This window comes from Pyrus communis, chromosome 3 (genome assembly GCF_041283825.1).
Source record: "Pyrus communis isolate YQ-2024b chromosome 3, ASM4128382v1, whole genome shotgun sequence".
NCBI lineage: Eukaryota > Viridiplantae > Streptophyta > Magnoliopsida > Rosales > Rosaceae > Pyrus > Pyrus communis.
The window spans coordinates 21,140,664-21,212,752 of NC_142567.1; the positions used below are offsets into that span (position 1 = coordinate 21,140,664).

At 36.0% G+C, this 72,089-nt stretch overlaps 4 protein-coding genes and 1 long non-coding RNA gene across 11 annotated transcripts; 2 read left to right on the plus strand and 3 right to left on the minus strand.

Annotated features, from left to right (window-relative positions):
• Positions 1-8,443: 8,443 nt before the first annotated feature.
• LOC148698128 (uncharacterized) lies at positions 8,444-8,909 on the minus strand. The gene is made up of 2 exons (XM_088690383.1): positions 8,643-8,909; positions 8,444-8,593 (listed from the first exon to the last, which is right to left on the minus strand). Exons 1-2 carry the CDS (start codon positions 8,907-8,909, stop codon positions 8,444-8,446), a joined length of 417 nt encoding a protein of 138 aa, XP_088546509.1.
• Positions 8,910-19,137: 10,228 nt separating this feature from the next.
• Positions 19,138-21,105, plus strand: LOC137725483 (uncharacterized). 5 transcript variants are annotated; one of them, XR_015960863.1, is made up of 5 exons: positions 19,239-19,542; positions 19,714-19,842; positions 20,034-20,060; positions 20,202-20,326; positions 20,529-21,105. It is a non-coding gene; the product is annotated as an uncharacterized LOC137725483 (long non-coding RNA). The 5 variants fall into 5 exon arrangements; XR_015960860.1 differs by having other exon boundaries at positions 19,242-19,542; positions 20,590-21,105; XR_015960862.1 differs by having other exon boundaries at positions 19,242-19,542; positions 20,603-21,105.
• Positions 21,106-25,613: 4,508 nt separating this feature from the next.
• On the minus strand, positions 25,614-29,925 carry LOC137715888 (protein SOSEKI 3-like). Of its 2 annotated transcripts, none has more exons than XM_068455248.2 (6): positions 29,206-29,925; positions 29,006-29,075; positions 28,794-28,909; positions 27,719-28,601; positions 26,240-26,541; positions 25,614-26,130 (listed from the first exon to the last, which is right to left on the minus strand). In XM_068455248.2, the coding sequence occupies exons 1-6, from the start codon at positions 29,393-29,395 to the stop codon at positions 26,105-26,107; spliced, it is 1,587 nt and encodes a 528-aa protein (XP_068311349.2). In that variant the 5' UTR covers positions 29,396-29,925; the 3' UTR covers positions 25,614-26,104. The 2 variants fall into 2 exon arrangements, with proteins under 2 accessions (XP_068311349.2, XP_088547392.1); XM_088691266.1 differs by having other exon boundaries at positions 26,235-26,541.
• Positions 29,926-41,988: 12,063 nt separating this feature from the next.
• On the plus strand, positions 41,989-50,633 carry LOC137715379 (DNA ligase 1). Of its 2 annotated transcripts, none has more exons than XR_015960864.1 (17): positions 41,989-42,907; positions 43,278-43,394; positions 44,092-44,193; positions 44,274-44,390; positions 44,677-44,907; positions 45,027-45,121; positions 45,657-45,744; positions 46,278-46,409; positions 47,396-47,508; positions 47,802-47,903; positions 47,985-48,046; positions 48,313-48,380; positions 48,488-48,561; positions 48,647-48,703; positions 49,907-49,984; positions 50,094-50,171; positions 50,242-50,633. XR_015960864.1 is itself a non-coding variant. In XM_068454683.2 (17 exons), the coding sequence occupies exons 1-17, from the start codon at positions 42,104-42,106 to the stop codon at positions 50,308-50,310; spliced, it is 2,391 nt and encodes a 796-aa protein (XP_068310784.1). In that variant the 5' UTR covers positions 41,990-42,103; the 3' UTR covers positions 50,311-50,633. The 2 variants fall into 2 exon arrangements, 1 of the variants encoding a protein (XP_068310784.1); XM_068454683.2 differs by having other exon boundaries at positions 41,990-42,907; positions 48,313-48,384.
• Positions 50,634-53,020: 2,387 nt separating this feature from the next.
• LOC137716238 (uncharacterized) lies at positions 53,021-54,918 on the minus strand. The gene is made up of 2 exons (XM_068455662.2): positions 54,759-54,918; positions 53,021-54,427 (listed from the first exon to the last, which is right to left on the minus strand). The coding sequence occupies exons 1-2, from the start codon at positions 54,819-54,821 to the stop codon at positions 53,687-53,689; spliced, it is 804 nt and encodes a 267-aa protein (XP_068311763.1). The 5' UTR covers positions 54,822-54,918; the 3' UTR covers positions 53,021-53,686.
• Between the last annotated feature and the right edge of the window lie 17,171 nt (positions 54,919-72,089).

The window sequence follows — 72,089 nt, forward strand, 5'->3', positions numbered from 1 at the left end:
AAAGACTAAGGAACCCGATAAAGGAGAAAACTTATTGAAAGCTTATGGTTCATTCCTACTTCATCTAATAATTCTTGATAACACCGAATGGGAGTGTTGCAAATTTCTTGCCTAAATATATTAATCATCAAAGGCTCAAAGTGAGGAATAGGTGAGAGAAGTGGAGCAGGAATGGGGGAGAGCCATACTTTGGTTCGAAATTTGAAAGAAATGAGTCAGAAAAAAAGGAAAGAATACCAACTTTATTTACAAAGGAATCTCTGGATGATCTCTCCATTGAATTTGAAACCCCTCACCTTGAGATCGCGTGTCCAAAAGCTGAAGTCACTCGATAACGTAAAAAGCCACTTCTTGTTTATTGTGCACACGCAACATGACATCCCTCATCGTTGATTTCTTCATGCCATAACTTTCGAGACCGCACCTTTGGATCCAGAACGTCATAGTTTGTGGGTTACGAAGTTCAAATTTCCACATGCTAGAAGAATTAAAAAGGGTATGTATTTCAATTTACTTCGAAAGGCTAGTCTTTAGATAACTATATATCCTCAAGGGAAACAACCATTTCAGATACATAGTTATGGACAATTATGGGACCATGTTTTTTTAAGGCCAAAGTAAGACGAATCGGAATACAAATACCTTAGAAGTCCGTCATGGTTCAACAACTTCCACCTTGGAGCTACATAAACGGATTTGCAATACCACTATCATCCTGCTCCAAAGTAGTAGGCGAAGTTCGTCTACTTCGCTGTGATTCACCATGCTTGTTCTGCAAGATACAGAAACTTGATCCAGTATGGAATCAGTCAGGTTTCTTATATTCTAGGAGATTCCTTCAATATAGAATTTGGTGTGTGCCGCAAGTAATCATACTTTGAAAATAATGCAATATCTACTCCTAGATATCCTCTGAGATTCTCTCGGATTAATACGAATTATATTTCCTAAAAGGACTTTATCTCACTTGTATAAATCCACACTTCTAGGGGTCATTTTGACAGACTGAGCTGCATGGTATACAACTGCTATTGTTTTGTTCTAGGCCTAAGAGGCTTGGGCCTTAGTTCCAACGTGGACTGCCTGCTCCTAGGCCTCATGTCTTAGTGTTACTGGGTCTTCACGGTGCAAAGGCTGCTGGGCAGCGCCTTGTGTCGTCACCTGGTGGCCTTGTAATGGCTTCTAGGTAGTGGTCATGATGGTGGTAGTAGTGGTAGTGTTCCGCGGCGGTTGCGCTCCAACTGTCGTGTTGAGCTTTGAGGATCATCGACGTAGGTTGCATCTCGGGCCATATCCTTCGATGTAGGCTGTTTCGTTCGTCGTAGCTTCAGAATTTTCTACCATTGTGTTCTCTCTCCAAGGATTGATCAGAGAACGTTTCTGAAAAAATTTCGATGATACTGCGTTTGAGAAATTTAGTGTAACAAACAATCTTGAAAGCAAATGCAATAGCCTTTTTCGAGAATATTAAATCAGGTTTTCAATGAAAGCACCAATTTATGGTAGAAAAAACCTGTCATCTTTAGTCTTGATGAATTTGTACCTACAATACAATAAACACATTGATTTGATCAAGGCCAAAGCTTTATGTGCCCGTGAAGTGGGGAGCTTTAACCAATGAATCTCTAATACCTATGTTAGTTTCTCATAAAATGGAGAAAGTTTAGGGCTTAAAGGCACATCAAAACTATACCAAAAACTGGTGTAGATGAAGTATTTATAGGGAGGTGGCTGGCCACAGTAGGGTTTTGCCTTACACGTGGCAGTTTACGATTGGCCAAGGTGAGTCATATGTAGGATGGATGATGAAAGAATTATTCCGAAGATATTAATTAGGAAATAATAGCTTGGGATTATCAGGCAAGTATCCTTGATTGATTCTAATAAGGATTCCTTACATGTGCTTATGGGGCCCACTTAGTAGCTTGGGATTATCACATATATACACATATGGCAGATCCAGGGCACCAAGTTTTTACACAACTTTTGACACATGTGTTTGTGGGGCCCACTTAGTAATGTATTTTAAAGATCCAAATCGTCAATCTTTTAGAACATTCATAGATCATCCTTGCAAAAAATTAGACAAATCCAAAATCATCGAAACTTTCATTTGCTGTTAAGAAAATCGATGAATATAGTTCTAAAAAGAAACCAAAAACTCGTAATCCAATAGTCCTATGGTTTCTTTTAAACCGGATTGAAATCCTCGACAAGGTTTTTATCGAGGCCCATTATGCACCCTATTCCCAAGTTTTGTGTACGTTTTCAATTCCATTAATGACTATCGTATCTTTTCCTCGAAAAAAAAAATAATCATATGGTTTCAAATTTGGGTATTTTTGGTAGACATGCTTTTTGAGGGATGACCTAAAAGATAGATTGTTTGGATCGTTGAACATTACGAAGTAGGGCCCACAAAAACGTATGTCCAAAGTGTAAAAAAAGTGGTGTTACGCATTTGTCCCCATTATATTATATGAAAATAAATTACTTAGGGAATTATTATTGGTACTCTAAAAATCTCATTTTATACTCCAAACTTTCTATAATTAGGAAGAAATATACACCTATAAGAAGTGTAAAATAAGATTTGGGGAGTGTTAATAACAGTTCTCATTACATATATATTAGCAACAGTTCCCATTATTTATATCATGTAATGTTGTTATTAATATGCAATAAAATCATGACATTATATATATATTTTTTTTTGTCAACTTGCGTAATTTATCTCACAAGGTACATCAATTATATGGATTGATCTGTAAATGTTGACAACAGGTAACCAACCAAAAGTCAAATGTTATTAGGAGTATTTTAGGCATAAAAATACAAATTCTACGAACAACGAAAAATAATTAAATAAGGGTGCATAAAATAATATATACATAAGAGGATGGGAAATATATTGTGCAAACAACGAACCCATAGAGAGGAGGAGAAGAAAGAACAAAGAAGATGATATTAACGATATATTTAAGTAAAGAGATGAGAAATATATTAGTTGTGAATTCACTGCTTTTGAAATTCGAATATAAAACTTGTTATTTACAAATATATAAAAAATCACTAAACTGTTCACAAAAAACTAAATTACCATCAATGGGGTTTTAGTGGAAGTGATGAAAATTCCCTTCTCGTGAGGGCTCTCTCTACTCTCGCTTCTAGCAGCAACTAGGATTTCTGAATTTCAGAGTGCATGTTTTCTGGATTCCAAATAGCGTGGGGCGGCCTGAAATGGGTCTTCAATTTGCTACGATACATGGATGAGATGCTCCATTCCTTTGCGTCTCGTTCTGGGTTGACAGAGGAGGAGGAACGCAAAGTTGTAGTCTCGGCCTATGGGGATTGTCGTATTTCCCAGTATCTTCTTGTAGGCAAACTTCTTGCACACAAGAATTATAATAAGGAGGCTTTTATGTCTTTCTTAGTGGAGATTGTTTCCTTTTTGATTTTCGTTGGACGAGGACCGTAAAATAGTTCTTCATGGGGTTCCTTGGACGTTCAAGAAGATGCTGCTCCTTCTTGCTCTTGTGCAGGACAATGGTATCCCCCAACATATTCCCCTACAACGTCAAACATTCTGGGTTCAGGCATTCGTTATCCCGTTGGTCTTTATGACCATGGAGATGGGTAAAGTTATTGGACAAAGCCTTGTTTCTCTGGTGAAGGTGGACCAGAATCGAAATGGAGATTGTCTAGGGGATTTTTTTCGTATTAAAGTGGAGATTGATGTGTTCCAGCCATTGCGAAGAGTTCTTAAAGTTTGTCTTCCGACGGGTGATGGTGTGGCAGTTGCTTTATTATATGAAAGACTTCCAGCATATTGTTTCTTATGTGGTTGTTTTGATCATACTAGTTTGGGGTGACAACGTTATACTGGGGGTCACATTAACCTTCATTGTTTTGAGGAACCACCGGATTATATCCATAGTATCCTCTTGGATGATTGTTTATTTTTTCCTTGACATTAATAAAACTGCTATCATTTCTCTCAAAAAAAAAAAAAGAAGTAAATTTCTATCCAAACTCTTCAAAAACTTTTCTCAGTTTAAAGGAGAAACGTTAGATTTTGATCTATTCGCTAAGAGACTTGGATGCTATGGGCCCTACTGATGACAGACCCACTTGCTGCAAGATCCTAATCTAGCGGCCATAAACGTATCAGTAGTGCTGGAATTTGCACATCATTTGCAGTAATACTATAAACGTTGAGTATTAATTGGGTCTTAATAAATTAATTAGGTAATTGTTAGGAAATGACCTAGCCAGGTAAAGGCAAATCATATTTTAATATGGCATTCTTTCCTCCCTTTAATTTTTCTTTTATTTTAATGTGACAACTGTGTGCTTTCCTTTTTTCCAGCTCCATTTTCTACCGTATGATATAAATAATCAAACCCGTTTTTCTTTTTCATCACCATCATTTGGCACAGTAGCAAAGTTAGATTGGAGTCAATGAACGAAAATGACCCCAATAAGCTGTCATTTTCCAACACCAGTACCGGTCAGCCAAGCATAACCCCTGTTACCAAGATTTCTTGAACTTACAGCCTCTAATGTCCCTACTGTGAATTAATTAGGGCTCCGCCACTAATTCGAAAAATTATCATCATCTGATAATTTCATAACAAACTATTTTTTTAGACAAATAAGTCCGCCAACTTACTAAAAATTGTTATTCTACTCTTTTAAGTGTGCCACTTCCCATGACTTAAATTGACAAAAATGAAATAGAATGGCTTTGAATCTTGTAATAGAGAAGAAATTGATAGTTTTTAAAGAGTTTAAGGACTTAATTTAAAATATATATAATTTAAGGAATTATTTTTTACTTGGATAATAATTCTAAAACCAAATCAGCATATTACAATATACCAAGTACACTGCTAGATTTACCAAATCAGCAAATTTAAGGAATTAATTTTGTTATTATTTAAAAAAAAATATTAGGAACATCACATGCATGTGTACTAGAATATATCACTTTTATAATAATAGAGGTATGAACTATTTGTATTGATGAATCATATGATTTTATCTTTATTATATAAGTGGTGCAATGTGATACAAATAAAATGTAATCTCCCAAGTAATAGACTTTTTATGATTGAAGCACTCTAATGGGCTCCCTCAATAAGTTCCTAACTAAAATTTAGAGAGGATCTGAAAATTTTGACCTTCAATAACTCCCTATCATACTTCGAGAATAGCAAAAGAAAAATCTCTAGGAGCTCAGCGTAAATTACTATTTTTAACAACAACAAAAAAAACTATTTTTGAATAACTTTTAAATAAATAAATAAAACTCTATTTATATTGGTTCATAATTTTTCTCCCTCCCTAAATTAGAGAGTATGGTTGAAGTAGAATTTTTTTAGGGAGTTTCTAAAATAATTTTCTAACATTTTAAGCTATTTAACTTAAAAATAAGCAGTATTTAACGACTTGAGTAAAGCAGCATTTAACAAAATATGTAAACACATGTTTGTTATCAAAGTTCCATGAATAGAGTAAAAAGAGTACAATTCTTAGGGGAGACACGTTTTCACCCCCAGTGCAGAATTTCTCTAAAAAAAGGTGTGTTTTTATACATTACCCATCATAATATAAATAGTAAATACTACACTTGTCATGAGGTGGGTGATGTATGCAAGTTACCATCACCTAATTACTTGGATGGTATAAATTTTTTGAGTGAAGTGTAGCTTAGGATATTCAGGAACAACTCTGTCAGATTCATCTGCAAGTTCGTTGATCGGGAGAATTAGAGAAGACGAACCCATGACACAGAGGAGGAGAAGAAAGAATGAAGAAGATGATATTAACGATAAATTTATGTAAGGGAATGAGAAATATATTGGTTGTGAATTCACCGCTTTGGAAATTCGAACGTAACTTTTTGGGTAAATTACACATAACTACCTCAACTATTGAGTCATTAACAGTTTCATACCTCGTCTTTAAAAAGTTTCAATGTCATACGTCGTCTACGAATTTGTTACAATTTTATACCTTCCGTCAATTGTCTGTCAATTCCTTCGTTAAAATGTTGACGTGGCTTGAGGCAGGAATCATTTTCTATTAAAAAATAATTAAATATTAAAAATTTATAAATAAATAAATAAAACCCCAAAAATCCCAAACCCAGATCCCCTTCCCCCGGAAACCCCCCATTCCTTTCCCATCTTCCCTGTCGGCCCCCATCTCCCCCGCAACCCCCCACCCCTTTTCTCCCTCATGAGCCTCCCAACAACCTCCCTCTCCTCCACTCTCTTTACCTTTCCTCCCATTCAAACAAAACAAAACAAAACAAAACAAAAAAAAAAAAAAAAAAAAAAACAAACAAACAAACTAGTTGAGGTGGTCCGACTTCGACAAGAAGGAAGGGTTGGGTAAGGTGCGATGATCTGGACAATCTGGGTTCATATTCGTTGTTTTTTAAGTTTTGAATGGAATGGAAGGTGAAGAGAGTGGAGGAGAGGGAGGTGGTTGGGAGGCTCGAGAGGGAGAAGAGGGGTGGGTTGCGAAGGAGGGGTTCTGGGCTTGGAAGGAAGGTTTTGAGGGCCAAGGGGGCAGGATCAACAGGGAAGATGGGAAGGGAAGGGGATCTGGGTTTGGGATTTTTGGGTTTTTTTTTAATATTTAATTTTTTTTTTTTTTTTAAAGAAAATGGGTCATGCCTCAAGCCACATTAGCATTTTAACGGAGGAATTAACAAACAACTGACGGAAGGTATGAAATTGAAACAAATTCGTAAATGAGGTATGACATTGAAAATTTTTTAAAACGAGGTATGAAACTGTTAATGACCTAATAATTGAGCTAGTTCTGTGTAATTTACCTTAACATTTGATTTACAAATAAAAGGAAATACTACTAAATTGTTCATGCAAAACTCAATTACTATCCAAACTCTTTAAAAACTTTTCTCTAGTTTAAAGGAGAAACGTTAGATTTTGATCTAATCGTTAAGGCCATCTCCAATCGAAGGGTCCAGAGGGTCGAAAGTAACCCGAAAACCGTTTCCAACCGAGAGTTAGGCTAGAGGGCTCGTGGAATCTAAGAGGGGCCCATGGAATTTGAAAGGGTCAAAGGGCTGGAGAGCTGGTTGCATGCAGCCAGCCAGCCTGGGGCTGGCCAAAAAAAACATTAATCCTGTCGGTTATAACTAATAGGAATGCTTAAGCTAAAATTTAAATGCAACGGCTAGCTGACGTCAGCTAGCCGTTGCATTTTATTTTTCTTTTTTTTTTTTATAGTTTTATTATTATTTTTTATTTACAAAATTTTTCCTATAACTTCTATTTTTGATATTTTTTTTTAAATTCTATTTTTTTTTTCTATAACTTTTATTTTACAAAATTTGTTTCATTTTTTTTTTTAAATTCCATTTTTCCCTATAACTTCTATTTCACAAAATTTGTTTCATATTTTTTTTTCTATAACTTCTATTTCACAAAATTTGTTTCATATTTTTTTTAAATTATATTTTTTTTCCTATAACTTCTATTTCACAAAATTTGTTTCATATTTAAAAAAAAAAATTCCTATAACTTCCTAAGCCATTATACAACATTAAATTAAATTAAGTAACATGAAACAACATTAAACAATATGAAACAACATTAAAAACATTAACCAACATACAAATTATACAACATAAAAAAAAACATTTAACAACATAAAACTTAAAAAACATTTAACAACATTTTTAAAAACATTTAACAACATAAAACTTAAACGCCTACTCCATGCTTCTTTTGGCCTAAAGATGTGCAACAAGATCCTATTGTAGGTACTTATTTGTGGCACAAGAACGTATCATTCTATAGCACCTCATGTACTCATTTACAGAGATACTACCAGTTCTTGGATTGAAAGGCAAATTAAGCCCATCATATATTTTTGCACGAGCCCTTCTTGACTTATTTGGATCTTTTTGGTCGTCATCGGACTCTTAATCAATATATCTATCTCGCTTATCCTCCACTATCATATTGTGTAATATGATGCAAGACATCATGATGACGTCCAAATTTTCTCGACTCCACCCTCTTACCGATTTGCTGATGATCTTCCACCGTGCTTGTAAAATACCGAAAGCTCTCTCAACATCTTTCCGATATGCCTCTTGGTGTAAGGTAAACAACTTTTATGTGTCATTCCTAGGGTTTGGAATTACTTGGACAAGTGTCGCCCACTTTGGGTAAATGTCATCTACCAAGTAATACCTCATATTGTATTGACGGCTGTTGATGTAGTAGTCAAGTTGAGGTGCTTTACCTTCCTTCAAGTTATTAAAGATGGGTGAACGCCCAAGAACTGTAATGTCATTTTGGGATCCAGGGACTCCAAAGAAAGCATGCCAGATCCATGTGTCATATGAAGCAACTGCCTCTAACACAACAGTTGGCTTTCTGGACCTTTCGCCAAAGCCTCATTGCCATCCTATGGGACAGCTCTTCCAATCCCAATGCATGCAGTCTAATGACCCTATCATGCCCGGAAACCCACGGTCTTCAGCTTTGCGAATGAGCCAATTTAGATCTTCTTGATTTGGCTCGTGGAGGTACTCGTCTTTGTAAACCTGAACAATTATGTCACAGAATTGTTCAAGAGTATAAAGGCATGTAAACTTTAGACATACCATGGTTTTCATCCATCGAATCAGCTGGGGAGTCATAGGCCATCATTCGGAGTGCAACAGTAACCTTCTGATAAGTTAAGAAATCAGGGCGGCCTACTTTGTCCCATTTCTGTCGAAAGTATGGATTGACCTGCTGGATATCACGAAGTAAACGCTCAAAAACATGACGCCTCATCCGGAAGCAACATCTGAAATCCTCTTCTATGTACACCGAGTTGGGGTTGAAGTAGTTGTTCATCAGATTGGCATGCGCCATCACTCTGTTTCGTGGTTTGTAAGAGCGACCAGTAATAGAGCCACCCCATTGAGGTTGTTCCTTAGTTGGCTGACACACCATGGCCGCAGCCATGGCTGCTGCTCTGTTTTGTTTGTTGCGCCTTACTTGAACTTTTTCATCAGACCCCTCATCTTCTCGTCTTATTTGCGCCCATTTTGCTTCCAATTTGGAATTGGATGAGGAACCCCAGTTGGAATCCGAAGAGGATCCAAAGTTGGAATTCATTGCAAACTTGAATTGAAAGAGATTGAATTGAAATAGATTGAATTCAAAGTTGTGTGAATTATAGCCCAATATCCACCCTATTTATAGCAAAAAAAAAAAATTCAAATCCAACGGCTAGCTGACGTTACTTAGCTGTTAGATTTGAATTTAAGTTGTAGTTTTTAAATAATAAATTATGTTTGGCCCAATGGCCCTTTAGCCCTCGATTGGAGACGGTATTTTGTGATAGGGCTAAAACGAGCCCTATGACCCTCGGTTGGAGATGGAGGCAAATATGACCTTGTACTGTTCATTAAAATATTAATATCTTGGAGGGTCAGATGGCTAAAACGAACCATCTGGCCAGCCCTCAGTTGGAGATGGCCTAAGACTTGGATGCTAGGGGCCATACCGATGACAGACCAACCTGTTACAAGATCCTAATCCAGCGGCAATAAACGTAACAATAGTGCTACAATTTGCACATTATTTACAATAATACTATAAACGTTGAGTATGAACTGGGTCTTAATAAATTAATTAGGTAATTATTAGGAAATGACCTAGCTTGGTAAAGGCAAATCATATTTTAGGGTAATTACATTTTGTACCCTCAAATTTAGATGCAATTGCAACCTCATACAATATTTTTAAAATATTTCAATCTCACACACTTACTTATCATTTCATTTCAATGCCATACATCCATTAAATATTCTGTTAAGTAATCTGTTAAATGATAATGTAGCTAATGCAGAACCCTCACTTTGATTAATTAGTGCCATGTGGAAAAGAAGAAAAGGGAACCTAATTGTTTAAAATATTTAAAAAACTACAAAAACAATTTAAAATAAAAATCTAAATCCTCCAGCACCACGACCAAACCACCCCCGAAACCCTTTGCCGTAAAGAGAAACTTCCACAGCTTCCATCTACGATCAGCCATGGGTAAAGTTCACGGATCATTCGCACATGCCTTCATCCCTTCACGCAAGGACCTGCAAACAGATCTCGACCCACCGCCGCACCACGAATCTGTTCTGAACCACCACCATGATATCAGGCCCGATGAACCACAAAGACCTACCCCAGACCCGCTACATCCACGGGCACGGCCTGCTTGCCTCGAGCAGATGTAACCAAAAGGCTCGGTACCCTTACCCTATGTGCACTGCATCCCACACCAGACTACCACCGTGTAGCGCCTGCCTGAAGCCAAAACCTCCGTTTTTTTTTTTTTTTTTTTTTTTTTTTCTATTTTCGTGCTGAAAGGGGGCTTCAAGCCCAGATCCTACTTCATCAATTTTAAATGGAGTTGAAATGAAATTTTCAAAATCTTTTCAATTTTTTCAAAGTTGCAAATCAAAGCAATTCATAGAATGAACACAATTTCATCAATTTGGAGCTTTTGAAGTTGTTAATGGATGAAAGAGGAGGAGAGGGTGAGTTTGGAGAAAGAAAGACGGTAGGTTGCTCGAGAAAATGCAGGTGGGCCCTTTTTATTATTTTTAATATTTATGTGGATAAATTTAACTGTCACGTCATCATTTAACAGAAAATTTAACGAAATATTTAACAATTGTATGATATTAAAATGAAATGATAGGTAAGGTATAAAATTAAAATGTTTTAAGGATGTTGTATGATGCAAACTGTAATTTACCCTATATTTTAATATGGTATTCTTTCGTCCTTTTTATTTTTCTTATATTTTAATGTGATTAACTGTGGACTTTCCTTTTTTCCAGCTCTCTTTTCTCTTCAACGTGATAATTTCACCATATAATATAAATAATTAAAATCGGTTTTCCTCTTCATTGTCATCATTTGAAACAATAACAGAGTTAGATTGGGGTCAATGAATGCAAATGACCCCCAATACGCTTTTATTTTTTCGAGAAAAACTAATAAAAAAAATTTGAAAATTTTGAGTTTTAATGATAAGGACAAAATAAAGGGTAAAATAAATAGTACCAAGATTGATTTTTTAGTATAAAATTGTGGTTTTTCTTTAAAGTGAACAATATCGTGAGTTTTTCATTAAAACTCTCATTTTCTAACACTAATAATAGTCAGCAACCTAAAATCCCTTACCGATCAGCCAAGCATAACCCCTATTACCAAGATTTCTTGAATTTAGAGGTTCTAAAATGTCCTATTGTGAATTAATTGTGGCTCAGCCACTGATTTGGAAAATTAGCATCATCTGATAATTTCATGACAAACTATTTTTTCAGACAAGCAAGTCCGCCAACTTACTGAAAATTGTCAATTTACTCTTTTAAGTGTGTCACTTCACGTGACTTAATTAAATTTACAAAAAATGAAAATAGAATAGCTTTGAATATTGTAGAAGAAAAGAAATTGGTAGTTTTTAGACCTACTTCAATCTTTGAAGTAAAACTCAAATTTTAGGTTCTAAATTTACCCCAACTTGCTCCAACCCTTGAGGCAAATATGAGTCAAAATTCAAAACTCATTTTTGGGCAAAATTTAGCCTAGGATTACCCTATGAGTTAGTGGGGTTAGCCCACCATATATGTATATTTTTTTTAGTTTTATATTTATAAATTTATTGAATTCAACGGTTAAGATCTAATTTAATAAAATCTAACAGTAAAAAATATATCCAACGGTCCAAATTTAAATTCAACGGCTAAAGTAATTAAAATGAATTCTTTTATGTGTTTCATATGCTTTCATAATATTTCACGAGTTTCATGGTGTCGGCTAGTGATTTTTCAATATTTGTCAGAATCTAAATACTTTAAGGTTAAAATGTTCATAAAATTAAATTAGGATAGTCTACATAGTTTTATCTTTTAAAAAAGTTACTTTAAGAAGAAAAAAAAAATTAGCCTAAATTCATTCTCTAATAATTTGGAGCTAAAATTTTAACTCATAAGGGTTGAAGCAAAAAAAGTTGTTTCTAGGTTAAAACCTAAATTTTTTGGGATAAAAATTTTAGGTTTTAACCCAAGAGTTGAAGATGGTCTTAAAGAATTTAAGAACTTAATTTAATAAAAATATATATAATTTAAAGAATTAATTTTTACTCATATAAAAATACTAAAACCAAATCAGCATATTACAATATACCATGTATACTGCTAGATTAATTTATTATTTAAAACTAAATATTAGGAACATCACATGTATGTGTGCTACAATATATCATTTTTCTAATAGAGGTAGAAACTACTTATATTGATGAATTGTATGATTTTATCTCTACTACATAAGTGGTACAAATGTGATACAAATAGAATGTAATCTCTCAAGTAAGACATTTTATGATTGAAGCACTCTAATGGGCTCCCTCAATGAGTTCCTAGGGAGGATCTGAAAATTTTGACCTTCAATGACTCCCTATCATACTTCGAGAATAGCGAAAAAATCTCTAGGAGCTCCTAAATCTAGGGAGCGAGAAAGGATTCCTTAAGAGCATCTTCAAAGAAGATGTCAAAATGTCTAAATTAGGAATACCAGTAAAAAAGACAACAGTAATGTTTTCCAACTGAGAAGCCAAATCTGATGTAGCATGACATGAAATGACATCTCTCCCCATTGCTGCCAAATTTGATAGCACCTTCAAATTTTTTTTTTTTTGATTAATTATTAAATACTTTTTATTAAATTTTTATTAGTTTAAAGCATTGTCTTTCTGTTTCTTTCCATTACCAATGCAATATTTAAATATTTTTATACCTTTTTATTCATTTTCTTTCATTCCCAATGCAAAGAAAATAAATATGAATTTTTATTTTATGTTTAAAATTTGGTAGATCGGGTGGAGAGTAAAACTTTAAAAAATGTCAAAGTGTCACATAAGCCTTCAAATTTTAAGTTTAAAATTTGGCATCCCCTTTGGAGATGGTCTAAATGATCTTAGCATAAATTACTATTTTTGAATAAATTTTCAAATAAAAAAACTCTATTTATATTGGTTCATAATTTTTATCTGTCCCTAAATTAGAGAGTATGGTTGAAGTAAAAGGTTTTTAGGGAGTTTCTAAAATAATTTTTTAACATTTTAAGCTAAAATTTAACTTAAAAATAAAGTAGTATTTAACGACTTGAGTAGAGCAGTATTTAACAAAATATGTAAACACATGTTGTTATCAATGTCCCATAAATAGAGTAAAAAGAGTACAATTCTTAGGGGAGACACGCCTTCACCCCTAAAAAAGGTGCTTTCTTCCATAGGTGGTGCTTGTTATTCCAGCTCACTCCTTTAGGAGGATGCTGAGAGGGCTCCAATGAAGAAGAACTATTGAAGAATCTCGACACTCTACTCAAGTTGAATCCGTATGCAAAGATTGCAAGAAGGATGTTGCTTTTGGCTATGGAGCAGAATATGGAGACTAAGGAACCCAATAAAGGAGAAAAGTTTAGTATTAAAAGCTTATGGCTCATTCCTACTTCATCTAATAATTCTTGATAACAATAAATGAGAATGTTGCGAATTTCTTGGCTACATATATTAATCATCAAAGGCTCAAAGTGAGGAATGGGTGGGAGAAGTGGAGCATAAGAATGGGGGAGAGTCATACTTTGGTTCGAATTTGAAAGAAATGAGTTGGAAAAAAAAAAGAAAAAAGGGAAATAATATCAACGTTATTTAAAAAGGAGTCTCTGGATGATCTCGCCGTTGAATTACGAATGCCTCACCTAGAGATCGTGTATCCAAAAGCTGAAGTCACACAATAACGTAAAGAGCCACTTTTTGTTTATTGTGCACACGCAATATGACATCCCTCATCGCTGTTGTCTTGATGCCATAACTTTCGAAACCACACCTCTAAATCTGGATGTCACGGTTCGATGTTACGAAGTTGAAATTGCCACATGCTATAAGATAAAAACTGTATGCATTTCGATTTACTTTGAAATGCATGGTCTTTGAATAACTATACATCCCCAAGAGAAACAACCATTTTAGATACATGGTTAGGCCCATTGTGGGACCATGTTTTTATAGGGCTGGAGTAAGGCTGATCAGAATACAAATACCTCGGAAGCCCAGTCATGGACTTAACAGTTTCCATCTCAAAGCTGCACAAATGGATCAGCGATGCCACCATCATCTTCCTTCAAAGCAATGGGCGAAGTCTTATACTTTGCTGAGATTCATCATGATTGTTCCACAAAATACAGAAACATGATCCGATATGGAATCAACCAGGTTTCCTATATTCTCGGAGATTTTTACAATCTAGGGATTTTGTGTGCGCAGTAAGTAATCATACTCTTGAGATTATGCAATATCTACTCCTAGATATCCTCTGAGGTTCTCCCAATTTAATATGAATTATATTTCCTAAAATGACTATATCTCGACTTGTATAAATATGCCTTTTTAGGGTTCATCTGGGCCACCTGAACTGCATGGCTTGCAGTTATTGCTGCTTTGGTCTGGGCCTCGGTTCCAACTTAGGCATCCTGATCCTAGGCCTCATGCCTTGGTGTTGTTAGGTTTTCACGCCATAAAGGGCAATTGGGCAGCTCCTTGTGCCATCGCCTGATGGCCTTGTGGTGGCTTCTAGATAATGGTCACAGTGGTGGTATTGCTACACAGCGATAGGGCTCATGCCGTCGCGTTGAGCCTTGAGGATCGTCGGCGTGAACTGCATCTGGATCTGTATCATTTGACGTAGGGTGTTTTGTTCATCGTAGCTTTAGAATTTTCTACAAATGTATCATTTCTCTAGGGACTGATCAAGAACTTTTCTAGGAAAAATCCAATGATACTAAGTGTGAAAAATTCAATGTTACAGAAAATCCTAAAAGCAAATGCCAAAGCCTTTTTTGACAATATTAAATCGAGTTCTCAATGAAAGCACCAATTTGTGATAGAAAAACTCTATCATCTTTAGTCTTGACGAATTTGTACCTACAATACAACAAACACCTTTGATCAAGGTCAAAGCCTCATGCGCCCTTAAGGTGGAGAAGTTTGGCCAATAAATCATTGATGCCTAAGTCAGTTTCTCTGAAAATGCAGAGAGTTTATTGCTTTAGTGAGTAGCAAAAGCTTACTAGAAAATGGCATAGATAAAGTATCTATAGGGAGGTAGCCAGCCACGGTAGGGTTCTGCTTTGCATGTGGCAATTTTTGATTTGCCAAGGTGAGACATCCTCAAGATGGATGAGGAAAAAATTATCCTGAAGATATTAATTAGGAGATAATAGCTTGGACTAATGAGGTAAGTATCCTTGATTGATTGTGATGAGGATTCCTCACTTGTTTGAGTTGATCTTCAATTAGGAATGTATTAAATATAGGATTTGATGATTAATCCTATCTTTAATGCCCTTGAGTTTATCTAGGAATGTTAAACTGCACGTGAGAATATTTGTGTGCCCTCCCCTTTTATGAAGCCATTGTTGTCTTCTTAGGGAAAATGTCCACATGTTGTATTCTGGTTTTTTGGAATTATTTTTGCTCCATAGTGATCTTTGAGGGAACATTTAAAAGATAGACGGTTTAAATTGTTATAATACATTGCGGAGTGGCCCCAGAGAAAACTTGTATCAAAATGTGTGTCAAAAACGTGTGTCTTTGAATCTTAACTCAAACATATATATGGGGCGGATCTAGAGCACCAATTTTTTTTTCACAACTTTTGACACATGTGTTTTAGGGACCCACTCAATAATGTATTTTAACGATCCGAACCATCTATCTTTTAGAACATTCATAGACCATCCTTGCAAAAAATTAGACAAATCCAAAACCATTAATACATTCATTTGTAGTGAAGAAAATGAACGAATACGGTTCTACAAAAACGATAAACTCTTATTCCAACAGTCATATAGTTTCAAATTTTGGTATTTTTGGTAGACATGACCCTTGAGAGAAGACTTAAAAGATAGACTGTTAGGATCGTTGAACATTACGAAGTAATGTCTACAAAAACATGTCAAAAGTTATGTAAAAAAAATGGTGTCACGGATTCGTCCCCATATATATTATATGAAAATAGTCTACTTATAGGGAATGCTATTGGCACTCCAAAATTATCAATTTACACTCCAAACAAAGGTTTGAAAAGATGTTATGCGCTAATCGGGCGACGAAAACGGACCTAGCGCCTAGGTAGATTTAAGTTAATTTAATATAAAATTTAAATTTATTATATAAATAATATGTTTTTTTTTAAATAATATATATGTAATTAATAACCCTTAGATACTTTTGAAATGGTCCAGATTAATTATCTGGTACAGGATCCTAATCCAGGGGACATGCATGTGTAGGCGTGTGTTTTTATACATTACCCAGCATATTATAAATAGTAAATACTGCACTTGCCATGAAGTAGGTGATGTATGCAAGCCCCCATCAGCTAATTAATTGGATATTATAAATTTTTTGAGTGAAGTGTAGCTTAGGGTATTCAAGAACAACTTCGTCGGATTCATCTGCAAGTTCGTTGATCGAGAGAATCGGAGAAAATGAACCCGCCATGACAAAGAGGAGGAGAAGAAGGAACGAAGAAGATGATATTAACGATATATTTACGTAAGGAGATGAGAAATCATTTTTGAAATTCAAACATAAAACTTCTTATTTACCAGTAAAAAAAATACTACTAAATTGGCCACACAAAACTAAATTACTATCCACACTCTTCAAAAACTTCGCTCTAGTTTAAAGGAGAAACGTTAGATTTGCACATTATTTGCAGTAATACTATAAACGTTGAGTATTATCTGGGTCTTAATAAATTAATTAGGTAATTATTAGGATATAACTTAGCCCGGTAAAGGCAAATCATATTTTAATATGGTATTCTTTCGTCCTTTTTATTTTTCTTATATTTTAATGTGATTAACTGTGTACTTTCCTTTCTTTCGGCTCTCTTTTCTCATTAACGTGATCATTTTTACCGTATAATATAAATAATCATTTGGAGACATTAAGCTCCAATATTCCTCCAATATATATATGCGATTATATATGTATAGATATATATATATATTTATGTATAGATATAATTATGCAAATAAGTATTGGTATAAATATACAAACAAGAACCGAACTGGTAGGAATATCATAAATAGATACTGGGTTTTGTGCTAAGCATCTCAGAAATCTAGATGCTGCAGAAATCTATGTGCTTGGGAACAAGAGCAGAACCGTTTGATTGGGAATGCATTCCATATGCAATTTTTTTTTTTTTTTTCAAATTCTGCATAACATATCAACTTAAAAGCAAGCACACATATATGTATATCTGTATACGTATGCCACATGGATATGAACCGATTGCACTGCAAGAACTCATCCATTAATCCAAAATAGATTCCAGTACGAAACGATGCGACTAAGAGAAGAGCCGCATACAGTTTCTGCATTGAGTAACCAAATAACGGACAGATTGAAAAGTCATAAAAATGTAATCGCATAAGAATGTTATAAAGGTAGAGTTATGAAAGCAAGTAGATTGTTATATTCCTGGTCGCTGTGTGCATTTGTAAATTTTATAGGACGGAGAGTTGGATGGAGATCTCAACCATAGAACACAAGCTATATGGATGAAGTGGAAGAGTGCATCCGGCGTGTTGTGTGACCGTGGTATGCCATTGAAGCTCAAGAAAATTTTTTATAGGACGGCAATAAGGCCAACAATGCTTTATGACACAGAATGTTGAGTAGTGAATCATCAGCACATACATAAAATGGGTGTACCGAGATGAGAATGCTTTGTTGGATGTGTGGGCACACGAGAAAGGATAAGATTAGGAATGAGGATATCCAAGGTAAAGTAGGAGTAGCCGAAATTGAAGGAAAGATGAGAGATAATCGGTTATGGTGGTTTGGACATGTGAAATGACGGCAGAGGTTCAGGGCCGAAGGGGTAGAGGAAGACTTTGGAAGAGACTCTAAGAAAAGACTTAGAGTACTTGGATCTAACGGAAGACGTGGCACAGAATCAAGCGGCATGGCGTTCTAGGATTCATACAGCCGACCCCACTTAGTAGGAAAAGACTTTGTTGTTGTTGTTTGTGTGCATTTGTAAATTACTTGCTTACAGGAAACAAACTTTGTAGTTTCAACTTTCAACACAATCACGTGTGGTCATTCAGAAACTAAGTAGTTCAATTTGAAATGAGCATAAACAAAGTCGACAATAAGTATCATATATTTTTACCTAACATACCAGGTTTCTCAAAGTCATGTCAATAAAATGAAGCAAGAGAGAAATATATGTGCATAGCAAGATGAAGATCTTAACAACTTGAAAAATGAATCAATTTAAGCAAAATTCCCAGGACGCAAACGTACCCTTTTAATCAACTTAAAAATATCGATTTTCATGTTTTTATTCAATCATAATGTCACATTCCGGCCCGGGACGGATCACTTCCCGGGCCCGCTCCACCACCGTAGCACGATATTATCCGCTTTGGGCTTACCATTCCCTCACGATTTTGTTTTTGGGAACTCACGAGCAACTTCCCAGTGGGTCACCCATCATGGGATTGCTCTAACCCCCTTCTCGCTTAACTTCGGAGTTCCTACGGAACCCGAAGCCAGTGAGCTCCCAAAAGGCCTCGTGCTAAGTAGATATGGGAATATACATATAAGGATCACTCCCCTGGATGATGTGGGATGTCACACATAAAGTATACTAAATAAACCATGTAAACTTGTCTTAAGATTGTTGGACAAATAGAGTCTAATTGCTATATAAAATCACATTGAAAATCAAAAAATAATTCATGCAATTACATGAACAATTTAATGCACAGAACAAGAACAAATAATGTTAAATGCACATGATTAGAAAAACTTGAAAATTGGTCAAGGAAAATATTAGATATTATGTCCTTAAGACAAGTTTACATCTCATTACAGTAATCATGGGTTATTGGCGCTTGTCTCTCAAGATACAACAACCATGTCCTTATAATAGCGGCACTTCAAATCACAAGGCTCCAATAAACCATCATTGTGTTGAAAACTCTCTCATATGAACTCAATGAGACTCTTTAGGGTGTGTTTGTTTACCTTCACTAAGCCTCACTAGACTGGACTGGACTAATAATTAGTCCAAGTCCATGTTTGTTAGCAACAAGGACTACGTTTAATGGTATTAACCGGGACTCGCGTCGACTAAAACCTTCGCTAGAAGGTCTTAGCAAGAACCCTCCAGAACGAGCGGATTGCTAGTCCTGCTCTCTCCCTTCTCCTTCGCACCTTCGCCCCTTCGCCCTTTCGTCTTCTTCTTCCTCGTCGCACCTTCACCCTCTCGTCTTCTGCTCCCTTGTGGGTTTCCAGCCACGTACTCTGCGTTCGCCACCAAAAGCCTACTCAAGTGGGCGAATAAGCACTGCGTTCGCCGCCAAAGGCCCCCCTCAACGACCCATTCTCCAACCCCAACAGCCTATTAATTAGGTTTGTGTTAATGGTGTTTGATGAATTTATGTCAGTTTAGGTTAAATTTTGTTAATTTGGATGAATCTCGTTAATGGGGTTTAATAAATTTATGTTAATTTGGATAAATCTTATTGGATATTAAAATTCCATTATTGTTCTTTATTTTTTATTTTATTTTTTTGTCTACAGATTCTTGAAGCAGTAGAGAAAAATGGGAGTTTCAATGTTTTTGGAATCATCGGTTTTGGCATTGGAAGTCTGAGGGGTTTCTTGTTGGGTTTCTATGTTTTCGTCATTTCAGAGCATAAGGAAGTGAGGGTAAATCTTTTATTATCTTTCAGTGGAAATTATCCCTCTGTTTTTTGTTGTTGCTCATGGTGTTTGCTCAATCGATTGGGTATTTTTGTGTTTAGAGATTTTGGATTAAGCAATTGGTTGAACTTGACAGTCTTGCATGTAATTGATTGCATTCAGTATCACCTACATCCTATGAACCGTTGATTTTGCAGGGACACTGTTTTGCAGCTCTGTGAGAGGTACAATTGCTTGTGTATGATTCTTAGAATTGATGCTCTGTATGTAATTTAGAATCTTAGAATTGATTTAAATTTGAATGATGTAGGTAGATGTGAAGTGGGTTAATTTAATGGTTGAATTGGTGGCGGTGGTGGGTGCAGGTAGGGGTGGACATGGTGGCAGAGCTGGTTGGAGTTACATTGGGTTCAAAGGGAAGGAATGTGGTGCTGCAAAATAAGTATGGACCTCCAAGATTGTCAATGACGGTGAAACTCTCCTCAAATAGGTAATTGGTTCCACATTTGAATTAGCCAATTGCTGTTTTAGTATTTTAGAATCTTCGAATTGATTTAAATTTTAATACCGACATAAATTGAGTTGTCCTTGGTGGCATTAGTTTAACTTTAGTGTTAATAAACAACACTCAAAATGTTTTCTACCAAATTATCGTTCATTGCTCATGTGTTCTAGTTGACATTTGTATCTAGAAGTCTGCATGAGCATCTCTTTATGGTTCCCCTTGTATTGCACACTGACTGCCCACAAAAGTTTGATCTTCCAGCTCCATTTGTATTGCACTCTGCGGGACCATAGACAATTGTTGCATTCTATTTATGATGATGCAATCTGTGCATTTGGAGCGATGTAATCTGTGCATTTGGAAGGCTTGGATGCATGTATAGTAGTGACAAATACAACATTAAACTAGACCTTGTATCTGTGGCAAAGGCTCTTCTTCTGAATATATGCCAATCAGCATTCTTGTGAGCCCAGAAGTTTCAGATGTCATATCCTCTCAGAGCAGCAAGCTTGGTTCTTTTTCTCATGGGATTACATATTCTGGACACCCCGTAGCCTGTGCGGTTGCAATTGAAACACTCAAGATCTACATAATTAGTTGAAGGGCATTGAAGAATATGTGAATGAACTCAAGTTTAAGCACAAGTAGTTGCAACTTGTATATGTATTGATAGCTCATGATGGTGAAAAAAATATGTAGACTTTCATGTAAAAGCAAAGTCATTTCCCAATTTTGTTTGTGAGATGAATGATATTTTCAATAAAGCATCTTTTATCTCTTAAAAAAAATGTTTTTTAGACAAGAAAGTGGAAGTTTTCATAATTAAATATAAAAAATAAAAAATAAAAATTTAGTACTGGCTAGTCCGTTACTGCACCAAACGCTTCACAATTTTAGTACTACTTAGTCCAAGCCAAGCCAATCCAGCTTAGTCCCTGAAGTTAGTCCAGTCCAAGATAGTCCGGTGTAACAAACACACCCTTAATGTTTAGTGCACTCTATATATGATTATCTAAAACTACATTAATTACACCCTCTTTGTCAACCAAAAGAGGGTAAAAAGACTATTTAGTCTTCTCTCACATAAAAAAATGATGGGTAATATTGTAATTTCAAATGTCTAAATTTTACTGTTTTTTATTAAAGCATCACCTAGCGGTGAAGTTAAAATATCTCTAATATTTAAAATTCAAAAAACCTCTCACTTCCCTCACATTCTCTCTCTCCCTCTCTCCTTTCCATTTTTCTAAAAAAATGTGTTCATACACACAAAATATGTAGGCAAATGCTAGTGTAAACAATGAAAAGTTCTTTAATTACTGTAGGGGTTTTCCCTATTTATAGAAGTTGAGATGTTTTTTTTGAAAAGCATGTGACTATTGATGAAGCGTTAAAAGTTGTAATTCATTTTAATTAAGATAGGCACATCTTTTCATCAGAATGCACCACTTCTAATTTCCATTTAATTAATAAATTTAATACAATAATAATATTAAATTTTCCAACCAGCTCTGCCACCTGCAAATGCCGTTGTTTTCGACCTTCGTGGTAAAGACTCGAATAGCGTCACTAGTTTCTAGGATCCGAATCGCAACCAAACTACCTTGGTAAAACATTTGCAACCGAAAGTCAAATTGGACTCGAAAACTCGATCAACACTAAGTTTTCAAAATGTGGGTTGTGAGGGTTTTATGAGTCATGGGCGTTATGAGGGGGATTCATCGATTGACCGGGATGTCGGCTTAATGGTGCACTCGGGAGAGGATGAGTGGTTTCGTTGAGAGGAGTGGGTGCGTGTGAGGTGCTTAAGAAGTTGCAATCACTTCCAGTTGTCTACACCGAACACCAGACAAGTATCTCGATGTTAGTTATCACTCAACTTGTCACCTCTCCTCGCCTAACCAATTCAAAATACAAAGCTTTAGTCCATGCCAACCCACCAAATGAAACCCAGTTTGGTGTTCCTAACGGAATGTTAGCTATAACTAGGATATCTCTCTTCCTCTTTCTAGAGCACTGGCTACGGGGATGACATTTCTCTAATGCACAACAAAACTGCATAATTGAATACGGAGGTCTCATTAAGTAAAAAGTGTTTTTAGATTTTTTTTTTTTAGTACAAGCGATATTCTACACTAGAATGAGAGGGGAGAGGGTTTAAATTTCAGATGCAGCAAGTTGAAAAGAAATGTCTTGACCGCTAGGGCAATTTACTACTCGTAAGAAGTGTGTAAAACAACCCAAACACTATTTTAAAGAGCCAATCTAAAAAAACATATCTCCAACAGACTCTATGAAAAAGTCTCTATTATAGTATAATGAACAGTTGCTCTTTAATTTTACAGAGCAACGGTTCATCAGCTGAATATTAAAAAAATAAATAAAACTCAAGGGTGGGCCTTTTTTTTTAAGAGCAACGATAGCAAATTCATTCAATACAAAAAAAGGTTGATTACAATACAAACCACAAAGAGGGGACAACAGAGCAGCCCCTCACAAAACAACCAACCATTACATTCAAGCACAAAAAGATCAAACAACAGGTCAGGAGGTTCCTCGAATCAAGACTGAAAATCCTCACGATGCAATGAGGGTTGTTTTAAAAAAAATGAGTAAGTTGAATTTGAATGTTTTCAAAGTTTGTTAGAATAAAGAGTGTTCTTGAAGATGAAAATTAAACTAATAGCTAAATTAATTTTTAACATTGTTCACTTGCTAATTTAAAAAAAATTAAAAATTCCTTGGAGATGCTCTTTTGATTTGTGCAAATTATTTCGCACTTTCTTGTTGTGCATGGTAGGAAAATCTTGACGGGCCAAAAGCCTCTGCTTGGACACAAAAGATTAAACACGTACTGTCACACTGCTTGGACATAAAGGCTCGTTTGGTAGGTATAATGGGATGAGTTATTTTCAATCAAATTGGATCTGTAACTCAGCAAATGTTTGTCTAGAAAAATTGTAACAAATAAGAAAAACCTTCGATCTTCTTTTCAGTTTTGCAGCGATCTGCTTCTTCGATCTGCCGGTGTTCATCGTTTTTGTTTTAGCTAGCGTTCTTCTTCGTCTCGTTGCGAGCAACACCGACGACGTTGCAAGCAATGTCGTATGGTGGGCGTGGCGGGTTGCGAGAGATGTGGGTCGATGACTCGATGCTTACCTATTAGCTAAGGGTAGGCCCAGGCCCAGTGCAGGCAAGGCGACCGTTTGGAGCCCAAAAAAATTAGAGGCACCAAAATTATTATTGTGGGATATTTATATACGTTTTCATAAAAGTATAAATTTATAAAATTTGGTTTAATGACAAAGAAATTTAACTAGAACAAATGATTATGTTGGTTGAAATTAATGAGAAGGTTTTGGGTTCAAAACACAATGTGTGCTTATTTAAATTTAAATTTTTACAAATTTCTTTTTATAACAATATAAATTTATAAAATTTGGCTAAATGATTAGAAGTTTAATTAGAAGCAATGGTTTTTGTATTTAAAATTAGCAAGAGATCCTAAGTTCGAAATGTTATGTGCATGTTTATTTTTTATGAATTTTTGTTTGGTTGTTAATTTATTTTTAATTAGTAGCTAGTAATTATGTGAGTTGATATTTTTAAACATTCATTCCAATTCAAGTCTAATCTTCAACAAAAGGTAATGCGTAAACTAAATTTTTAGACCAAATTTGCAAATCATATGACGTGTCATCCAAAGGTTTTATTTGGTGCCCTTTCATTAATTATACATATCCCTAAAGACTTGAAAATATCGTTATTTTTTTTAGTCTTATATTGACAAGGTTAGTAAATAAGAAAAAACACCTCACAATTTACAAAAACACTTTAAAAGTTCAGATGGAAGACAAAACTCATAATCTATCTACTTGTAAGCCTGAAGTTTTTTTTGTTTCCTTCTCTCGATACAAAATAAATTAGTTTTTCCGTGTTTCAAAATTACTAAGTTTGAAGTGCTTTTCTAAATATAATTTTATCAATATCTTACGTGTAAAAAAAAATAATTTTTTTATATGAAGTGAGGCATATTTTTTGACTTCACCCCGAACCTCAAAAATCTCTGGACCAGTCTTGAGCTAAGCTAGCTGTCCCACATCCCAAGAGACAGAGGAGAGAGATGTTTGTATGGTGGATGTTAGAGTAAAAAAGCTGCTATTATGCGTTTAGCTATACCAAGCTATCCAACTTGAGCTGTCTATACCAAACGTTATCTATCAACCTATCCATTCCAATCCTAACTTAACCAATCTAAAATACAATATCCCATCACTTACAGTCCGCCAAACGGACCCCAAAGGACTCTACTACTTGATACGCAACGCAATTCTCTCCAGTCCAATCCAGTATAGTCCACGTCCAGTCCAGTCTCCACCACCTTATCATCCAAAATACTGAGACAGGTCAGACGAGGACCACCACCCACTTCAACCACCACCAGTCCCTATCCCATCTCCCTCCCCACCGCCTCATGAGCCGCTTTTATTATAAATGCAACCTTGTATCCCTACTTGTCCTTTTGCTTTGAGCAAAACCCCAGCACTCGGTGTATAAAGAGAAAAACCAAACATTATTCTCAATCCTCACGCCTTTCACTGTCTTGACAAAAGCACCAAAGTATCAAAGGAAAAGTGCCCTTACATTACAGCTCATATATCCCCCGCAGCTCCTTTTATTCAGCACAATTTACATAAAACAAACACCTTATCGTTGGGTGTATGATACGAAGTCATATGAAAAAAGAAAAAAAAAACTTACACCTGCTGCGGCAACATCGACACGGAAAACCAGAATGATGGTGTAAAGGACTTAAATTTTAAGCATCACATAAAAGCATCTCACATGGGAGTAGATTTAGAACCTTTTTTTTTACAGCCCATGCCCCATTGACTCTAAAGCTACTTTGCCCAAAAAGAAGAGAGATCTAGCTTGTCACCAAACGAGAAGGAAAACCAAGTCCATAGACAACCAAGAAATATAATAATTTAGAAATCTTGTCACTCCCAATAATGATAAACCACTATTCAAGGAACAATGGCATTATTATATGAACTGTGCAACAAGGGGAAAAGTGAAATCTCTCTCTCTCTCTCTCTAAATGTTACCACCTAACTCCAAAGTAAGTTGCTTTGACCTTTTGAGTGACATTTTATATTTGAGAAATGAGAGTCAGAAGTACCTTTTGAATAAGAGTCAACCACTTTACAACAAGACATAAGGAATCCAACGAGATTTTGAAACCTAATAACGACACTTGACAGTAAATTCGTTTCATGCAAGTTGTTCTCTTACCTCCGGAGTTTTTCTAGTATCAATCAAGTATGTAATACATATCTCAAACTGAATGACTTAATTTGAATGTTTTAGATGAAGCCATCATGTCAGAGAGAGAGAGAGAGACTGAAACCCATCTCATGACAGTAAAAAGGAAGATTTTGAAACCCTAGTTACAGAAAAGGGGAACCCCATTCGAACAGCCTGACCCAAAAACCCAACTCCATATCTCAGGATTAGCTCCACCAACAACCAGGACCGCACCTAATGTTACACCATTCCCTTTTGCAAAATAAATGATTGCTCCTTTCTTTTTACTTTTCAGATGTACGAAAAAAAAAAAGGAATTCCTTTTACCTCACCCGCCAACAAGTTTACATCATTTGAAATTCAAACCACCTGAAAATTTACCCCTTGCTTTTCTGCTTGGCATTGGTGTCTACGAGCTGCCAGCTGCGGTGGTATCGAAAGGTGCTCTGGATTGGATTATAACCCGAGCTCCTGAAGCAAGCCTGTTTTGGAGGAAAACAAACAAAATGTCAACCAACATTGACAAGAACAAAACCGGATTACGGTAATAAATTTGAACAAGGTGAAAACAGAGAGGACTCGGCACTCAACTTTCTTCGATTTTGATCACCTTCTCCTTCTCTTCTCTAAATGAATCTAACCTTTTTGATTGCTTTTTAAGAGATGAAGTGTCTTTGATTCGTTTACTAACTCCATTGGATATGCAGTGGGTATTGATATGTGCACCATCAACTCCATCTGAGGAGTTCCTTGGTTTATCGGAAATGGGGGATCTCATAGATTCGCTTCGCAGTTGCTTGTTCAGCGAAGCTTTGATTGATATTGGGATGCATTTCAAACGTCCTGACGTAGACTCCTCTTTGTCCTCTTCTGAATCCAGCTTCTTGCAACTCCTGCAAGTTGACAAGTTTAGCATTTGAACCATAAAAAGTAGTTATGCTGGTACAGCAGTATCAGAAATATGGATGGTTAGCATTTAACTGATGACCGCCCAGTACCAACCAGATACAATTAAAACTCAATCAACAAATTAACCAGAGGCTAATCCTTTCTTATAAGTACCCACATAACTTTTTAAGACAAGAACTCCAGAATACTCGACAAACTTATCCCCAAATGAGAGGAACTCCCAAAGATGGCGACTAGGTGGACCTGAGACATGTAGCCCCTTGAATTTGTTTTCAGCTAGCATGTAACATGCATCGGCTCATAATGTCAAAAGAAAGAAATGAATCTGCTTCATTACTTGTTCAGGATCAATGCAAAATCTCATGATTTGACATGATTTTTTATTTTAGTGTCAAACTTTTATAAGAGTTGCACATTTGTAATATTACCACAGCTAAATTCTTAACAAAGAAAGGCATTCTTTTCTACCCTAGTAAACCCGAAAAAGTTATTAAATACAAACCCTGTAATTGACCGAGCTAACTTAGGAATTTGAGACATCACACCTAAAACAATTCAACATTCTTTTGTACCATTTTATTTATTACTTATGAGTTACCATCTAACAGGTATTGTCCCTGCCTAACTCAGACATCACACCTAAAACGATTCAACATTCCAATTGCTTGAACCGGCCTAGCTGAGATGTTCAGAAGCCTAACTGAATTGATCATGGTCTTGATAAAGCTTAAACTTGCTAAGCAACCAAACCTTTTGAGTTCAAAATGCACTTGTGTCGCCAAGAATGAAAAAGCATCCAAGGGACCCAAGCTCAAGTTGATCAACTTCTAACATAATTTGGAATGTTTAACCGCACTAGACTCAAGAATCTTCATCGGTAAGGTTTCATTTTCTAGCATTCAAATTCTACAACTGATTAATCGGATTTAAAAATTAAAAATCTTAATTCTTGTAGGTTGTAAGAAACTTCAAAACTCGGATAGAATCCCTGGCTTTCACCATTCCACCTCAATTTTATCATCCTACGTATGCTTTTGACTAAAATTTGGTAAGACCTTACTAAAACATGCTAGGAGATGACCCTCACATACTTGTGGTTTAATGCAAAAGCTGTCTAAATTTCTAAAAGAATTGAAGGATAAGTTTAGAAACTAGGTTAACCTGTCAGCATTGTATGATGATGATCGTTTTAGAGCTGTACGTCCATCTTCCTCCTTGAGCATTTTAGTCTCAATCAAGCTCCCACTAAAATATTCTTTATCTTCCAATCTCAAACCCATGAGCCTTGGATTCTCTGAAAGGCAGTCTAGCTCTCCTAGCATTACTTTAGTAGAGAATAATGGGGAGTGGAAATTCGAATGGCAATACCGGGGCTTGTAGCTTGGAATAAGACCAAAATTGTGATCCTTCACTGATAATGAACCACATGATATAAGTTGCATAAGTGCATTGGTAGCCTTAACCCTTGGATTGTTTTGCATTCGAATGTCTTCCTCTTCAGCTATTCTAAAACTGTTGAGTTTACTAACATCAGCCCTAATAAGTGATTCCAAAGTTTCAGTCTTCCCACCTGACGAAGATGGGCTGGGGGATGACAGAGGAGGAGAAACTGAATAACTGCGAATCTCAGAGTTCTCTTTCACACACGGCACTCGATCATGATAATAACTGGAATCCGGTTCTAATGACCCACCATCTGTGGAAACACCTCTTGTACAAGTTTCTGATGCTTTAGGTTTGTTCCCATTTTCTTCAGTCTGCGTGGAAGCATCAGCTAAACCGTCACTCTTGTAAATCTTGTAATCTGTCAAGCTCAGTGAACCCCCCCAAGTAGAATTCTTTCCGACTGTAGACTCTGGAGAAGCGCTAGAAGAGCCTTCGTGACGTTGAACTGGAGGAGAGAGCTCATCTTCTTGAGAATGCTTTGTTTCCTTCCCATTCAAACTTGACGACGATGAAGAATCATCTTGGCTCCTAGAAGATGCTGGTTCTGGTAATTGTTTCAAGTTCTGGATTTTAATTTCTGCCACTGGGCTAAACCGATCTGGACAGAAACAACAGATGAATAAACAAAGTATAATAAACAAAGTATCTACATTAGGATCTTAAACTTCTTAGCTATGGAATCGAAAATTATGGTGAATACTAAATGAGAAAATAAATGGCAAGTTTGAAATCAGTAACTTGAATTCCTATCAACCAAACAATGAGAAAATAAATCATGTATGCCATTTACCCGAATTCGATTCATCAAAGAGCTCAGAACCTTTAAGGACGTACTCATTTCCATGAGCCGGAGGAATCAGATCACCTTCACAGAGATCATGCCAAACATAACCACCTTTATAGTTTCTGCACTCATTCAATCAAACCAATGCAATTACAAAACTGTCTTAAAAAATACAATTTTAAAAATTTAGGGATTTTAGAAAAGGGACTAAAATTCACCTCTTAGAAGACCATGAATACATGGAAGCCATGCCTCTGCCCCTCAGGGAATGAAGCCTATTAATCACATCTGCACCAAACAAAATTGAAATTCACAAATAAATACTCAACAAATTCAGAAAAAAAAATAAACAAATAAAAAATACCCCACTAAGAAAAACCCCAGAAATTCATGTTTTTACTATTTGAATTTTCAATACCTTTGAGGTAGAGCCCTTGGGGAGAGGTTACAGGAACCTCCATGAAATGGGGGTGTTCAAGTTGCCGGTTTCGTGAGAGATAGTAAACCACCGGGACTTTTCGATTCTGATGGTACTTGGGCGACTTCTCAGTCCACACTTTCGCCCTCTCCGGACTCACTTGGCTGTACTTCTTCATCCTACCCTCCATTGCTTCCTTCGTTCTCAGCTCACTTCCGCCGCTTTCTGAGAAACTTGAAAGCTTTTGGGTTCAGGGTCGTCGCCAAAATCTGCTAAACGGAGCTCTCTGAGCTCCAGTGGGGGATTTGCTGCTGAGATCAGTGAGAAAACAGCTGAAAAAAATGGTGGGTTTTAGAAATGGCGGAGCAAATCGGATCGGAGAGGGAGTTTGAGAGAGTTGGAACCTTTGAAAGCAATCAGGAATTTGAATTTGGTATGGTGGTGGCGAGACAAAGAGACAAGAAAACACAGACAGAGAGATACAACGAGAGGAAGCTGATAAAAAATGGAGGAAGTGGAAGTGGAGCCGGAATTTAATGCATTTGCAGAGTTTGGCGGAAACACTGTGCAGCGTGCGGTATATATATGTGTGTTGTATATATGTTGTATTTTCGACTGCGAGTTTAAGTGTTCGAGGAAAGAGAGATTCTAGCTTCAGCTTTCACTCGGACTGCTCTCTCTCTCTCTCGCGCTCTGTTTGCTTTTGTTTTTGGGGCTTTTCTACTGTTTTGGTTGGCATTTGCTTTCTTTTGGGTGGTGCTACACAACCATTTTACCTCGGGAATTGAATCCGCTCCGACTTTTAGTGTTCAAAGTTTAAGAATCAACTTATTTGAGCCGCATATATTGAATTCAACGGTCTTCATCAACTCATTTCGATGGTCCATCACACACAAATCAACAGTTCTAAATTCTTTTACACATCAATCAGATGTTCAGATGAATTAATCTTTAAGCTCTGGACACTAAGGTCCGAAGCAATCCAATCCTTTACCTTGTATACTCTTCATAATTTTTGGCCATCAATTGAACGAACTAAAAAAAATTAATGTGTTAAAACTACTAAAGGTGTGTGAAAGTTAAAAAAGATATGTGAATAACATTATCTTTAATTTATATAAAGATGATGTAAAAATCTTTATACAAAATGAAAATATGCCAAAAATCATTCACCCATTGATTAATTGATAGAAAACAAAAAAACAAACAGTGTATAATAATTTTTTATCAAACAATTTATTAAGGGTTTCATTTTAGGACTTTGGCTGAAATGATATAATCTCAGCTTATTGTTGTTAAAATTATTATTTTTTAGTAAGTCGTCGATATACTCGATCGATACATTGTGTCAATATTTGATTTTGATTAGTTCACAAATTGAAATTTGATTTTAAATTACTTCTACCAAGATTTATATCATTCGTACATTACTTTACAAATTTTATCATTTTTTAATGCGTTTAAGGTTAATCAAGATTTCCATAGTACGGACGTTAGTTTACGAACTTTATATAAATCCGTTGAAAGGAATCGGCCACCCTTAAAAATCTTCATCCCATATGCTGGTTAGTTGGTCAGTCATATTTTTGGGTGCGCATCGTCACTTGCTTCGACTGGAAATAATCTTCATCCCATCTTTGAGAAAGTTAAAATTCTTTTGAGGTATTAATAAGAGCAGTGATTTTCATACTTTTAATTCAGCTTTCGACATTTCCACAATGAGTGTAGATAAATTATGAAGCAGTCGACCGGAGTGTTATAAGTTAAAGTGAGATTGTCAATCTACAAGCTTTAGATGTCATTGGATTGATGTTGACACCCTTACGAAATATCAGACATTAACGTTCAAATAATTGACAAAATGTTAAATTAATACTTCACAAATGAAAGATTGCCGCACACTTATTTTCTTCTTCTGTATACTCGTATTTATTTGTCTCTTAATTTATTCAATTCAAACTTTAAAAATATTTAGTAGTGCATACAGTGGCGAAACTAGGAATTTAAGATAATGGGGTTAAAAAATAGCTTTCAGAAATCTAGCATAATTTCATTTATAATTGTCCACGACGTGTTCTCATATTTTGGAGACGTTGTATTACAACATCATTATCAATAAAATCAAATACCTCTTTCTTAATGTACACAACCAAACTATCATTCAATCATTGATCACCCATCCTATTACGTTGTGGATTCTTCACAATTTTCACCATCGAAAAAGCTCTTTCAACTAAAACAGGTGTAACAGGTAAAATCAATACTAATTTTACTAGCAAGTACACCAACTTAGGTCACTGGGCTCACATGTTCCATGTTGGGTGACCCAACTTGGGTCAATATTTGTTGGCCATTGTGGCCCACGCAACCAAGGTTACAACAGCAATGTTCTGTTACTAGTGATGTTGCAGTGCTGCTGCTGTAGTGCAATTAGAGCATTTCCAAAGGAGATGTTAAAATTGTCATGTAAGCATACAACAGTAAAAAATAGCAGCAAACTCTCTCCAACTGAGCCTTCAATTTCTTAGATGATGTTGAGTCATTTGAAGGCAAAGCCTTTTGCTGTCAAATTTGACAGCATATGTCTTTATTAAATGATATTTTAATAGATTAATATAATATTTAATAAATGTTGTTATGTTTTTTAAATATTTGATTGGTTGCCTTAATCATTGGACTCCACAAAAAGATAAAAAGTTTATTAAATAACATTATTATTTAATATATCGGGTGGAGCAAAATATTGTACAAAATGTCAAATTGCCACATAAGCTATTAACTATCATTTTGATGTTTAAAATTTGACATCTCCTTTGGAGATGCTAAAAAAAGAACAATATTTGGCTACTCAAAGATGAGTAGGAACTCCTACTCAAAATTTCTCAAAATTTTTCATTGTCAATTTACAGAACATTCGTGTTTATATTCAAAATCGCTCATGTTATAAATCACCCTATAAAGATGATGTTGATGTAGTGCTATTATAGGGGTCAGAAAAGAACAATACTTGGCTACTCAAAGATGAGTAGGAACTCCTACTCAAAATTTCTCAAAATTGTTCGTTGTCAATTTACAAAATATTTGTGTTTATATTCAAAATCGTTCATGTTATAAATCACTCTATAAAGATGCTGCTACTATAGTGTTATTATAGGGGTCCAAAAAGAACAATACTTGGCTACTCAAAGATGAGTAAGAACTCCTACTCAAAATTTCTCAAAATTGTTCGTTGTCAATTCATAGAACATTTGTGTTTATATTTAAAATCGTTCATATTATAAATCACCCTATAAAGATAGCGTCTGCAAAAAATCAATTAAAACTAATATTGTGACAGCCCGTCCCGGACTTTTCTTACTGTATGGGTGAAATGACGATTTTGCCCCTAGTATGTTTGTTTCGTTGTGTGGTCATTTTTGGGCTTTGGTTAGTTGATTTTGGACCACACACATACCCACACTCATTTCCCTCTCTCTGCCCTGTCCTGAGACCCTTTCTCTCTCCCTTTCCTATCCTTTTTGTACGGACAACACCACAAACCCTTGAAATCGTCACGGATCGAGGAAACAAACTACATAGTTGTGCTCGTGAGGTCCTTAGGAGTTCAACCATACCCATTTCAGGTAAGGATACCTTTGTTTTCATGTCGAACTCGGGATTCCCCGATTTGGTCACTGTTCATGCACACGTTAATTCTTGTGTTTTGGGAATTTCAAGCTTGTAGGAAGCTTGGTGAGGTTCTTAGGAGGCTCGGGGTGGTTCGTTTGAAGGTTTTGGACGTCGGGATCTTGAGTTACAGGGTTGGCCGGAGTTGGTGGTGTTTTCCCGGCGAGATTCTGTGGGTTTTAGTGCTTGAAAGTGGTATGGATTTGTTCCTCTTATTGTAAGCTTCATTTTGGTACCAATTTTGTGAAATTTGGTTGAAAAACGAAGAAGATATCAAGCTTTGAAATTTTCCCGATTTTCCGGCGCCAGCGACGGTGCCAGAGTTTGGCCGGAGAAGATGGCGGAATATTCCGTCATTTTGGACGGAATATTCCTAACGGCGGTAACGGAATCGTCAGAGTTAACGGAATATTCCTGACAGCGTTAACTGACGCCGTCAGTGTGCCAGGCACATGCCTGCGCGTGGGCAGCGCGTGTGGCCGTGCCTTGGCCGGCGCGTGGGGGCGCGTGCGGCATCGGAAAATTATTTTAAAAATATGGGGATGTTCATGAGATTGAGTAGATCACGTTGGTGTATTCATACACCCCATTTGAGCTTTGTATGAGAAGTTATTTCATAATGTTGGTTATGTGCTTTAAAATTTACGTTTTTATAGTTATTTCGCATATAGGTGAGACCTATCCCGAGGACGAGCGTGGTCACTCGAGGTAAGGGGGTTATGACCCTTCTACATGAAGGAAAATTTGTGAAAAACAAGTTCATTTGAGCAACATCAACAACATGCAATTAACAATTAAAAGGCGGAATCATGTTTATATGCACTCAAAAGCAAAACTTAACCCATGAACTTCAAAGCCTAGTAGATAGGTGAACCAAGACTCAACTCAAAACAAAGTGAGTTGAGAAATCAATACCTTTGTAGATTCCTCTTTGCATAAGCAAAGGCTAATCACCCAAAGAGAGGGCCTTCATTCCTTGCATCTTAGATCCATGGATTTGGATGGATGAAAAGGTTTCTCCAAGTTCCCAAAATTGAAAACCTCTAAGTCTCCACACCAAGGCATATTGTAGAAGAAATGAGTGACCTTGGAGGAGTTTGATTGCTAGATGATCCCTCCAAGGTGGCTGAAATTTTAGAGAGAAAGGAGAGCTTGTGTTCTCATCCTTTCCCCAAAAATTACCCTTAATGAATTTTGGCTATAAAGTCATACTTATTCCTTAATTCATTTGAGTGGCAAACTTGTAAATAAGTCCAAAACCACTCCTTCTTTAACATGGGATTTATTGGGCTATTTGGGCCTTTGTGAATCATTATTCATTAAGTTGTCACACAACTTAAGTCAATGGACTTGACGTTCGAAGCCCATTGGGCCTTAAGGTCCAAAACTATCCCATGGTCTTTTAACGAACTTATTCGTTTGATTAATAATCATATTAATTAATCCTTGCCATAAATAATTAAACCATTTAATTATTCTTACTCATCTCCGTTGAATCTTCAATCTCTACCTTACACGGTGTACGATCCATTAGGTTCCTTTTAGCGAGGCAGTGGGCGATTCAAACTCTTTCAAATCGATTGTGAATTGAAACTTACTTTCAATTCTCCCGTTAGTGATAATACACTTTTAGGGCTTCCACAAACCATGGTTGACGCCTAGCAGCATGTCATGGTTACCCAAGCTAATCAGAAGAGGTGGAGAACCTATTCAGTTTTAGGATTACAAATGCAATACGGTCTTTCTCTAATACAATACTCTTGACCACATTGTTTGGTTTGATAGTTTATTCATGTCTACTATCCAATGTGAGTCTTGTGCTTATATGATTACCTTGAATGTGATTTGGAACACATTCCTAAATCTCATTCATACTCTGACCAGAGATTCTAAATCATATCATAGAGTATTCTCCCTCAAACAGTTTGAAGGTTAGAGATCCCTTGTTGCGCATTCACTTGTCTCCATGGCTAAGTGGCTTAACCCCAACGATGCCGTGGACACCCTCCTGATGGAGTGACTTTGACATAATCAAAGATTAAGGACCTAACCACAAGACAACTGTGATGCCTCAGGTCAAAAGACTAATTTGCATTATCCCAACCATGACTTCTCATGTGACATGAATATGAGAACTCTTCGTTGATCGTGTTCAGTGAACTCATTCTCTATTGAGCACCTACGTACTTATCTTGATGTCACACACACCAATGACTCGAGACTAGTCACTCTCCCTGAGAGAAGACATAACACGTACTGATCTTAACGGACTGTCAATGCCCAATTGACAATCCTATGATTAGGAACGTTTAGGATGTGTCAACGAAAGAATGGTCTCATGAATCTAACTACTTTAGATCGCATTCTTCCAATCACATATTCCTTGGACTTATCGTTTAAGCATATAACATTTATATGAGACGGCTCAAACAATAATCTTTGCCCTTTACATTAAACTAGATTAGTTTAACATGTGAAATGTCCATAAAGTATCATCATATGATTGGTTTTAGGGCACATTTCCAACACTACATACCAATGAGTGGGCTTTTGGTTTTCCATATATACCTATATACTTATGTTTTTCCCAGAAAGTGAAATGAAACGTTTATACGTTTATATGCCATGCATTATGTTTGCCCATTTAATTATGCATTATTAGTTGCATATATATATATATATATATATATATATATATGTATATGTGTGTGTGTTGGTGCTGCGGACGCACATGTAAGTGCCAGGTAAGTTATGGTTTATGTTTATGTTTAGTAGTGATTTGAGATGTATAGAGAGCTCATAACCTGCACCCCTGGTGTTAGTGATCCCGTCCAGAGTTGGGTACAGTCCTTCACGTGATGTTCACCTCCCGCACCACACGCTCATCTTGGATCCAAGTTAGGTGCACAGTCCTGTCGTACGGACCACTTTAGGTGGTTCCGACTCGTAGGTGATCCGCGATTATTCACTCAGTCTTCACGTGATCGTAGCACTGAGCGTACTTATTATACACCCAGTCCTGTTGTACAAACCACTTTAGGTGGTTCCGATTCGTGTGCATGTATAGTTAGTGAGTTGGAGATTTGAGCTCTAGTTTTAGCCGTACAGGTCACGTTAGGTGACTCCGACTGACAGATTACATGGCATTGTTTGGCATTACCTGAGTACTTGCATTTTATTTCGAGACATTTGCATGACATATTTCCGAGTATGATTTATATATATATGTATATATTCTATTTTTCTGGGAAGTATACAGGTTTTACGGCGAGGGGTTAGAACTTTGTTTATGAAATGGTTTTTGAAAAGCTTTGTTTTTGCCCACTCACACTTTCTGTTTTGCGCCTCTCCAGGTTCTAGTTTGGCTAGCGCTTTTGGTGGCTCCCCAGAGGATTTTCCCGGCTTATCTGACAGATTATCACCAGTGTAGGACCACCTTTGGGTGTGTTTATTTAGTGTTGTTTCTCCCAGACTGCACTAGGTCTTTCGTGCTCTGAACTTTGTTATTTACTTTGTGTATAGCTAAGGTTGTTTTTATTCGTACTTTTATTATTATTTCTTAGTTTCCGCACTGTGCACATGGTTACGTCACTTCCACGTGACGGCCAGCATGCCCTGATCTCGGTCGGGGTGTGTCAAATATCGTTTAGTCATCAAACTGTTTAAAAACAAATGAACGGTATTAATATAAGCATTACAAACCCTCTATGTATTTGCTACAATATATTGACTAAACAACTTTAGTTTTAATTTATTTTTTGCAAAGATAATCTTTACAGTGTAATTCATAATATGAACGGTTCTAATCATAAGCACAAACTCTATGATTTAAACACTAAGAGTTCTGAGTAGGAGCTCCTACTCATATTTGAGTAGCTAAGTATTGTTCGTCAAAAAAAATTTAAAAGGAAAAATTCACAAAGTTATTGGGGTCAAGGGAGCCCAATACCCTTGCATTGACTTTGCTAGTGAGTGCATATGAGGAAATCACTTCCCACTCACCCTATAAAACTATAGGTTTACCATACGTGGTAGTAAATTTTTTTTGTCCTAATTGGATTAAAGCCCCATGATAGTTGGTAGATAGCCCATGTGGTGAAAAAAACTAGGATTTAGGCTTCAATGGTAAAGTCTGTTAGGATTTATGTTCAAAATTGAAAATTTCGTCAATTTTCTGTTAATTATTACACGTGAGCCGCACATATTAAGCTAAAACGAAACTCTTCATACACATATTAGGCTAAAACAAACCTCTTCGTTAATTGTTAACACGTGGGCCTGGCTCATGTGTTAATAATTAACAAAAATTTGACAGAATTTTCAATTTTGGGCATAAATCCTAATAGATTTTACCACAGGAGCTTAAATTCTAGTTTTTTTTTTTTTTTTTTTTTTATCACATAAGTTATCTTCCAACTACCCTATCACGACATAGACTATTAATCTAATTAAGCCTTTTTTTTGGTTCTATGAACTGCACTACAATATTATTATTTCATTGTACGAAATAATGCAGTAAAAGTCAAAATCATTGTTCTTTGTCAATTTTAATAATATTTTGGCATAATAATGTTTGTAACGTTGGTCAACTCCCAAATTAATTAATGCTCATCAACCAACACGAGGTGGCTTAGCGATTGAAAACAAATTCCAAACTCATATTTAATATTGCACATCCTAAATTCGATTTTTTATGTTGGTGAACCAAATAATAGTGGTTAGAATGTGACTAAAATATCTTTATAAGTCTTCTTGATCCTCCAAAATAATGAACTACTGTAATGAAGTCACCAGCTGATCTCCTTTTTTAAAATAAAAAAATAAAAAAATATATTGACATTAGAAAATTCACAATCCACAAGACATGGCACTGATTAGTTTTGTTAGTAAGGGCATTGCCGTATTATCATTTATCATGTGTCATAGATTGGGACCTTCAAACATTCTATTCAGTACTTGTAGGCCTCATTTTGTTTCTAAAATTTGGAACCGGATCCCTTTCGGACCCAAATAAACTAAGCCTAAGTATCAAATAATCCGGGTCATTAAAATTTTATTAAACGACTACAATTATTATAACTTTTAGGAGGCCTGTTTGTAGTCGTTAGATCAAATTTCAACAGCCCGGATCCTTTGCTCAGGAGGCTCAATTTATTTGGATCCGGAGAGGATCCGGTTTCCTAAAATTTGATATAGATAATTTTTAAATAGAATTTTGTTTTAAATTTAGGTCATTTGATAAGGACATGAAGAATGTTCTTGAATTCTAAAATTTGATTTTTTTTCTTTTTTCCTCAAGTGAATTAAACATGAGAAAGTTGTCCCAAACTAATAAGTAGCTCATTTTCATCACTTAGTATTATGGTATAGTAGTATTCTTCTTCACTAATAAATAAGAGGTCTTAGACTCGAATGTCGTGGATAGCTTCTAAAACCAATTTGTTTCCCCACCCCATTAGTGTAATATAAAAACCAATTTGCTTCCCTACCCTATATGACGACTTCTAAAATCTTAATATTAAAACCACAAATTCAAGTGAATGAGTAAAGCTCTGGCAATATGTTGACAAATATGGAATGATATGAATGATATTATTTTCAGAAATGAAAAGCCTATTCATAGTAGATCTTTTATTCGTGCAATGACTACTGTTAATAATTATTCTTAAGGAAAATATAAGTACTCTAGGCAGAGCAAAAATGCCAGCTTCAAGTATTTGATTAAGTGGAATTGCCCCGTGTCTCCTTCTGTAAAAATCAACTTCGATGGCTCGGTGTCCAACTCGATGGCTGCTGGAGGTTTTGTCATTAGGAACATGCATTGCAGCCATATCATTGTCGGGGCTATGAACTTGGGGGTCTTCCACCATCAACGTTGATGAAGCTCTTTCATTACGCGAGGCTTTGATCTGGGCTAAAAGGAGAAATTTGACGCATGTGATGGTGAAAGGAGATTCTAAATTAATTATTGATGTCATTCGGGGGACCTGTGAAGTGCCGTGGAATTTGAAGCTATTATTGAGGACATCAGGTGGTGTGCTACTTTTTTTTTTTCAAGAAATCAAGTGGAGTCATGTTTTTAGGGAAGCAAATTTTGTTTCCGATGTGGTTGCGTCCGTTAGGCTAAAGATAGATAACCTTTGTATTTGAGATGCTTGTCTTCTTGTGAGAGCTAATATGGTTTCCAGTTTGATTGTATTGGAACTGATTGTGTAAGAGGTTTCTTCCTTTAATGAAGTTCTTTTCCATAAAATAAAAAAAGGGATAATCTCAGTTTACTAGTATGAAGTTTCTTGGTTTTCAACATTTAGTATATGAAATTTTTTTCATCCCAGAGTGGTACCTAAAGTCATATCTATCCGTTAACGTGTGTGTGTGTGTGTACGTTTCATGGATAAAAGTCATATATTTAACAGCAACCTTAACGGATGTATGAAAGTGTCTTAAAATTATGACTTTAGGTACCACTCTAGGATGAAAAAAACTTCATGTACCAAATGTTGAAAACCAAGAAACTTCAGAAGTAGTAAACTGAGATTAACCTTTTTTTTTATTATTATTATTATTTTTTTTTTATGGAAAAGAACTTCATTAAAGGAAGAAACCTCTTACAAAGTCAGTTCCAATACAATCAAACTGGAAGCCATATTAGCTTTCACAAGAAGATAGGCATCTCAAATACGAAGGTTATCTATCTTTAACCTAACGGATGCCACCACATCCGCAACAAAATTTGCTTCCCTAAAAACATGACTCCACTTGATTTCTTGAAAGAAAAAAAAAAGCAGCACACCACCTGATGTCCTCAATAATAGATCTCAAATTCCACGGCGTTTCACAAGTCCCCCGAACTGCATCAATGATTAACTTAGAATCTCCTTCCACCATCACATGCATCAAATTTCTCCTTTTAGCCTAGATCAAAGCCTCACGTAATGCAAGAGCTTCATCAACGTTGATGGTGGAAGTCCCCAAGTTTATAGCCCCCGCGATGTAGGGCTGCAATGCATGTTCCTAATGCCATCTCCAACCAAATGTCGCTGTTTAGCAAGCAAAAGCTGGGTCTGGATCATGGCCTCAATTTTCTTTTAGTCTCGCTTAATACCAAGCGAAAGTATGGGACTAGATAACGGGGTTTAGCGAAGCAAGAAGGGCCTCGTAGTCGAGGCGAGTCCCATTTATTGTAGTCCAAGACCTTATCAAACGTAGGATAATAATCCCGGTTAAGGCAGTCCAAGCCAATCCCTCTTAAGGAGGTGAAACAAACGCACCCTAAATATTATTTAGGTTTCTATGAATTGTAATGGCAGATGGACTTTGTAGCTTGTGCCACGTATTAAAAGAAAACAAACTAAAAGGCCGAAACACTAGAACGAAGTCGTTGAAATACTGGAAATGCATTATCGCAGCTTGTAGGCCTTCTTCTTTCTTTAGCAGTTACATACTTTTAACTTGCAATTGGCCAATTTTTAAAACATGTTCATTGCAAATCCATTGAGGTCTGAACCCCTTTGTATGACCACTTGCCCAGACCATTAGGGGTCCTTAAGGGACCTTCAGGTCATCTCCAATCGTCAAAGGTCATAGGCCAAAACTTAACCCTTTTTGACACAAAACTAATCTCCAAATGAGGGATGGCCAAAAAGACTGAAGACTCTTCGGGCCAAAATCTAGCCAAATGGCTAGCGGGCTGGCCAAACATAGCCAGCCACCTAGCCCGAAAAGTTGGGCCCAACTGTGTTGCTAGCTGACGTCGTGTAGTTTTTTTTTTTTAAAGGCGAAATTTAAAAAATTAAAATGTCTATTTTTTTTCCTAGAAATACCTAATCCATTTCTACACAATTTATCACATCCTTTTTCACCCTTTCATAGGATGTTACCAGTGACATCCCACATCGTCCAGAGGAGTGATCCTTATATGTATATTCTCATCTCTACCCAGCATGAGGCCTTTTGGGATCTCACTGGCTTCGGGTTCCATGGAACTCCGAAGTTAAGCGAGTAGCGCGCGAGAGCACTCCTAGGATGGGTGACCCATTGGGAAGTTCTCGTGTGAGTTCCCAGAAACAAAACCGTGAGGGCGTGGTCGAGGCCTAAAGCGGACAATATCATGCTACGGTGGTGGAGCGGGCTCGGGAAGTGGTCCCACCCGGGTCGGGATGTGACATTACCTCATTTTAATGTCTATGTTAACATGCAAGTAAAATTAAAATGTTTAATAACATGAAACTTAAAACGTTTAGCGACAAGTGGCACTCACGGAAACCTTATTTTAATATAGTAGTTTAATTCATTTAACCAATAAAATTAAAGAACAAACTTAAAATAATAAATTATTGGGGGGCTAAAAAATAGCCCTCTTTGGTTGGAAATGATATATAAATATAGTCTAACACTGTTCAGTAAAAAAGTAATTTCTTGAAGGTTGTAATATGGACAGAAATTAAACATAGCCCTTCAGTTGGTGACAGTCTCGCAAACACTTTTCCGACCTCTGGAGGGTTTTGGAACCACCTGGGTTCCTATGTGGATCCGCTCCTGTTTCATGAGGCGTATACAATTATTTTCATTATAGTGCTTCCAGTAAAACATTAGTTAGAATAAAAGCCTTTCACGTCACGAAAGTTAGTTGACATTTGCAAGTGTGCTTTACTGAGATTTTCCTACTTCAATCAACTCTGTCATATTGTTGTAGACTTATTTTCGTAAACTATTGCTTTGAGAAATTGTTAATTGTTGCAAAATTAAGAGTGTGTTCCTTTATCTACTAAAGCATTCGCAGCCCTAGTTTTTGGTTTGATGGCTTGATCACACTGATGTATTCATTGAGGATTGCACTTATTTATAGCTGGACATTTTATTTTGCAACATTGTAGAAAAGGTAAATTGGATATTGCATGTGAAAAAATTAACGGTTTTTTTTGTTTTATTGGGTGTTCTTGTATATAATACAAATTTTAACAATTGTCCAAACAATGATATTTGTAATAATCGTCATTTCATAATTTATGCATTCGACATCCAAACAATGAAATTTTAATTGACGGAATTTTAGTTACTGTAAATTATAGTTCACGTTATTTCTATAAAAATTTGGAAATTCTCCGTTAAAAACATAACATGTGTAAAAATACATCTTTGTTCTTGATCTTCACTTGGAGCGCCTCAATCAATCCTTCCCGCCATTTCTCTCGAGTCTCACACCCTCACTCCCCCAAATCCTCTCCATTTGATGCTCTCACGATCACTCTGTTCATGCCATTGTCTACGCCTCCCCTCTCTCCTCCGTCTCCATTACCCCATCGCCCTCTTCCGCCCTAAACCCTCTTCTCTCCCTCTCATTTCCCTCTCCCCCCAAAACCCTAATCTTCGCGCCATGTCCTCCCGCCCCTCCGCCTTCGACGCCCTCATGTCCGGCGCCCGCGCCGCCGCCGCCAAGAAAAAGTCCCAGCCTTCTCCCTCCAAGAAGCGCAAAGCCCTAGACTCCACTGACCCTATCAAAAAACCCCAATTGCTGCCTACGCCCGAAAGCGTCGGCGCAACCCAAGACCCAGAATCCGTGGAAGTCAAAGCTCCGGAATCCAAGGAAATTAAAGAAGCTCAAGAAAGTTCTGGCAATGGCGGTGAGGTGGTTCCGGCAGGGAAGAAAGTGTGCGTGGTGGCGGGTGCTAAGAAGCGGACTGAGGAATTGAAGAGCCGAATGCCGCTACTGAAGAAGAAAGCCGGGGAATTTGACCCAAAATTGGTGGCGAATTGGGGCCAGGGCGAGAGGGTTCCTTTTGTGTTTGTTTGTTTAGTTTTCAATTTGATTGACAAAGAGACGGGTCGGATTGTGATCACGGATATTGTTTGTAACATGTTGAGGACTGTAATGTACACCACGCCTGAGGATTTGGTGCCTGTGATTTATCTTGCGGCGAATAGGATTGCTCCGGCGCATGAGGGTTTGGAGCTTGGAATTGGGGATGCTTCGATTGTTAAGGCCCTTGCAGAGGCTTTTGGGACGACTGAAGCGCATGTGAAGAAGCAATACAAGGTATTATTACTGTGGGTTTTGTGTTTTCATTTAATCTTGAATACGTGTATCGATTTTGTTTCATCAAGTTTTGAGTTTTTATGATTAATTGGGTTGTTTCATCTAGTTCATGATATAATGAAGGAAGATTAAAGAACAGAAAGTCATAAATCTTTGCTCCACATAGTTGATTTCTTTCATTTTGTCGAGGCTGAGTTGCGTGGGAATTTTTTGATGTTTAAATCTTTGTTACTTCATGCTACCAGTGCTCCTATCTGAGTTAGCTGTCACATTAAATGCATTTTGTCTTTTAAATCTTCTAGGAACTTCACTTTCATGTATGCAGTTTATTTTTCTTTCCTTTACTGATAAGTGAGGTTGAAATTTATAGGAGCTGGGAGATCTTGGTTGTGTTGCAAAGGAAAGCCGTTCTTCACAATCTATGATGCGCAAGCCTGATGCATTAACTGTCACCAAGGTTTTTAGTACATTTCGTCAACTAGCTAAGGTGATCTATCTTCATATTTCCGAACTTAGACTCTGAAATTTTAGTACTTTGATGTATTGATTTTGATGCCTCTTCTTGTCTTGCCGTGGGTTGCTTTATGTAGGGACCTGGTGTTGATAAGTACAATTTTGTTTTCTCAATTGATGTTTCTTTTTTTTGCTTTTCTAGTACTATAACCTTATATGCATTCTGTTGAGAAGTTGTCACATTTTCAAAACAATGTGGGAGTGTAAAATTTTGTGGTGATCAAAGTCCACTTCCCTTGACACGTTATGTTTCTTGTCAAAGGATCTTTTTTTTGGAAATTTTCTTTTTACGTAGAACTAGAACAGAAGGACGATTATTGTAAATTATGAATTATGAAAGCTAAAAAGGGTTTTTGGTAGGTCCATTAAATTATGTTTCTTTATGTTGTTTATCAAGGAGAATTTCCTGTAGTTTTGATGCACTGAGTTATTGTAAACTATTTAGGGAAAATAACTATTATGTAGATGGTTGGATTATACCATATTTAATTAAGCGAAAAAAGATTACACTGTATGGAATGTAGTTAGGTGGTGAACATTTTTCTCTTTAGTAATTTTACCTTAAATTTACTGGTGGATAAGATATGAAGATTTTGTGGAGGGGTTCAATTTTTTTTACTATAGGATATTGTTCTTGTAATTAACTTGCCCTTGCTTGTAAAATTTAATAGGAATCTGGGAAGGATAGTCAGGAGAAGAAAAAGAACCATATCAAGGCACTTCTTGTTGCTGCCACTGATTGTGAACCTCTATATCTGATCCGTTTGCTTCAGGTTGTAATTTGCTTATATAGTAAATTTCAGTTGTTAACACCTTTTAGCCTATTGTAAGGTTTAAGGGTTTTGTTTTGTAGACAAAGTTGCGAATTGGATTGGCAGAGCAGACTCTATTAACTGCATTGGGACAAGCTGCAGTGTATACTGAAAAACATTCGACACCACCTTCTCATATTCAGAGTCCTCTAGAAGAGGTGAGTTTAGGTTCGTTAGGTCAAATGATGTAGTTCTAGAGAAATCTTCATGCCATCAAATTTTGTTGATACTGAGTTTATAATCTGCTACTGAATTGGTAATTGCTAAGAGTTATGGGTCTTGTAGGGTTATTTAGTAGATAACAATAATTTTGGCTATTAGACCATTATACTTGATCTTTATGACAATATAAGTAGTTCTAATTAGCTACAAGCTGAATTGATCTTTTGTTGATGGTCTTTTGTTCTATCTTGTAATACGTTCTCTATAACTTTGATTTCTCAGGCAGCAAAGATTGTTAAGCAAGTGTACTCTCTGCTTCCTGATTACGATAAAATCATCCCTGCCCTTTTAAGTGGAGGTGTATGGAATCTTCCAGAGATATGCAACTTTACTTTGGGCGTCCCAGTTGGGCCTATGCTAGCAAAACCAACTAAGGGGGTATCTGAGATTGTACAGAAGTTTCAGGATACAGAATACACGTGTGAATACAAGTACGATGGAGAACGTGCCCAGGTGATACCATCTTGTTAATTCCAACATGTAACATTTTTCGGTTCATGATATGTTGTGTGCCATAGCATGCTTCATTCCTTTTTGTTTTCTGGTTACAATAACGTTCCCATTTCTTACAGATACATTTCATGGAGAATGGTTCTGTTGAGATATACAGTCGAAATGCTGAACGAAACACTGGAAAGTATCCTGATGTGGTTGCTGCAGTGTCGAGGTTGGGCTTCTATCTTGGTTGTATGGTATTTCATATGGAACTTAGGGGTGATAATACGTGAGGGAGTTTGGTACTCTGGAATAAAAATTCGAAGGTTTCACATCTCCTATAATATAAACTGAATCAATCTGTAGTGCATTTCTCCATGTGCGATGGGTTAAAGAGTTGGTTGGTTACTGAATATTTTCAAAATTCTTTTGGGATCTTTCTTCTACTACTACATCCCCACTAATGAAACTAATGTCATAAACTATACACTGCACTGAGTAAATTTAGGTGATTGATATTTCTGAAAAGTTAGACTTGATAAATGGGTGATGAGGCATTTGTTTTTGTAAACAAATTAATGCCTGTAATGTTTGTGGTCTGGTGATGTGTTTAGAATTTTTCCAACCTGTATTTGACTAGTTTATTTGTTAAAGTATGGTTGCAACTTCATGTTATCCAGAATGTTAATTATGCTGTGACAAAAGAAAAAAAAATGCTTATTGTGCTCTCAAATTTTCAGTTGCTAATGTTTTCTGTCAGCTTGCAGGTTAAAGAAGTCATCTGTAACATCATTCGTTTTGGATTGTGAAATTGTTGGTTATGACCGTGAAAAACAAAAAATTCTGCCCTTCCAGGTAAATTATTTCCCCATCGTATTCCAGTTTTATTCTTGGTGCTCTTCATGGTGATTTGCTACCCACCTATTGGAGTTGGGGTCACTCCATATTTGTTTTCGTTCACAAAGCTTCTCAAACATTTTTTTTATTTGAATATTAGATATACTTATATATAAAAATGTAAATCAAAACATGTTGAGAAAAGCACTTACGGAAGGGCAGGTATCCTCAAATGGTGTACCAAAAATAATTTTATGGATATGCTATTGTGTATTCTTCTTGTGGAAGAATAGTTACCAAAGTTTGACCTTTGGCTTACCCTTCCTTTGCATAATGATAACGCATATATATGGGTATATACTTCGCGGTTACACCATCTATTCCGGCTTCACTAATGATGGTGCATGAATATCATAATATTTTCTGAATGCTTTTTGACTTTTTTCTCTGTAAAAATATTGTTTTATGGCTTTTTACACCCGGGACAGTATTTAATTTTGAATATTGTTGAGTTAAGATTTGAAAGCCTTTACAAGATATTATTGTTGCAGGTACTCAGCACTAGAGCGCGTAAAAATGTGAGCTTGAGTGAGATCAAGGTTGAAGTCTGCATATTTGCTTTTGATATGTTGTATCTTAATGGCCGACCACTTATTCAGGAACAACTGAAAGTTCGTAGAGAGGTATAACTTTGTTCTTTCTTCCCAATTAAGTTTACAACTTACTGTTATTGCTCTTATGGATGGGAGCAATTGTGTTTCTCTAAAAATTAATAACTAATATCCAAGTCATGCATATTGTATGACCAGGATATCTTATTGATTAATTTATTTAGTAGAATAAAATGAATTGGTGTCGAAATTTACTATTTCTAGTCTTTTTTGTTCTTTCTTTTCTTGGTGTTATTAATTTTTTTTTGTTCTTTCATTGTTTTTTTATTGAGAATCTATCTTTGCCATTCCTATTCATGTTTTGAATTTATTTTTATGTTCGCATTTGTATCAAAATTGTTGATAGGTTCCCTTTTTGAATCAGGAAAATGTTTGTGTTGGTATCTAACTAGTGTGATTAAACAGCCTGCTATGGCATCTCTAATTGCCTTTAGGAACAAATACTGCCGGAAGGTTTATAATAGAAGTTAATTATTAATTGGAAAAGGTTATATTCTAGGTACAGGTAGCAAAGTAGCGGGCAGTAGTATCATTCAAGATTACACCTGTTGACACTTTACTTCTTGTTATTCAATGCCTTTGCATTAGTTTCATGTGTTTAGAGTGGGGAGTGCAAGAAGTTTAAAGTGCCAACTGTGCTGCTTCTTTTCGTCCTTTTTTCTAGTAGTTTATTAGTCTTCGTTGATGATGCCTTGGGGCATCAACAGTATTATTTCATAGGAAAATTTGAACATTAATGAAAACAAAAGTGCAAGAAAAGACGGAACAAGGTGTCGTGTCTTCTTAATAGTACCATAAGTCTATGTTGATTACAGTGAGATTACGAGAAGGGTGCCCCATTGACTAATTCATTTTAGGTGCCACAATTATTGTTGAAGGTTCTGCTTTATAAGAAATTCTGGGTTTTTAATGTCTTCTGACCATTCTTCTTATTCTGCTTTTACACCAGAAAGTAATATTTATATTCTTACATGTGAGACTGTTGTTGCATTGTGCAGTGTCTGTATGACTCTTTTGTGGAAGAAGCTGGGTTTTTTCAGTTTGCCACAGCCTTAACATCAAATGATATTGATGAAATACAAAAGTTTCTTGATGCTGCTGTCGGTTCAAGGTATTCACTCCATTCTTTTGACTTTTCAGGGGGCAAATGGATATGAACATTAGATAAAGTAATTCGAATTTCATAAATGTGCTGTCATTGGATCACTAGGATTTCAAGTTTTGCACAAATACATTTCATGAAGGTGGAAAAATGTACTAATTAATTGTGTTGAACTTCTGCCTTAGAATTTAATTTATTTGTGGTTTGGTCTTTCACTTGCATCCCAGTTTATTTTTATCTGTATAAGTTTGTCCTCTTTGAGCTATGGCCTTCTTTTGTTATTCCTTCATCCTGGATTGCAGTTCTGAGGGTTTAATTATTAAAACATTGACCAAAGATGCTACATACGAGCCTTCAAAGCGATCACTTAACTGGCTGAAATTGAAGAAAGATTACATGGACAGGTAAGAATTAGTGTTTTCCATTTTAGTAATCCTGATAAAGCTTTGTGAATTTTATGTTTATTCGTTTGCTATGCCCTTCAGTATTGGGGACTCACTAGACTTGGTGCCTATTGCTGCTTTCCATGGCCGGGGAAAACGTACAGGTAACTGTAATGAAACAGCATTTTCAGTTGAATGAAGGGGCACTTTCTGTTGAAATGTTTGTCTTTCTGGATTTAATAATTAAAAATTCTCCCATTTTTCTTCAACGTAAAAGTGACGCTCTTTAAAGGTTTCCAGTCATTTACATCTTTTAGTTTTATCTTCAATGTCTCAATGATGCAATATTCTTCTTCTTTAAACTGTCACTATCTTATTCTTAAATTGAAATACAAGGTGGAGGTGATAATCATAATCTGGTCTTCCTTAGGTGTCTATGGTGCTTTCCTCCTTGCTTGTTATGATAGCAATAATGAAGAGTTTCAAAGCATTTGTAAAGTAGGTCAGTGCAATTTTTTTATGTATGTGTTGGCAACCTTTTCAGTGATTTCCAATATGTTTTACCTATTACTGATTGGTCGGCCATGTATCTTTATTTTTTACAGGCACTGGACTCACTGAAGCAATGCTTGAAGAACGTTCTGCCAGTCTCCGTACTAAAGTGATACCCAAACCTAAGGTCTGTGATTCCTTCTTTCTGTCTGAATTTTATGTACATTGTTCTTCTGATTCTCTTGCTAATTTTGCTTTCTTGTCAATTGCAGTCATACTATAGGTATCATGATACAATGAATCCAGATGTATGGTTTGAACCCTCAGAGGTAATAACCATTGCCTTTTTGTTTTCTTTGCATATAGCTTTTTGATAGAACTCCCTCTGCACTTCTATTGTGTTGCCCAGTTCATTTTGCACATTAAGGGTGCGTTTGATATACAGGAGTCGCTTGGCTAGGACTAATTATAGGAATTAGTGTGGATTGGCTTGGATTTATTTTTGTCTCATGTTTGGGGTCTTCACTAAAAGGCAAGATAGTGCCCGCAAAACTGTAAACAAACATATAGTATGATTTATATAATTCCCAGACCTGACACCACTCCCAATTATCACTTAATACTACACACCTTTACACCTCCATCAGCTACAAGGGGGAGGAGAAACCAGTAGCGCTCATATCTTTAGAGTTGACAAAGTGAGAAATAGGGCTTATTTTTGGGCCCCATTTTCAACTTGTATAAAATCAGGATAGAGCCTACATAGCCCTATTTGGGATGCCAGTCCGGAGGAGCAAATGTACCCAAAGAGTTAGAAGTCATTGGTCCTGATTCCTAAATAGGAAAGGGAAAAAGCAAAACCCTTTTTTTTTTTTTTTGTGGGGGTGGGGGGAAGGGTTATGCTGGAAGTCTTCCTAATCCCTAGGAATCTTACATTTTTGTTGAAGCACATCTTGGACTTTGCATTTGATGTGTCCGGTAGTTTGGATTCTTAAGCTGTACAGAGAGATCTTTGAGCAAATCAATATTATAGACGAGATTGGGTCCTGTTTTTGATACAAGAAAAGTTACTATCAAAATTCATGGAATGATGCTCTTCTTAAATTATTTTCCTCATGGGTTTTAGTTTTTTTTTTTTACACTTCCACGGGTTGAGCTACTATAAGTCTCAGCTTGTTTGGAGAATTTAAAGAAATTATTGAAGTGGTAAAATACAATTTTCTCGAAAATGCTGAATTTTTCATCTTGAACAAGAATATTAAAAAGGTGGAATGTGAACAAATTTGTTCAAATTTACAAGGATTGCCATTTTTTTCCCCCTTATACTCAAGTGACGGAAGTTTTCTAGACTATAAAGTTAGATGGCGAATGAGTTTTAAGTACTTCCGGTCATCTGTTGTTTAGTTTTCAAAACAATGCAGTTTAGCTGAATTGCGTGAATATAGCTGAGTTTTGCTTTCTAAGTGCTAGACTTGGTGGAGTGGAGTACAGCTTCTTCTTGTGATACCCATGGTATTTTTTTTTTCTTTCAGGTTTGGGAGGTGAAAGCTGCGGACCTGACTATTAGCCCTGTTCATCGTGCTGCAGTTGGCATAGTGGATACTAATAAGGTTCACTGGAATTTTTTTTTTTTTTACTTGTCAATATTTGCTATTACCTTGTGAATGTGGATTAGATGATGTGTTTTCTTCATCTAATTCTATGTGCACGTGTGATCAGGGTATTTCTCTCCGGTTTCCACGTCTTATTCGAGTTCGGGAAGACAAACCTCCGGAGCAAGCCACATCATCTGAGCAGGTGAAGAAAGTTAATTTGAAACACTATTGTACAGTTTATATGTATTCTCACACACTTCTTCTAAGTTCAGGTAGCCGAGTTGTATAATGCTCAAGCGATCAACCATTCAAACAATCAAAATGACAACGAAGATGATTAGGGAACAGAATCTTCATCATTTTACTCATTTCTGGAGATGTCCTTCTGTGTAAAGAAATCAGCACTCATGTTGATACAGCTCATGTGAGTATCTCAATGTGCTTTCCCCAATAGTCTGGTGCCAGAGGCAACATATAGAGGAGTCAAAACATTGAGAATTTTATCCTGGGCTGCTAATATTCATCCTGTGCCGTTGCTCATTTAGGATTTAGGGCTTTGTTTTTTGTTGTTGTTGATCAAATATTGGGAAAACTGTACTTTGTATCAAAGCATTATCAACTCAAAATTTTCTCCTTTTTAATTGAAGTACTAATTTGTTTAGAAGATGGAGCATATCTCAATCATTTGTTTACGGAACTCTAGTTCATGTTGAGGAATTCTTGGGGACAATCGACCCGTGCACACACATTTGTTGACTCAGGTCATTGACGCGGTTGGGCCCACGCTTACATCAATGACCGGAAGTCGTTCACACAAACGCCTTGGCGAATGCCCCTAGCATATTTCTTTCATATTATCATGAACACAGTTGTCTTGTTTACTTGTCTACATCATTTTCAGCACGGTGCGCCTGATAACGTGATTCCGCCATGTTACTTGATTACATGGCTGCATCAAACCTTCAAACCCCAAAAGAAGGATAATGTAATGTATAGAATGGTTTAAAAGTCTTGTTCTCAGTTGTAATAATAACAAAGGAGAAGAAAGGATGTGACAACGACGTTTCCACTTTGAAGGAAGAAATTTAGGTCTTGTCTTAATCATTTGAACCATGAGCTGTTGGTCAAGAGGATCACATTCGAACCAGTGAATATTTCCATCCTTCGAGCTTCTGCCGTGTTGAAAAATCAATTGATTTTAGCAGCCACCGTTTCAGGATTTGGATGTTATCTTTTGGTCCAAATATTCTGATTTCTCACTAGTTCTGGGTTTAAACTAGTTATTGGTAGGGTTGGGCATAGTTCGGCCCGGTCGGTGAAAGTTTCCGAGTCCCTTAACCTATGGCACCCATCCACGGTGAAAATTTCAAGTCCATTATCGATGTTGAAGTGTTTGTTCCTTAAGTCAAAGTCCCTGTTACACGAAATGTTAGCTTTAGTTTTCGACTTTTGTTCTAAATGTGGCTGATTGTCGACTGTTAATGTATGTGAGATTGATTATAGGATCTACGCACATGAATCCTTGATGTAGATTTGAAAAGCCTGCGGAGTTAAGAAAAAACATTGGATTATGATTCGAACGATGGACTATAAAATCGCAAGTCACAGTGGCTTGTGAGGAACCTTCTTGTTGTAGTTGTAAGCCACTACTATAATATGATATGATTTAATCCCGTGTTCTATATAGTTTTAAATTGTATATCTAAACTCATAACTCACCGTCCAAGTAAAGAACTCCTAATTAACAAAAGTATAATGTGTAAGTTATCCCATCTCTAGAAAGGTGGATTATTGTGGCTTGGCCACCAGCTGGTTCTTTTTAAGAAAAAAGAAAAAAGAAAAAAGAAAATAGTAAATAAAAGTATAATCATAAGCACTCAATTTGCATGTTATGGGCCAAGAACACAAGCCACTGATGTATATTCCACGTTTATAATAAGAGTAGACGATATGGTTGAAATGTCTAACTTTTAAGGTATATTGATAAAAAAACAAATCCACAAGTTGCATTTTTGAGTAGAATAGTAGCGTCACATGGTCATCTTCTAAGTGAGAGGGCTTGCAAATGGTCATCTTCTAGCGTCACAAAATGGATTAAAAATACCCTGCATGAGCATTACAAAACATATGTGAGAGGGCTTGCAAATCCGGACTTGAAAGTAGTCAATTGCAAATCTCTCTCACATAGCTTTGTAATGCTCATGAACGATATTTCTAATCTCCTCTGTCTATCATTTTGTATTCCATTCACTCATAACTCGACTTAAGAAATGAAAATCTCTCGCCCAAACACGACCTAGCTGAAATGTAAATCATTTTAACAAAAAACATACTTTACTAGGGAATAGAATGACACTTAGAGAGCTTTGGAAGGTCACATGTCTCCATGTGCAAGTACAGTTGTTTTGTTAACCTGTATCCTTGTTGAAAACCATATGTCTTGTCAATTGTAGCTTAAGTTTGAAGAACACAAGGCCTGCAACTGTTTGAATTTGATGGTGCCAAAACATGACTTCTTCCATCTGCCAAAACATGCCTAATAGCATTTGAATTTGATGGTGCCGTAATTGATGGAATATATTGCACTTAAAAATATCAATTCAGCCTTAGTGTTGGTCCTCAATTTTCACTTGGAATAGTAAAACGATGTAACAACTTAGCTGCACTAGATGTATGCTCGTTTATTGTTATCTCTTTATCCTAGAAGTGAGAAGGCAGAAACATAAAATAGCTTATATACCCCGTTGCAGGTGAGTTTTTGTTATCATTTGAGGGAGAACTAAATTGTGCCTCCATTGCTCATTGCCAATGAATTAGAAACTGCAAAGTCAACTGAGTAAGTTTTAGTAATGAAATGTTATTGGTAAGTAGGATTAACCTGCAATAATTTGCTCCACTTTTGAGAGATAAAGGTTTAAGCTAAATTTAAGTATAAACAAGTGGGGGCAGATTAGATAAAAAGATGCCTTAGTTAATTTAGAATTAAGAATTAAACTAGAGATTAGGGAAAACAAATATTGATGTTGGGAGAATTCTACATGGGGATTGGACTTAAACAATCATGCTTCCCCCAAATATATATTTATATGTGTGTGTGTATATAATCATACATCACACCAGTACCAGATCCTGATTCTGATTTTTGGGTTCCACTCAAACCGACAAACAAGGCTCTTAACCTTTCTGGTTGTTGGCCACACCACCCATCTTCTAATAAACTTCAACAACTCCACACCTACAATCTTACTAGAGAAATCCTGGGCAAAGCTCTCGATTCACGTCATCCGTTCGACCAAGACAGAATCAGATTCACGTCATCCGTTCGACCAAGACAGAATCAGAATGAACATGAACTTCGTGAACTAGAATCAGAGTTACATTTTACATCCCACAACAATTTGGAAAAAAATTCAAGACCCCTTTCACATTACCAAAATAGAATATGAAGGGCCAAAAAGAAAATAGGCAAATTAAAACCCCCACTAAACAAACAAAGCTCTCTGATTTTTTTACTGCCTTCTTCTCACTGAGTTAACCTGGAAGCAAACCTCTCTCTCTGTACAAATCTAGATAGTTCAGTCACAAAAACCCAATTGAAATCTGGAAATTTCATGGGTTTTTTTTTTCTCCTCACTAACCTTTTAGTTGTATTAAAAATATCAAACAGTAAATTAAGGGGTAGATTAATAATCATAATCTGAAGCAGCGGCTGCAGAGTCAGTGGAGGGCAACCCTTTGGAACTTGGTCTCTGGAGGAGAGGCAGAGCCCTCACAGAGGGCTCTTTTTCTGTTAACTATGCCACAGTTAATGTTGACCAATGAGGGGTCTTGGTGCTGGAGCTGGCTTTGCAGCTGGGTCTGCAATGGTGGTTGTGGTGGTGGTGAAGGAATGGTCACAGGGGGGATCTCAAACGACTCCAGCGGCGGTGGCGGGTGTCTCCACTGCGGCAGAGGGCCGGCCAGAAGAAGGGTCTGAAGCAATGGGCCAGCTTTCATCACAGCCTGCAAAAGCTTTCCCTTTTCAGGCAATGGCTTCTCAGGCAGCAGCCCCACTGCTGGGTGTGGCATGGATGGTGCTGGTGGCAGCTGCTGGGTTTGCTGAATTGGGTCAATAACCGGGGAAGATACAATGCTTTCTTCACAATCTGAGGAGGAGAAGCCATTGTTGGAGTCGATTCCTCTTCTGGGTTCGTCTTCAATGCTTGAAATACCAGAGAGAGGAGCTGTTTGCTGCTTCTGCTGGGTTTGCTGCTGGGTTTGTTGGAGGAGGAGTTTCTCAAGGAGAAGTCTTCGGCATTTGTCTTGGGCTTCATCTCTTTCTCTGATGGCTTTTTGGAGCAGATCTTTGAGATGAGACATCTGATCGTCTCTTTTTCTTAGCTCCTCTTGAACTGCAACTCTTGTTTGCTCAAGCTCCACTGTTGTGTACAAAAGAGAATTCCTCAACTCTTCCACGCTCTGTGTGATCATAAAAAATTTGTAAACTTCAGCAAAAAATGATCCAAAAAAGTCTCAAAATTTGAGGTTTTGGGCTCAAATTATTAGAAGTAGAAACCCCATCATGCAAGTTTAAGCTCGCCCTGAACCTGACACTCATTCGAGGGCCCAGGGCGATACTTAAAAGCACACAATGAGATGCTCACCAAAAACAAAGTAAAGTTGTAAAATTGAAAGTTGGGTATGAAATTGTGGAGAAGATAAACCCCATTGTGCAAATTCAAGGACCAAATTAGACTAGAAATTCAGAAAGCTCCTAAGCATCTGAAAATTTTGAGAAATTTGTGGTTACCTTTCCTTGGCAGTAGTAAGCCCAGCTGCTAAGAAGAGGGCTGCTGCTTTGGTGGCTGTTCATGCTGGTGTGAAGAAATGGAACCCAAGCTGAAGTGTTTTAGAGAGAGAGAGAGAGAGAGAGAGAGAGAGAGAGGAGAGGTGGGGTTTTCGAGTGGTTGTCCTTGGTCTTATAAAAAGAGCTCAAGTCACTGTTTTCCCCTGTTGTCTGCTGCTTTTTTTTTTTCTAACTGGAGGAGGTTGGACAAAAGTGCGAAGGGCCAAAAGCCTACCCAACCCAAAGGCCACTCCCTCTCCCTCTCTGTGAGTCAGTCAGTCAGTCCTAATGCCTAATACGGCTATGTCACTGTTGCACATATAAGCGCGGGGAATCGTAAATCAGCGATAAAAGCGGGAGTAAGAAAACGAGTCTAACCAGGTTTTACTTTTTCCACCAACTTGCACAACATGAGAAGGAAATTCTGCAGAAAATGTGACATCCAAATTTCTGACAAAGCCTTTAGTATCTTAAAGGTAATTATAAATAAAAATAAAAACACACAAATGATTGATAAGACACCTTACTTTATAAATTATGGTTACGCTTTTCCTTTATTTTTGGTAAATGGCTTATGTATGACAAGTAAATTTGGAGCAAACCGTGATCATTTTTTTATTTTATTTTATGTTTGTATTCACTTTCACATCTTTTATTTTATTTATTTTTTAAATTTTTTGAAACAAAGGTAAAAAAATTTCATTATTAACAGAATTATTACACAACAAAGGCCCAAACCAAGCACAAAAAGCGAAAGAGGACCAACCAAACAAAACAACAAACACCCAAATAGGAGATTAGGTTAAAAAAACAGAAGCAAACCAAAAGCAACCCCTAGCCTTCTGCTATTATCGCCACCGCAGCACCTAGCAACAATATGAACCAGCGACCGCAATGAACGCCATAAATTGTACCAAACAACGCCTCAGGGATGGAAGAAAGGAAGACTCCCCATACATCAAAGAATCCTTCTCCGATTGCATCCACCAAGTAGAAGAAATCAAAGAGTCCAATGGGATTCCCATAAGCAACATTGCCAACAAAAGAAGACCGAGAAAAAGGTGGTATGCGAACACCCTAGCCGGTGGGATTCACATCTTAGTAAGGTTTTAAAAATCGAACCGAATTTGTACATATTGGTAGGTCCTTCGAATTGTGACAATGTGACCTAAGAGAAGAAATTACATAGGATAAGTTAATCGGGACCATGACGTCTCGGATAACTAATAGTCTAATACAATGCAATGTGTAAGACTCTCTTCACTTGACCTTGTATGAGTGGCCCAAGATGCGATGGTGGTTGTAAACGTGTTCTATGAAAGTTTCTCTCTTTGAGGCAATGATGCAGCCAGATTTTCAATTTGGTTTTACTCTTCCAAAAGATTAGTCAAACACCTATGCAACTCCATTTTACTGCACCATGTTAGCAAAAATCTCCTTTTATGGAGAGCAATTTATCGCCATCATGATTTGCAATGTTAATGATACAATGCCGAGTAGAAAGATTATTACCTGTGTCGTTGGATCATTGGCACGAAACGCCATAATTACGGTAAGTTCATGTCATGTAAGCTTTTATCCTTCCACTTGGACTAGGGACTCCGTAATATCTTAGACCATTTTCAATCATGGAGGGCAAACGTAACCCTTGACTATATTTTAGCCCTTCCTAAATAAATATTATTTAAAAAATATGGGATGGTTAATTTTTTTTTTTATCTCCAATCATGTAGGGATAAATCTTTCCATCTTGAATTAGGATGCATATGTTGGGGCCCGTTGAGGGTGCTTGAGGGCTTGTTATATGTACATGGAAAGGGATTCTCTTTGAATCCCTTCCACCTAATCCTCCTCATCAAACAATCCGGACCCTTGAAATTTGATCCAACGACTAAAAACATGGGCCCACTTTAAAAGTTATAATAACTTTAGTCGTTGGATTAAATTTCAAGGGTATGGATTGTTTGATGAGGATGATTAAGTGGAAGGGATATGGAGAGGATCCATTTCCATATGTACACAACCCTAGGCTAAATTTATGCAAAATCATTTTGGTCCTTGATTGGAGACGAGTTTTGCAAATTCAGGCTAAAAGTATAGCCTTTGGTTGGAGATGGTCTTATGGGATTTGCTGAGATATTTTACCTTGTTGAAAAGTTAAGGAAAATTGGGTCTCACTATCCTTTTTTTTTTTCTTTTTTTTTTTTTTTTAAATTTTTTTTATTTTTATTTAAGAAAATGACATGACACATGTACAAACAATTAATAAAGTAGTACTCTCTATGTATTGTCTAATTAATTTCTTCATTTACAAGTGGATTGCCTTGATAGTTAGGACATTCCTTTTCAACACACTGTCCGGAGTCAAACCAAGTCCCTCTCTTTTAGTGTATATTAGTGTATAATATCACATATTATAAATTGTTTAACAATTCAATTCAAGTTGTAATAGTTTCAACATTCAACTTAAAAATTGTGGTTCATCTATTTATCGAATAACAATCAGATGACTAAACGATTTTGGATTTAGTTGATTTTTTATAGGGATGACCTTAAAAAGTAAATTGAAAAATAAACGATTCAAATCATCACGCAAGATTGTAGGACGAACAAGGGAACAAAAAGATTACCAACATTCCTCCTCTATAATAGGCCTATACAAAAGGAGGTTCGTTAATGTTTTAACCAAGACCTAAAAACAAGCCCCCAAAAAAAGAAAATTAGGAAAAGGGTAAGACTCGAGGGTTTTGCTTTTTTTTTTTTTAGAAAAAAAATAAAAGAAATCTTTTTCTACATATTTTATAACTTTTTATATTCTTAGTTAGACAAAGAGTTGACAAATTATGGAACCAATAAAGTCGACAATTTTAGTGTAACACATACATGATATTGCACTATAACGATACATCAACTTCGTATGTGTTGTAGGCATAATTTACTGAACAATTATGGAGGCCATATAGAGAGAGAAGGTGCGGCATAGAGAGAAGAAGATAGATGTATAATTGTGAGGTGTGTGTTATTCCACCTCATTATGCCTTTATTTATAGTAGTAGGGAAAATTAATTCCTTACCCTTTAGGATTACAACATTTAATAGGTAATCTACTCCTAATAGGAATATAAGATACATTCCCATATCTACTAGGATTTACACAATCACATTCTTATTCCAATAGGACTGCAACACTCCCCCTTGAGTGTGTAAATACTCAAGTAAATGGTGCATCAAGTCTTCAGTGATGACGCAAGTATAGTTGATGAAGTCATCGGCACAATGAGCGAATGCGAGTCTCAAATCAACGGAAGAATGCATAAAAAGTAAAAACTCACAAAACCTCGCTATGTTAAAACCCAAGATGGGAGAAAAACCCATAAGCTAAGGAGAAAAGTGAGAAGTTGCATTAAGTCAAAACTATATGTCTTTTGGATGTAAGTAGAAGAGTTCTCAACGGTATGAGTAGCCCAGGATGAGTGCCTTGTTAAAACCTAGTTAAGTAGCAAAAACCAGTGGGAAAAATGCTCCTAATCGTAGGGAAAAAGAGTACATTAAGATCAAGTGATTATACTTCTGGATACTCCCCCTGAGTTTGACATAACTTCCAAATGAGAACTACAAGCATTGCATATGAATAGTTAGGCATACCAAATCCTCGGACAAGCTTCTGGAAGGTTGACTTCGGCAGTGACGTCGTGTAGAGGTCGGCAAGGTTGTCTAGGATCGGCTTGCATGACTTCAATCTCCTAATGCTTTGCTAATGTAGATGTGAACGCAATATGTCTTGGCATTGACTTTGTTGATGGCTTGGTCGGGTTGATACATGCGGCATAATCTTCATGGATCGTCGTTGGGACTCAACGATGGATGCAAACATAGCAAGTACTTCGAATATGCTCAATAAGAACTTCTAACCATGTTTCACTTAGGGCATAGTGAAGTGAGGTGAGTCTTGGAATGATTCGAAGATTTCGCAACTAAGGTCATATCGTAGACTTCCAAGATATTGCGATATCCCTAACGGTAAAGACATAACCATTTGGGGATTTTACTTTGTACGGGTTTGATAAGTAACCTGCGTCAGCATAACAAACAAGGCAAGTATCATTTTGAGGATCAGGGGGGTTGGATCCGCTCGAGATGCGTTGGGATTTGCCCTCATAGTACCTTCAGGGTACGTCTTTAATACCAAATCAGTGGTTACATGTAGGCATGGTGCTGCATCTTTACCAAGATTAATAGCGAATGAGATGTCCTGTCTAAATACAATGAGCTAAGTACAACGAAGTGCAAAGTTGAACTTATATATGAAATTTCAAATGCCATAGCCTATTCAAGAGTCTCATTTGCATATAACGTATAGACGATCAAAGGTATACTTAAAGGTGACACATTCGAAGTGTAGTTCAACTAATAGACCAAAATACCATCAGAACAATGCTTCAACTTCAGGTTAAGGCATAAACAAGTTTTCCCAAGATCCTTCATCTAAAATTCCATCTTCAAGTGTGAGGTAGTTTTCTCAAGCTCTTCTGGAGTCTTAGTGAGATATGTGTCAACGACATAAATTGTAACTCTAGCAATTTGGAATAAGACTTCATAGTTTAACATACAAGGGCATAATTCATCCATGACTGATCAAATAATCACCCAAACGGGTATACCACATTCGTCGGATTTTTCAATCCATAAGTGAACGCCTCAAAATAAGTTAAGAGGGTGTTCCGTGGTTTTGGAGCTATTTGAAACAGTCTATGTAATTCTTCGAGAACTTACATGTAAATCTCCGTATCTATATCCCCATGGAGAAAACACTAACCACATTCATAATGCTGCTATCAATCACAGGAAATTTGAGAGAAACCTTGCGCCGTAAGGGGTGCATCATATTGCACTATTTCATTCATCTTATAACGCTTCATTTCCCACTTGTAACACAACAGTGTTACCTTGGGCAGTATAGGAACGACAGGTCCAATACATATTTTGGTAAAGAATTTAACCTGGATTGCAACTTTAGTTGTCCAATCAGTTCTACGTTGTCACTTAATCAACGGAACACAGTTCGATATCGTCGCTTTTCATTTATGTTGGTAGTTTCCATATAAGTGAAAACATCATCGATGATAATCTCATTTCAATTCCATTTAGCTCATTCAAACTAGTGTACTGGACTAAGAACTTTAAGTCTTTGGAGAAATCCGGATTAATCTCATGAGATGGAAATGATTTGAGACAGCGATCGAGTTTAGATTCATTTTGTGTCGTGCCTTCCTCTTTTAGGGAAGTGAATCCTACGAACCGAGTGATCTGTCGTGCTCCAGGCCAAGACAGATTGATTGGCTATCCGCTGGTGTACCAGACCGTCCAACAGGGGTGTCTAAACTGTCTAACAATGGCGGCACACCCTTCAGGGATGTTGGCTCGATGTCCGTTAAGTACGTCAATCTTTGCAGGCATGTTTGCAGCTAGTATATGATCTCGTCACTTTAGCTAGATCAGAGGAATGTGTCTGGAGCAACATTCTGAAAACTAGAATTCATCACACTTGCTTATCACACTTGTGCGGTATGGGGATTGAGATGAGACATAGTGGGTAATGTCCACAAAACTTCTTGCCGTTTTACAGGAACGTTGACGTTCTTATCTCCCCCTAATGACGGGAAGACTGTCTCATTAAAGTGACAACCAGCAAATAAACGGTAAAGATATCGCATGCAAGAGCTTGAAACGAGCTAGTGTGAAAGAGAATCATGATCGACAAAAGATATACATCATTCTTTGAGGACCCATGGTGGTACGTTGCGACGGCGCAACTTGGCACATGGAATACACACCTAAATGCGTACATACGAAAATCGTCAGCTTCATACAAGATTGCATAGCCCTAGGCAAAAACCGAAAACTTGATACGTTTACGAAAATTCGGGTGATCATTTAAATTACGCTTTATGATTGTTAGGCGAGGCTATTTGGAGTAAATATGGGAATTCGATGTTCAAATTATAAACCCAAAATGACATGCAATACTTTATTGAAATCGTCGATATAAACTCTCCAGCATTATCCAATCTCCCAGACCTTAAGGGATAAGTAGGGTGGTGAGCCCTTAATTGGCCATGAGGTTTAGCAGCAATGTGTGTGGACAAACATATGACCAGTTTGTCGATTCATCAACCAAAACCATAAGTATTTATATGGTTTGTATTTTGGTTGGATTAGTCCACATATATTCCCTTGAATCCATTGTGAAAAGAGAGTCGTGTCGTATCTTTGCGAGGAATGATATAGAAAATCGATTTCCCTAATGAGCATGCTTGGCAAAGTGTGCTTGTAGGCAGAATAACCTTACTTTAGATAAGGAGATGCGTTGTAGCATCATTGTTCGACCTAAGTGTCCCAAATAGTCGTGCCAAAGCAAGTAAACTGCTCAATGTCTTTCAGCAACTTCAAAACCCAGGCCGTGGCCTAGCCCAAAAAATTTCCCATTCTTTTTTTTTTTTTTCGAAATTTCAAGGATTTGAAAAACCCTAATTGCTTCTAATTTCTTTCAATTCTTTGACTCACAAATTTCACATAGCATAATTGCGTAATGCATGAAACAAATATATATATATATATATATTGACAAATATATGAACATATACAATATATATATATATATCTATATATATATATGTATATATATCGGAAGGAAAATATAAACATAGGGGGTTCATGCATCATGGGGAATGTTTTCATGCTTCACAGTCGTTTCAAATATCTTACTTTATTTTAAGCGTACCTGATTGGCAGAAAACGATAAAAGCCTTTGAATTTGTAGAAGTTCCTTCTCGGAAAGCTGGAATTGCATCTCCAATGCGTTGTATTACATTCAACAAAGAAAAAATAAATTGAATCAATAGCATGTAGATCAATTCAATAAAATAATAAATTAATCATAAAAAGAATGATTAAAACGTAATACTCCCCTGATTGAAGAATAAACTCTCTTTAGCGCAGCGTCAAGAGCGTGCTGATAACGTGTTGTAGGCATAATTTACTGAACAATTATGGAGGTCATATAGAGCAAGAAGGTGCGGCATAGAGAGAAGAAGAGAGATGTGTAATTGTGAGGTGTGTTATTCTACCCCATTGTGCCTTTATTTATAGTAGTAGGGAAAGTTAATTCCTTACCCTTTATGATTACAACATTTAATAGGTAATCTACTCCTAATAGGAATATAAGATACATTCTCATATCTATTAGAATTTACACAATCACATTCCTATTCCAATATGACTGCAACAGTATGTGTATTATTGTTGTTTTCTTAGAAGAACAAAAAAATCCTACGTGCGTGCGTCAAATATTTGAGTGCTTTTCTATTGAGAACCTTTAATTAAGGGAATATATTTAGTTTATAAGCTATAATATGGGAATGGGTTGTTATGAACTAATGTTCTATTTTCATACGTTTTGACACATTATAGTGTCATTTATGTTAATTAATTAACTCAAATTATGTTTTTAATCGTGCAATTTAGTAATCATCTCTTATCATATATTTTGACATGTTGTATAAGTTATGTTAATTAATTAAGTCATTGCTTTGGTTGAATATCTCATAACATTATATATAAACTTCCTATGTGTTTCTTTATTTATTTTTTGTTAATATATTTATATTTAGAAGAGGTACGTGCCCGCATCAATTGTGAGTGCTTTACTAGAAAAAAAAAAAAAACAGACATTAAAGGGAGTATACTTCAATCAATGAAATAATGTATGGCATGGTCAGAAGTAACCCCCTTTTTCTGTTAAACTAATCTTTTGCCCAGTCCAAGCGTAGTTTAAGTTTCTTTCCTTCGAAATATTAAGACAAGTCAACAACTAACTTTTAGTCTAGTAGTATTTGTATCTTCTTAAATATGTCACAACTTCAACTCACATGAATGATTAGATGATATAACTGTTTGACAAGTTTCATACCTAGTTGCACCGTTGTGATTGTGCCAAACTCAAAATAGACTAAATAAATTAAGTCCTTGTAGAGCCAAATTTTAGTGGTGAACTATCTTGCATGATGGGTGTAAAATATCTACTCTTTCTTATACCGATTCCCAAACGTACCTCAAACCTTTTGTTTCGGCACCCGACCTGCTTAATTTTAAAACCATGTTCCCTATCATGCACTAACTGATCATTTAGGCCTTGTATGACAATATAGAGCAAACGGTGACAAAAACAAAGTAACATTCTCTCATATATAATTCAACCTGCTATAGTATTAATGGACGTCGAATTATATCTTGAACAATTTTCATTGACAATCTCATAACATGGTATATTGAGACTTTTGTTGTAAAAAGGAAACATCTAACTTGGTTAAAATTTTCATCATTTTCTTGCACGAGGGCTGCCTAACCTGTCCTCCAATTCTTTCCACTCTTTAATCGATTGCATTTGAATATGCCTTGGCATTGAAATTTCCTCTTTTTCTGTGAGTATTCGACAAATTAAGGTATAACTATGGGTACAACCGTACAAGCACTAAGAAAATTGTGGTTTCGTTTTCCATGCTCCAATTGTTTACCACGTGGAAGCAGTTGATTTGGCATGAGGCTAGAAAGTCTTACTAGCATTTACCCACACACTTTATGTGTATGAACACATTTTTTTAGAAAATGAGAATGAGAGAGGGAGAGAGAAAGAACGTGAGGGGAGTAGGAGGTTTTTGTTTTTGGTTTTTGGTTTGTATTTTATTTTAATTTTTAATTTTTTATATTGAAGGTATTTTAACATCATCTGTACGTGAGGTTTTAATAAAAAAAAAATAGTAAAATTTGAACCTATAAAATTACATTATTGCCCATCATTTTTTTTGTGTGATAGAAGACTAAGTAATCTTTTCACTATCTTTTAGTTGACAAAGAAGGTTTTAATTAGTATAGATTATGTTTTTTCAAATGAAAGAAAGTTTAATTAAATTTTAATAGAAACGCGTACATCAAAGACTATAATATCAAATAGTCACTTCGGCTCAAAACGGTATCATTTATAAAGGTCATCCCTTTCTTGAAACAAAAGAAACCACTAAATGTATTGTCCTATTACAATCACGGGGAGCTAAAAAGAATTTATACTAACTTTAATTGCTGTTGTAAACACTGTATATCATATAAGAGACCTTCAAAAATAGCGTCAGGTTACATTTCACCAGTAATCATCTCCACAAGCCATTTAGAACATGATTAGGTTAATATTGCAAAGCGATAGGTTTTGTCTGAATAGTCTCAGCAAAAGAATCTAGAAACTGACTATACTTCGTTATAAGTTTGGTTCTATTAATTAGTATTTTAATATGAAGTCGTATTGAAGTAGTTGTTTTTAAAGCTAATATTAGGTAGGAAGGATTCTTTAACTTTTACTTGGAAATTCGAGAGAATTTTTGTTTTCATGAGTTGAACAGTTTACTTGAGGTCGTCTCATGCGCAACATCTGTTTTCTTTTGTCATCCGAATAGATTCTTTCCCTTCGTGGAATAATGCTTTAGATCTCCAACTTAATAAGTTCGCAGTTTGTCAATTCTAGAATCTGTAAAGTTTAGGGTTTGAAGCTGTTATGCATACTTTGAAAAGTTTTCATACCCTTCTTTGTATTTGAAGAAAGTGTTGAGTTTTGTTGTAAAATTAATTGGCAATATATGAAGTAATCAAATTACTTATAAGCATATGTAATGTTCATTCTTTCCTCGATGTGAGATCCACTGAACACACTCATCACGTGGAGAATTTTCAAGCTTAACACATAGACAATGCAAATCAAGTAAAGTGGAGCATGTATGACCATTATGCTTTATATGTGGGGCAACCTGGAAGCTTATTTTCTCGTTTAAACCTGATGGCGTTTTTGTGTAAAATGTTTAATTATGTTTGAAACTATGTTTAATAATGTCTAAAACACATTTTGCACGTGTTTAATTGAATTTACCCTATATTTAGTTACGTCTGAAACTATCTCATTTTGCCTTTCTTCTTAGTTATGAAAATTCGCAAGGAAGAAATAATAAATTACATTAGTTAACAACTGTTCAATTGGAGTTTTACCAGTCTTAATCACTTGCTATAATATAACTAGGTGGAGAAGCATTGAAGCAGCATGCATGTCTATTGTCTAACCAAAAAAGAAAAAGAAAGAAGAAGTAGCAGCATGTCTTATTTGACAAAACCCAAATAACTATGTGATGGCTAGGAATCATGCATGTTGGGTTGAACATCGTGTGGCTCTCGTGTTTGACTTTGAAGGTTCTCCAAGCAACCAAAGCATGTGCATGTCTTGCTAAGCATAGTGAACCCTAAAGCCTAAACACATATACATATATGCTTGGAATTTTTCTTAAATATGTTCCCAACTTATGACACGGTGTCTTATGTTGGTTTTACATATATAAGTATATAGTCAAGGGAGCTGCTTTCATTCATTGGCTAGAAAAAAGGAGCTGGTAACCAAACTTTCCCACCAATATTTGGCATTTGCCGAAAGAAAGGTAAACGACCCCTTTGTGCACGATTATAAAGTCCTTGGAAGAAAGGAGAGAGGCTTCCATTTGACTAATTCTAGACTCTTGCTTGGAACTATCTTATGCAATTACCTCTTCATTGTCTTTTGCGTTTGAAAAAGACTACCACGTGATGTTATCATTTCACATGTTATGATATTGGTAGACGATAAAGTTGATTTGTCTAACTTATAAGATATACTAATAAAACGTATATGTATGCATGTTTATAATTTAGTGATAAACACAATGTTATGATAGTAAATAAAATTAGTCTACCCATAAAATCTCCTTGACATTAGATTTTGCTCACCATCCTAAAGTGATTGTAATACTCACTACCCTACTTATCACTGTTAGATGAGTTTAAATTTCAAGATTTGTGGAGTGAATAGATATAAATCTCAAAATTTAAACTCATTCAATAGTAACAAGTAGGTTGACGCCCATTACCACTATTTAGGAGTGGTAAGAAAAAATGCTCCTGTTTTTATATGTTAATTGTGGTTTTTGTGGGTTATTAGATTCGATTAATTTATATAAGTAGGTTAGGGAATATTAATTTTTTTTTTTTAATTTTGGTAAGGGGAGGCGAAAACATCCATGTTTCAAAAAAGACCCAAAATTTCAAACAGAATATAGATGGGGCGCCGAACCTTTATGTCCCATCTGTGGTGCCATTATCCTTGGCACTATGTTTCAGCTGCATGTATACGTACGATTCCCCAGGAAGCTGCAAACTTAAGCATCAGACCAACTACACGAAATGACCACGACACATCCAACTTTTTCACTCTTTTGCAGCTCGAAAGAGGACACCTAGCTACGAGACTAAGATTAAGAGGTTTAGAGATATATTGATCAATACATGTAGTTTACCATTTTATGTTGTTAGATTATGAATTATAGTTATTTGTTAAGTATCATATATGAATGTGCGATCCTAAATATTCACATTTTAGCAAAATATGACGTGTCATGTCCTTGACAAAAATATTGTTTTTCTATATGACTTTCAACAATTATTATACTATTTCTTTATTATTTTGAGTAGCTAAAGTATAACAATTTCTAATTTTTGTTATGATTTTTTTTTTTTTTTTGGAAACTATTTTTGTTATGAACCATATATGAGCATAGACGATGTGCATAACTTACCAAATTAAAAAAGGAAAAATTAGTATCCATCCCTAGTTATTAATGTTCATTGGCTGAGACCTTATTAGTTTTCAAATTTTGATTGGAGTCTCTAGCATTAATGTGATAATAAATTTACATGTTTATTACATATTTTTTAAAATAAAAATTAGTAATTGATTTAGAGTTTTAATACTCACACCTTTATTAAACTCCAAATTAATTTTCAATTCAAACATTTCCAAAATAAATAAAAAATTAGAATAAGTTTGTACCCATTAGTTTTTTTTTTTATAAAAAGATTCTCAATTTTTTAATCTTAAATGCACCCATTCATATAATTTTCAATTTTTGTAATCTTAAATGTACCCATTATTAAATATACCAATTTGTTATATGTAAAATGTAACATTTTTTAAATATAAAATGTACAAATTATTTATATAAAAAGTACCCAAATTTTTAATATAAAACCCATTAAAAAAAAATTAATCCATTTTTAAACTCATATGGGTATTCTTTTTTTGTTGATTTGATAATGTATCTATTTCAACTTTAATCAAAGAAATTTACTAATGTTTTATTAAGCCTAATATCTTCTTCTTTTTTTTTTTGTTTTTTTTTGTTTTTTTTGTGTTTTGAAGAATGTATCCATGTTTTGGTACAATAATTTTTTTTTTTGTTAATTTTGATGAATGTACCCATATTTACACACACACAAAATATAATAGGGAGTATAATTTATATTTTATTATTTTTAATCCCTCAATGTCACATCCTGGCCCGGGGGGACCACTTCTCGGGCCCACTCCACCACCATAGCATGATATTGTCCGCTTTGAGCCCCGACCACGCCCTCACGGTTTTGTTTCTGGGAACTCACATGAGAACTTCCCGATGTGCGCTACTCGCTTAACTTCGGAGTTCCCATGGAACCCAAAGTCAGTGAGCTCCCAAAAGGCCTCGTGCTAGGTAGGGATGAGAATATACATATAAGGATCACTCCCCTGGGCGATGTGGGATGTCACAATCCACCCCCCTTAGGGGCCCGACGTCCTCGTCGGCACACAGGCGGCCAGGGTTAGGCTCTGATACCAAATTGTCACATCCCCGCCCAGGGGGGGGACCACTTCCCGGGCCCACTCCACCACCGTAGCACGATATTGTCCTCTTTGGGCCCCGACCATGCCCTCACGGTTTTGTTTCTGGGGAACTCACACTAGAACTTCCCGATGGGTCACCCATCTTGGGAATGCTCTCGCGCGTTACTCACTTAACTTCGGAGTTCTCATGGAACCCGAAGCCAGTGAGCTCCCAAAAGGCCTCGTGCTAAGTAGGGATGAGAATATACATATAAGGATCACTCCCCTGGGCGATGTGGGATGTCACACTCAAATTATGGGTTATATTTAAAATCTCATTACTATAAACAAATACAAATTTCAATTTTTTTTTTAATTTTAAAAATATAGTAACTTACACTATTACATTAATGTCAAGGACTTCGATAAAAACTAAAAACATACAAGATTTCAGTAAAAAAAATATTGATTGTTAGGGATCACATCCAAAGTGTTCCATTAAAAAATCACACATAAAATATAACCAAAGAAAGGGTGTCAAGGCCACAAGCTTGAGTGTTGTTTTTTCTTTGTCTCTCACGCAGGCATGTTATGAAATAATAATAACAATGATCAAGATGCCATAATACTAATAATTAAATTAATTATGCCAATTAGCGAATGTAGTATCAGGAGATATATATTTCAAGTAGCTTGAGAACTTAGACCCAATTATAATTGCTCTCTCTCTCTCTCTCTCTCTCTTTGCAGAATGTAGAAATCTTTAAGGAAAGTCTTTTCTCACATAAAAAAGAGGGGACATGAAATATCACTCCAACATTACTTTTATCAACATAAACATGCATTATACGAGAATCCATCGGGTGTATTTTTGCTCGAAGGTAATGCTTACCAATTCATCATTATTAGATGAGTTTTAATATTGAATTTATGTCTACCCACTACATATATTTCGAAACTTAAACTCATCGTACGATAATAAATAAAATTATTATCTTACAGTGATAAATAAAATGACGAACATTATGGTCACTTGATTTCTCAATCCATCAACACATTTGTATATTATTTATAAGTTATACTACAGTAACAGCACTAACTCCAACAGAATTTTTTGTAGGACCCATCTTCCAGATTTTACACTTGGACCCCACATTATCTTACTTGTAATGCCTTGTAAATTAAACAAGCATTTGGCTTGAGCCAAAGACTATGATCTGGTTGGCAACATGGAGAGCACAATTCTAGTGTTATAGATAGTGGCTGCTAATGAGTTTGAAACCCTAATAAGCCTACAAGGCGCGCAGTATGCTTGCAATTTCCAAACAACAAAAGACATATGTAGTGGAGATTCGCATTCAGATTAGAAATTTAAGCTACAATTTTGCAATAATTCTTGGACCAAAATACTTGAATTTATTATTGAATGGTTTATTTGGAATGTATAACAAGATATACATATATTTACACACAACTACTAATAATTAAATAATATTATATAAATTTCCTCTAGAGCGATTAATTCTGTTGGAGCTAATTATAACCAACAATCCTCACATACGTATTATATATATGCTAATTAAAAGTGTTTTATCAATTTGACAAAACAAGATATGTTTATGCATGAATGTATAATCAATGGCGGATGTACATTGGGCTCAAGGTGGATCAAGGAGTTTGAAAAATATACATGTGAATATCTTTCGAATGTTTGGTGTGAGACTCTTTTGTGCTAACCAAGTGTTTGATGTAATATCTGCTAGGTAGCACTCGGCAGGTTGCCTTGAGAGCACTCGACAAATTCTCTGATATCACTCATCAAAATGCTTCGGTATATGTCGATGTCCATTGACATATGTGTAACATGATTCGGATGACGACAACAATCCCACCAAGTGTTCGACAAAATGTATTGGTGACTAAATTAAAAAATTTTTGCACACTTTGCGCTCTATCTAAAAAACTTAGATCTTAAATAATGGGACCCTCAATGTTCAAATCCTGAATCCGCAATTGTGAGTAACTCAAATTTTTGTAACAATTTGACAAATCATCACACACTAGTTTTCTCCTTCTACACACCTATCTTTAATTTTTTTCATCAGATTGAATAAATTAAACAAAAACACGAACATAATTAAAAAAAGGTAAGGAGAGAAAAAAAAATGATGTGTCGTTATCATTTTCCCGCAAATAATCTAGTACCAGAACAATTTTTATTAAAAACAATAACATATATTAAGAGCTAAGGTTGTCTCTTTGAAAAGTGGTATTCCATTATACACTTGAGAGGGGGAAAGCAACTAACTGTGAAGTGGAGAATCATGGTACAATATTGCAGGCAAATGTATCAAAGTGATTCTAAAGCTTCATAAAGAACTAACGAATTTCTTTTTTGACAGTTAATGGAATTATGTGTTTGTTAAAAGGCAAAAATTAGGATACTACAAATATATACCTTGTAAACACACCTAGGTGATTTTTCTGACACTCACTTTTCTCATACATGCAAAAAGAATTTATAGATTCATCCTTGTATCACACGAAATTGACTGCTTAGGAAGCTCTAGTACACAATCTGAGTTAATAATTCTTGTTAAATTTGCTACACTCAAAGTACACAAAATTAACGTTGTCGTCCAAATGTGACTGCTATCAAAGAAAATTATATCGTACGAATAATGTCTGAACCGTTATATGTAAACCAATAACGTAATCACATAATGCTCATATAGTTAGGGGTTACATCAACGAATTAAGCTCGAATTACCTGAATTGAGTTTGAATTTAATTGCCTTAACAGTTTAGAGACAGTAATTAATTGGGCTAAGAAAGTTTAAGTCACCATGAGTGGGGTCATAACGGCTAATACCTGTCGGCATGAAACCCCAAAAAAATGATGGATGCCAACTTTGTTTAAGCGTGTGGGTCCATTAATACAAAGAAAATTTAAAGATTAAAATTGGGTCATTGGTAATCCTCTTTTAGTCTTTAGGTGGGTCGTCAATTCCATCTCAAATCATATCATGTTTTGTTTCTAGATCTTTGGAATCCCAAGCGGTCGTTAAGCAAAAGTTAAAGCGGCTTCAACTAAGTTCATAGTATATTATTATGTTTAATGTCTGAGATGCTAATGCTAAACCCTAACCCTAAACCCTAATGATTGTTGCAGGTGAAGAAATTGCTGATGTTCCACAGCCATGCTATACGGAGAAGATGAAGCGTATGCACCCATAGTTTTCTGGGAGGGCAAATTGATCTTATTTCAAACTGATTTATCGCTTTAGATTTAGAGTTTCGCTCTTGGACTTAAACTCTGAACTCTAAAAGGATACAGACAACCCCTACACCACAAAGTATTGAATATATTTAAAATGAGATAAAAACACTTCAAAAAGTAAGCATAAAATCTATTGAATGATTCGATTTATATTTTTATCCGAAATTTATTCTTACCGATTGATAGACGCTTTGTAACATGTCTATTCTATATTGTTTGATATATGAAAGTCTCATATGTTAAGTTGTCTGAATTATCAACCCAAATTAACCACTGAAAATAATTAACTTCTGTTTAAATGTATATTTAGTCAAATTATTCTGCAAATTATAGTGCGTATACAAAGTTAAAAAGGGATGTACGACTTAGTAATATACAATGGAGGGTGTAAAGAGTGAAGAGGTTGAGTGCTCAATTACTTTATGAAGAAAAAAGGCGTAGAATTTTGGGTGCAATTTTTTTATTAATTAATTAATTTTGCAAATATTTTAAACCCTAATTAAACAGTAGTCCGTGATCTAACGCGGTTTTGAGGTCTCGAAATCTGATAAATACGACGGCCCCATTTGTCCTCTTCTCTTGCAAATCTTTTGCTTGCATGTGAGCGGAAAAGCATCCTTGCCGGATTTTTTTTCTAGAAATCTTAGGAATTTTGTAATTGTGATCTTTTATCGTATATTATGTGGTCTGTTTTCGTTAGATACTATTTATATTTAATTTTAAATTTTAAATATTATAATAATTTCTAATCACACAATATATGATAATAATCATAATCACAGGATCTTTAAGATCTCTAAGAAAAGAATCCAACGAGGATGCCTTTCCCATGTGAGCCTCTTTGATTCGCAAGTTATAGTTAGTTGGATTACGCCACGGGGGGGCCCATGCAATTTTCTTCTAAATTATTCAGGAGAAATTGCAATTAAAAAAAACAAAAAAACAAGTTGGATGTTTGTGCATTAGGATTCGTGGAGCCCATGCATGATCCATGTCCATACATACATGCGTATACTTCTTGGCTTACGATCATGGCTACTAAATTTGAGCTCTTTTTATAATGCGGGAGAGATCTAAATCAAGATACACTTGTCCATCATACAGATTGATTACGTAGGGGCTTTAACGAAAGAGTTGTGCTACGGTCAATCGTCTGTGTGTTTTATATCGTTGCCCTTTAGAACAAGTTCATCAGTTTTAGGAGGATAAGGGTAAGGTCAGTAAAATTTCTTTACTACGTACTCTAAAGTAATTATTA

Excerpts from the sequence above, each read along its gene's own strand:
- LOC137715379 (XM_068454683.2), top strand. The coding sequence starts at position 42,104 with ATGCTCTCACGATCACTCTGTTCATGCCATTGTCTACGCCTCCCCTCT. Across the intron at positions 43,395-44,091 it reads CATTTCGTCAACTAGCTAAG|GAATCTGGGAAGGATAGTCA; the intron begins GTGATCTATCTT and ends AAAATTTAATAG. Across the intron at positions 47,904-47,984 it reads AAGAAAGATTACATGGACAG|TATTGGGGACTCACTAGACT; the intron begins GTAAGAATTAGT and ends TATGCCCTTCAG.
- LOC137716238 (XM_068455662.2), bottom strand. The coding sequence starts at position 54,821 with ATGAACAGCCACCAAAGCAGCAGCCCTCTTCTTAGCAGCTGGGCTTAC. Across the intron at positions 54,428-54,758 it reads CTTACTACTGCCAAGGAAAG|AGCGTGGAAGAGTTGAGGAA; the intron begins GTAACCACAAAT and ends ATGATCACACAG.
- LOC137715888 (XM_068455248.2), bottom strand. The coding sequence starts at position 29,395 with ATGGAGGGTAGGATGAAGAAGTACAGCCAAGTGAGTCCGGAGAGGGCG. Across the intron at positions 28,910-29,005 it reads TATTCATGGTCTTCTAAGAG|AAACTATAAAGGTGGTTATG; the intron begins GTGAATTTTAGT and ends GAATGAGTGCAG. Across the intron at positions 28,602-28,793 it reads CTTTGATGAATCGAATTCGG|ATCGGTTTAGCCCAGTGGCA; the intron begins GTAAATGGCATA and ends GTTTCTGTCCAG.
- LOC148698128 (XM_088690383.1), bottom strand. The coding sequence starts at position 8,909 with ATGGCGCATGCCAATCTGATGAACAACTACTTCAACCCCAACTCGGTG. Across the intron at positions 8,594-8,642 it reads AAAACCATGGTATGTCTAAA|GTTTACAAAGACGAGTACCT; the intron begins GTTTACATGCCT and ends ATAATTGTTCAG.